Here is a 72,089-nt window from a genome sequence, read left to right on the forward strand (position 1 = left end):
CGGACGTTAGTCAAAAAACTGTTCTACTGACGTCATTAAAGAAGGAAGTAGAGGGATGTAGTCAAAACAGGCCGTTCGATGTGCAGTAGGCTACTTCTGTTAAATAAAATATCTCGCTTGGCATTGAACTTTGAGCTTTATAATTTTACAGATATTATTTATACTCTAACAACAACATTACACACTAACTAAAGTTTGAAACATGGGATCACGAAGAAGGAGACCTTTAAAAATAAACTCTGCCTCTCTCTTCTATTTGTTCTTCGATTATCCTAATACCAATGCACAGTTTTCACCAGTTCATAATTTTAAAAACAATGGTGGGAGAGTCAGACAGGATTCAGGTACCATATTTATTTTAAAGAAATTCACTTAAAAATATTTAAATATGTAAAACCTACAGCGTCATGCATGGGTTCAGTCAGCTGCTGTTGCTGAGTTATGACAGTTTCAAGGTTTTCTTAAGGAGTTTAAAAGCAGTTTCTCTAACTTTGACTTAGGAAGTGTAGCTTGAACTTTTCCTTCTGAAGTACACCTGTGTAACGTCACTGACTCCGCCCACACATACAGATCTCTTCCTGCTCTCAAGAAGGCAACGGGGAATTCAGCATAAGGAAGACTATAGGTATGATACATACTTTCTTATACATATCTCTGCATGTAATAAGACATTTACGTATGAAATGCACTAAAACATGAGCTTATTTTAACCATGAATGTAAGAAACTGTGAGAATGCAGGTACATTAGAGAGTTTCACTTTCATTTCTGTTACAGAACCGTATCAGAAACAAATCTGCGTATTAAAAGACTGTTTAGTGTTGAGATGTATGAATATTTGCTGATGTGTAATTAAGTTCAATCTTTTCTATGTAATTCAGAGTTTGGCATATTCCTATCCTATATGAGAGTGAGTCAGTGTGTGTTTGTTCAGTGGGAATCAAATCAGTGACACATATTGGGCAGGTTTTCAGGAAGCTTTATGGTCTTCTAGTTGAGATTCCCTGTTCAACCTTGTTAAATAGAAAACCGAACCGCAACAACATGCACAAACTACAGAACAGGATAGAGCTTTAAATTGTCTAGACTAATGAAAATTGACTGTTTGTTTGGAAATCTCTAAAATCTCTCACAGGACGAGATCTCAATCTCAGGACTGGGATGAATCTCTTACAGGATGATGATCAGACAGATGTGAGAAACCAGAGAAGATGATTGACTGAAGAATAAAGAAAGATTCAGAGGAGAAAACAGAATATCAACATGTCGACCGCTGGTGAGAATCAGAGAAAGTTTCAAATAATTAATCAAGAATATTTTCACACAATTACTGTGAATGAGTCAAAAATAATGCAAGACTTGTGTTTCATTACAGTGATTGTTGCTCACAATCCTCCTCGCAGGAGAAACAGCAAAACCGAACCTCCTATGAGTAAGTCTTTATCTACATAAATGCATGAAGAGTGTTTAGAAATTATGGGCAATTTACCCCTATCAAAACAAGTGGCACCTTCCGTCCTCAGTGTTTCGTCGACTAGCCCACGACCAGTGTTGGGAGTAACGCATTACAAAAGTAATACATTACAGTAACATATTACTTTTTGCTGTAACGCAGTAGTGTAAAGCATTACTAATCAATTTTCAGTAATATTTTACTCTTTACATGTTCAGTGAGGCTTGTATTACAGTTGTATTACAGTGAGGCTTGACGTTTAGTTTTAATTGTAAAAAAAAAAAAATACAGCAAGATCGTGAGACATTAACGAATGGAAAATGCAAGTAGGCTAAGTTACCTGTTCGTGGTCAGTCAATAGCCACGTGTGGTGTCCAGTTTGTAAATAAAGGCTGATATATCTGTATAGCGATTTATTTTCTACAGGAGTGCGGTGAGGCATGATTTCGGCCTCTGTGCTCGCGCTGGTCAGTGGAAAAGCGCCTAATGGGTGAGGATGGCATGAAGAAGACCACATTCGTGAGATGGACGTATGCACATTAGGCTATTCGTTCTGTGTTTTCTTTTTGAACAGTTAGGCTAGGTGGTACTTGTAATGTTTTCCTCACGCAATCATGTTTTTGATGCGGTGGTGACGTGTTCATGTAGTAATGGCGATAATAAAGCTCCTAAAAGCTGATGAAAAAGCAAAGATTATGAATATGTCAAATATGCCTATAGCAAGGAGACTTGAATTGTTTAGTAATAAAGATGAAGTTGACGATGCTGACTCGCAATCTTCGCAGTAGGCTAGTGAATGCGAAATGCACGTTTCATTTCATAAGCAGAGAGCAGTCTGTTTTCTTTTGTTTTGAATTGTTCTGTTTACAAGTAGACATTTCAGTATAGATATATTTTTCAGGTCTGTGGAGTAGGCTATACTTATACGCTGAGTTTCGGTATAGCCAATTGGCTATTTATGAGACGCGCACCAGCACGCCCCCGCGGCTTATCTAATATTGTCTGCTTTTACTTCTTAAAGGCAACAGACTGTGAAAGTTTTAAAGCAGTCTTTTAGTGCCAGTTCAGAATTACAAAAAATATATATTGCCTCCTATTTTTTTGTCACGCATGAATGTGTGTCTTTTCCCTAATATTAAAAATAATGTCTGGAGTCATTTAAGGAAGTAGCCTATATACGTTTCAAAACATTATGTATTTTCTGAGAATTTTTATTTCAAGTTTTGACTGCAATGTCATGTCCATAATGCTGGACTTCCCCAATTTTAAATAATTTATCCTCAACTAGTTTTGTGGTGTAGGTCTACGTATTTTATAATGTTAACTTCAAATAGTACTAATAGACTAATTTAAAGATAAGGTAGCATTGGATCTGGACGGTAAGGAGAATAACGCTGGGAGTTGGAAGAGGTGTGTCACGATTCTGTAGGTTCGTGGATCTGAGTGCGGCGAATCGCGATTTCATATTGCATATCGTTAGAAGCCCCAAAGTTAAGTTCTACTTCTGTAGTTATTTTGGTGAAAGTAACTCAAAAGTAATACATGAGTAATGTAACGCATTACAATTCTGAGACAGTAATATTGTAAGGTAATGAATTACTTTTAAATAACAGTAGCCATGTTTCCATCGACACGTTTTTATCCGAATAAAGTGATATCGAATGAAAAAAGCCTTATGGAAACAGTAAAATTCGATGAAATTTCATGAAAATCGACTCAAATGAAATACGTTCGGTCTCATCGAATTTTCTCTTGATCGATATACGGCTAATGCGATAAAAGCTGATGGAAACGTTATTTGCCGAATAAATAATGAATTGCGATTAAGTTTTATGCCCTTTTATGGTTGCAACACGTCAGAAGACGAGTTCATTTCCGGCCAGTCTGTTTGCGCACACATGGCGGATGTCAACAAAGACAGATGTAAGTGGACAAAGCAAAAAGATGCTTCAACCATAGGGTTTCCGTGAACCACGATCTCCCAGAACTGATGGAGCCCTCGTTCCCACACCACAGTCACCTCCGCTGTCGTCGGGCATACGTGCATCGTCATCATCATAGCAATGTTTATAGCATCGTTGTTTTCTTAGGTTAGTTTTGCTTGTTTTTACGTGGCTTGGTTGAATTGTAATGTAGAATGTGGTCTGTTATTTCTAGTTAACAGACTGCGGCGCTGCTAGTATAACACACCGTTGCCATGGACGCAGTTCAGAGACGGAACAGACTATTTTCTTTAGCAGAAGCAATACTCGTTTTTAAATCAATAAACTCGTCTTTAAGTCAATGTTTTGTGTCAAATTATTGATTTATTTATTTATTTGGTTGATTTATATGTAATAAGCAGGATAATATATAGCGAGGCGGTTGTTATAGCGAATACAACAACCGTCTCGCATACATTATCCCATTCATATGTCGCTATCAGCTGGCACATAAGCATTATTAGCCTTCAACTTGTGAAATATTGATAATTTTTTGGTAGATGGCGCGATCCGTTTTGTCTAAAAAAACTTTGTTCGCAAAAGTTTGCTTGAATGTTGTTCGATTCAGTGCGAAAATAAATGGAAACACCTTAAAATGTCTCAAATCAATTCGATATACCAATTTGATCGCAAAACAGCATGTGACGTCATTACGTACAGGTTTTTATTCGCTTTAAAGCCGTTGGATGGAAACACACTTTCACCAGCTTTATCCGCATGAGTTTTTTAACCGAATTTCAGATAATTCGATTGACAAGTGGATGGAAACATGGCTAGTAACAAGTAATGCCTAATGTATTACAGTTTGGTAGTAACTTGCACAACACTGCCCACGACACCTCAAGAGGGCTCGACAGTGACCCTGGCGTCCCAGAGTCACCCCCCTCCGTCCCCCACTCAACCCAGCCCAGCTTACTGACCCCTACAGAGACCTAACCACGATCACGCGCAACACAACCATACGCGCCGACCCGTTTGATAATGGTGGTCAAGCCCCACTGGTGCATAATAAAGCAGTTTCAGTGGCAAACGGTTCCATGTGGCATACCACGTACCGCAAACCACAATATCTGGCCAACCACCGTCATTCAAACAATATACACAGGAACATAATGTACAAACAGACTCTTCAAGAATTCTACGAAACCGTAGCATGGCGGCCTGTACATAGCCAGCTAGAATCTTTCCGTCTCAACCACAGCCAGTTGCTGCTCCTTTCTGCTGCTTCAGATAAGTTGTTAACCATGAGACGCAACTCTTGGCCACTGAATCCGACGTTTTTGAGGAACCGGATTGTAGAATGTGCCACAAAACCTCGACAACCCACTTCCACTGGATAAACCTGGACTCTCCATCCTCGCTGCTCTGCCTCAGTGGCCAGATGAGCATACCACAATTTCTTCCTCTCATATGCTTCATCTACTGCATCCTCCCATGGCACTGTAAGCTCTATCAGCTGAACAATGCGTGCTAATCCAAACCACAAAACAATATCTGGTCGTAGGTTAGTGGTAGCAATCTCAGGTGGAAAAATAAGCCATTGATCAAGATCAGCCAGCATCTTCCAGTCCCTAGCAGTTTCCAGTTGTCCTGGGTGAGAATTGGTGTTAACACCTTTTCTTGGTGGTTGCTAGCCTGGGCGGGAATATTGTCTTCTGCGTGTAATGTTTAGCAGGCTGCAACTTATTGGTCATACTACGCTTGCCCTCCAATGCTAAAGCCAAACATCGCAGTACTTGGTCGTGGCACCAAGTAAACCGACCCTGGCTAAGACCCACCTTACATCCTGTCAGAATGTGCCTTAATGTGACAGGTGATGAACACAAAGGACAAGAGGGATCCTCTCCTACCCAGAGGTTTAGGTTCTGTGGTGATGGGAGGACATCATATGTTGACCTCATAAGGAAACTGATCCTACTCTCTTCCATTGACCAAAGGTCTTGCCAGACCAACTTGCATTGTTCCACACTCTCCCATCTCATCCACTCTCCCTGCTTGGCCTGGGAAATGGCCTTTATACACCTCATCCTCTCCTCCTGCTTTTGCACCTCGTTGACTACCAGCTTCCTCCTTTGAGCTGGGCCTGCCTTGTGCCATTTAGGAGGAGCTACACTAAGCCCAAAACCCCCTCTTCCATGCTGTACCTGTCCCACAATATCCCCAATTTGAAGGGAAGCCTTTGCCTGTACTACAGATTTCTCTGCTGACCACTTCCTACCAGTTTTTAACACAGGTGCTGCCTCCCTTACACATTTGTCACGTGACTCTACTAAGGTCATTTCCAGCCTGAACGTGGCACACTTAAACTCCTCGGTTAAAGCAGAGACTGGCAGCTGCAATATTCCTTTACTATAAAGTCCCACTATACTGAGGCAGCATGGAACTCCCAACCATTTCATGATGTATGAACTTTAGGGGTGGGCGATATAGCCTGAAAATTATATCACGATATTTCAAGAATATTTGCGATAATGATATTTATCACGATATAGAAAAAATATATATGAAACAATGTTTTATTGGTGATTGCAGCTGGCTGGCAGCAGCATTAGTGCTAAAAAAAAGTATAACATAACTCCTTATCATTTTATTTTAACAATAACTACAGTAATACATTAACAATAACTTCAGAAGCCTGCACAATATTGTCACCTAATAAAATTTACCTAAACTTTGAAGTACAAAAAATTTAAACAAACAGCGGCAATCCAAACAAACCTTCAAAATGTAACAGTTGCCTTGCATAGTTTTTGGATTAGCATCAAATGAGGTATACAATACCTAATTTATACAATAATTGTATAAAATCGGAACATTTAGGGAAAAAAAACATTTAGTGGGGAATAAATAAGAGACAATTGTAACACTAAATCTGATAAAACTTTACACATTGCTCTTTGTATTGTACATTCATGAAAAAAAAAACAAGGTAACAACTCAAAAGGATTAATTATTATATAGCCTAGTCTACTATAAAATTGAGGCATGTTTAAAATGTATAGCACAGCTGTTTAATGAGGCAGCAACATATGATCGATAGGACAGAACAAAGGCTATTAATAATCTTTCATTGCGCAAAAGTATTATGATATGAAAGGCTCCAATATATCGCACAGCGCTTATGCGCATCCCGAGCGCTGAATGATGCGCTTGAAGCAACACGGAGTCACAGCGCGCACGCGCAGCGCGTCGAATACTCCGCACTGAACAGTTCAAAGCACAAAGGAAATAAATTTTGATGCGTAGCGTCGTGTATAATATACAGCATCAAGCTATGCAATCGTTTATTGAGTCCTTTCTTTTAACAGTTTTACATTTCAGTTACTGTGCGCGTGATGAACAATAGTGCTCTGACTCTAGTGTTTTGCTCTAACAGACACCCGTCCGGTAGAAAGTAACATGATGATTTAGTTAACGTTACAGCAATAAAGTCCAGCAAGATAAAGTTGTGTTATGCGAAACCATATACCTTTTATTTACAAATATAATAATAGTAACATTGAATCATCTTAGAAAGAGTTTAATAGTGTTGACTGTTGTACCCGAACTGCGGAAACTCTGAAGGAAGATTAGGCGAATGCAAAATGTACGCTAGTAGGGAAGTGGTGAAACGAGTTTTCATGCATATTTGACAAAAAAAAAAAAAATTGTGTTGTTGGAGATCTGACCTTTTGTACTCAAACAACTTCCATACTATTGAAGTAGCGCCCATTTTAGGAACTAAATCTTGATCTGATCCGGAGGATGACATGCTGCTGTGTTGTTGTGCACGCGCTAAGTAACGTAAATACGCCATACGTCATCATATCATCAATATCGCGATATGACAATTTTTTATCATGTAAAATTTTATACCGGTATTATCGTGGACGGTATGATATGGCACAGCCCTAATGAACTTATTAACGCTTCCAGCTTGTCCACTATTGTCAAAGAAACCTCATACACAGCTAGTGGCCACTGCAACCTCGGCAGCAGAACAAACTGAAAGCACCAAAGTTTTAGCTTGCCTGGTAGAGCACAGCTGTTTATGCTCTTCAACCCTTCCACTGCTTGCCGTCTAACTTCTCCCCCTCAAACTGTGTCCCTTAGATCCCCATCGTACCATCTCCCAAGACTCTTCACTGGCTTCTCAGAAACTGTTGGTATTGCCTCACCATTAATGAAGAATGTTTTATCTACTACCTTTCCTTTAACTATCAAGATACTCCTTGATTTAGAGGGCTTAAATTACATTCATGCCCATTCGATATTATCTTTTTAACTTCCCCACTAACCGATTAGTGCAGGCTACAGTTGTTGTCATGTCATCCATGTATGCTCTGACTGGTGGTAGTCACATCCCAGAAGCCACCTACTACTCATCTTGATGCCCTAATGATTACTTCCATTGCCATAGTAAAAGCCAGTGGAGAAATGGTGCATTCTGCCATTATTCCGACCTCTATGCGTTGCCATGCAGTGCTGAATTTTGGAGTTGAGAAACTAAATTGCAGATCTCCAAAGTAGGCTTTCACTAAATTTGTTATTGACATTGGTACTCTGAAAAAATCAAATGCTGCCCACAGAAGCTCATGTGGCACTGATCCATATGCGTTAGCCAAATCCAGGAATGTCACATGGAGATCCTTCCTCTCCTTTTTTGCTGACTGAATTTGTTACCAGATAACATTGATATTTTCTAAGCATCCTGAGAACCCTGGAATGCCCGCTTTTTGAATTGAAGTGTCAATGAAGCCATTCTTCAATAGGTAGGTGGACAAGCTCTGGACAATAATGCTGAAGAAAATCTTACCTTCAACATTTAATAGTGAAATAGGACGAAACTGACTGATGCTTGTAGCATCTTTTTCTTTAGGTATAAAGACTCCACCTGCTCTGCGCCATGCTCTGGGCACAATCTGTTTTTCCCATGCCACTTTCATCAATTTCCACAAAATTTGCAGAACTCCTGAAGCATTTTTATACACTCTGTACGGAACTCCATTAGGCCCTGGAGATGATGAAGCCCTTGTCTTTCTCACAGCCTGCTCTACCTCTTTCCACTTAGGTGCACAGACCTCCATTTGGTATTCTGGTCAGTTGATGGGTGGTATGTCTGATGGAATTGACATAGGCTCATGCCTTTTTGCATCTGTATGCGTTTCCTCCAAATATCTCTCTAGCTCAACCCTAGATGTTTCTAACGTGCCATTCTTCTCACTGGTGAATAAATTCTTTACGAATTTGAATGGGTCTTTAATAGAAATTAGCCCTCGCACGTTCCTTCTTTTTGTAGCGTTTCCGTAGGCGCTCAGCTCTGCGTAATGTTGCAAGCTTGTCTTTTATGGCCCTTTGTAAGAGATTGAGTCCCTCCTTCTGGCTTTGTTCTGCTCTTTTCCATTGCTTCCTCAGCTGTCTCCTTTCTCTAACTAACCCTTAAATTTTCTGCTGCCGTCTAGACATTACAGGAGTTGTTTGTACTTTCTCCTTCTTTTTTCCACACCAAACCTCTCACTTCCATAAGTGTAAATGATGTCCCCAAATTTATTCAGCTTCTTTTCAACTGTACCAGTTAATCTTTCAAATCTTGCAAAGCATAGATCTGTTTACCATGTCCCATGCAGCTTTTTCACAAGCTCTTGGCCATCTAACTCCAGGCCTATGCCTGTTGAGGTTCTTTTCTCTCTTATGGTGGTTAGTCTGAACGGGTTCACAAGTATGAATATGTTCACCACTATCTGTGCAAGCCCTCCTGTCCTCTATAGCTGCTTTCCGACCGGAGGGACTTTTGCAGTTCCTAGAACCTAACGTTCCTATAACCTTTTTTTTCTTGTGTTCCGACAGGACTAAATTTGGGATTTTTTAGTTCCTCAGACCTTAGTTCCTATAACACTTTCAGTACCTAGTCTAGAGCGAGGACTTTTTTATTTCCCTTTCCCTAGGTCTACGTTGATTGGTTCAACAACTTATAAGTCATACCCACTGTCAACACGGAACTTGTAGCGCGCTGTCCGCCGTACGCTGTGTTTTTGCAAAACATTACAACGAGGATTAAGACAAACATAATGCATTCAACCAGCTGATTGCTAATAATAGCTAAATTTACCCGTCGTTTTGTTTGCCTCCTGCACTCTGCTATTTTATCTTCTTCCATCATATTACTTAATATCATATTACGCTGGAGCCTTCGTCTTCTGTGTTTCTCTGTAACTTACAGAACTCAAGCATAATCTTTAAACGCCGCCGTTCGTTCTCCGTTAATTAATGTCCCGGCAAGGCAGAACAGGAACATTGCAATAATAGCCTCCTCCATGCTGGTTTGTTGTTGTGGCTGCGCTACGTCTAGTGATAAAGACCGTCGCCGTGCTTGCGTTACTCCTCCTACCAGTTCCTATGGCCACTTGGCCAGTGCGAACGCAAGCAGCAAAACCGAGTTTGGGGGAGAGTAGTTCTTAGAAGTGTTTAGAAGTAGACAGTTCCTATAACTAAGTTCCTGTAACTACTTGGTCGGAAAGCGGCGTATGACAGGGGTGCTGATATCCTGCGAGCTTTGATTTGCTTCCTGTCGCCGGATTTCATTCGACTGACTTGACTGACTTCATAAGAAGTACTGATCAATGCGAGGCCCTTGTCCCTTCTCCCTCAAGCATTTCATTTTCCCTTGATGAACTTTCAAACCCCTGACCGTTGTCACCTTGCTCCAGCCACAGACACAAACTTGGAGTTCAATGACTTTACTAACTGCAAGACTTGAGCTAGTCTTCCTCTCCATACTCATATCCATTTCCATTCCTAAGTCGTTAACCATGTTGTCCAACACTGAGTCATCTTCCGCCCCCGCTCTCGCAGACTCTAGGGGTATTTTCCTCTTTAATTTCTCAGAAGCCTTGGGCGGGTGTCTCCAGCATCCTGTAAACATGGAACTAGATACTGCCGACAAGGCTAGCTAACCCTTACCAGCCCCATTGGGGACTTCAAGTAATTAACCCCTTATTAGACCACACCCACCATTTAGGCAAGTGGGGCATCAATGACATACTCAAAATAAAATGGTTGCTGCTCATAAATCATTCTGAAAAGACACAAAATACACATGTATTTAGAAACAAAATAAATAAATAAATAAAATATACTCTTGGGACCTTGAATTATTTAAACAAATTATATTATGGAATAGAATAACTGCAAAGTAAAATCCATGGTGTTAAAATAATATACTTTAAATGGGAACCACCAGCAGGGTGTTAAAAGTAACACTGAAGCAGTAAATTAAGCCATTAATTGAGTGATGATTGAGCATTGAAGACGCCTAGTGATAAAAAGCAGAATCACTGAAGAAAAGAGAATACAAGAACTACATCTGACTTCCGGAGATGAAATCATCTGAACATAAAAGACGACATTAAATCTGTGAAGATCTCAGTAGAGGAGGATTAATCAACTCCACAAACAGCATTACCAGCATCACATATTACGGACCAGTTATTGATAATTAATAGAGGTGTAGATGTTGATGTTTATTGGAAATAATAGGTTTTGTAAAATCACCATTATGGTGATCAGTGTTTCCTGTAGTTGGGCAGCTTGACCAAAGTCAGACCAGTGTTTACCAAAACACAAATGTTGTTACAAAAGAAGCCAGAAACTAGGATGATCAAGTGATATAGTTTTAAGTGATATGATTCACTAATCCATCACTGACTAAAATGTTTGTGTTAACAGATTATTTTCACAAACAATAATTTCTTGCCACAAATCAATTTTGTAAATTGTGATTTTTAAAATACATATGAATCTCAACAATAGTGACATGCTTCAAGCAGCAAGGCATGCTGGGAGTCACCATATTATAAAACTAATGGCTCCAAGCATGCACTTCTACATTAAGTGTGTCACCATTGTTGAGATTTATATGTTAATTCTTGATGTTAGTGTGTGTCAGTTTTTTTTCTCACAAGGTATTTAGAAATTAAAATTTAGAATGTTTGATCTGTGGCAAAATAATATATATATATATATATATGGTTAAAAATAAGATTAATAACAAGTGACCTCTTTTGGTCAGTGATGACTTTTATCATACACTTTATGTTGATGAAATATATATCGCCTGATCAGCTTTGTTAAGGTTTTCTTTTGCAACGAATTGTGTTTTGGTAAACACTGTTTCAAAGACAACCACTGACAAAAAATATATATAAAGAGTCAAACTGCCCAACTAAAGGAAACACTGATCACCAAAATGGTACATTTTCCATGAAACAGCAACATCTAAAACTCTCAATAATAATTCTCAATAATAAATAAGTTAATTCTCAATAATAACTTCTGTATATGAATGACAGAAATGAGGTCAAACTGGTGTTGAACCTATATCTGAACATATATCTGAACCTATATGCTCCGCTTCACCGGTCTTTATGTTTAGGGTGAAAGCTCATGTGATTGCCGCCGGCTCGGGATAAATTTGTGTAGGACAGTTGTGCCGTGTGCCAGCTGCTTTGACGCTATTATCAGGTTAACTGACTTGTAATGTGTGAAATATCTCACAACCTCCCGAGTGTCCGAACTCGCACCCTGTACGCCCGCCATTAGCTTCAAAGATCACAGCCACAGATTATTGTTGTTCCAACATTCACGGGCTAGCAACTTCTTTGAACCTGGTCCATCCATCCATCCATCCATCCATCTTCTTCGGCTCATCCGGGGCCGGGTCGCGGGGGCCCTCTCCCTAGACACTTCCACCATCTCTTCTGGGGGGACACCAAGGCGTTCCCAGGCCAGCTGGGAGACATAGTCTCTCCAGCGTGTCCTAGGTCTTCCCCGGGGCCTCCGCCCAGTGGGACGTGTCCAGAACACCTCCCCAGGGAGGCGTCCAGGAGGCATCCGGAACAGATGCCCGAGCCACCTCAGCTGACCTCTCTCGATGTGGAGGAGCAGCGGCTCTATTCTGAGCTCCTCCCGAGTGACCGAGCTTCTCCCCCTATCTCTAAGGGATCACCCAGCCACCCTGCGGAGAAAGCTCATTTCGGCCGCCTGTATCCAGGATCTTGTCCTTTTGGTCGTGACCCAAAGCTCATGACCATAGGTGAGAGTAGGAACGTAGATTGACCGGTAAATCGAGAGCTTTGCCTTACGGCTCAGCTCCTTCTTTACCACAACAGACCGGTACATCGAACGCATTGCTGCAGAAGCTGCACCGATCCGTCTGTCAATCTCCCATTCCATCGTTCCCTCACTTGTAACCAAAACCCCAAGATACTTAAACTCCTCCACTTGAGGAAGGATCTCTCCACCAACCTGAAGTGAGCAAGCCACCCTTTTCCGGCTGAGGACCATGGCCTCGGATTTGGAGGTGCTGATTTTCATCCCAGCCGCTTCACACTCGGCTGCAAACCATCTCAGTGCATGCTGAAGGTCCTCGTGTGAAGGGGCCAACACGACAATATCATCCGCACAGAGCAGAGACGAAATCGTGTGGTCCCCAAACCTGACACCAGCCGGCCCCTGGCTGCGCCTAGAAATTCTGTCCATAAAAATTATGAACAGAATCAGCGACAAAGGGCAGCCCTGCCGGAGACCAACATGCACCGGGAAGAAGTCTGACTTACTACCGGCAATGCGAACCAAGCTCCTGCTTCGGTCATACAGGGACCGGACAGCCCTTAACAAAAGACCCCGGACCCCATATTCCCGGAGCACCCTCCACAGGCCGCCTTGGGGGACACGGTCAAATGCCTTCTCCAAATCCACAAAACACATGTGGACTGGTTGGGCAAACTCCCATGAGCCCTCCAGCACCCTGTAGAGAGTATAGAGCTGGTCCACTGTTCCACAGCCTGGAAGAAAACCACACTGTTCCTCCTGAATCCAAGGTTCCACTATCGACCGTATTCTCCTCTCCAGTACCCTGGCATAAACTTTCCCAGGGAGGCTGAGAAGTGTGATCCCCCTGTAGTTGGAACACACCCTCCGGTCCCCCTTCTTAAAAAGAGGAACCACCACCCATCCCAGAGCCACTGTCCCCGACCGCCACACGAAGCTGCAGAGGCGTGTCAACCAAGACAGCCCCACAACATCCAGAGACTTGAGGTATTCAGGGCGAATCTCATCCACCCTCGGTGCCTTGCCCCCGAGGAGTTTTTTGACGAGTCCACCTCTGAGCCCCCAGCCTCTGCTTCCTCAATAGAAGACGTGATGGCGGGATTGAGGACATTCTCGAAGTATTCCTTCCGCCGCCCGACGACATCCCGAGTTGAGGTCAACAGCCGCCCACCCCTACTGTGAACAGCATTGGTAGGGGACTGTTTCCCTCTCCTGAGGCGCCAGACAGTTTGCCAGAATCTCTTCGAGGTCAGCCGATAGTCCTTCTCCATGTCCTCACCATTCCTCCCAATCACGCCCCTCCAGGTGTCACTGTCGTTGCCCACGTGAGCGTTGAAGTCCCCCAGTAGAACGACGGAGTCCCCAGTCGGAGCACTTTCCAGCACTCCTCCCAGAGACCCCAAGAAGGCCGGGTACTCTGCACTGCCGTTTGGCCCGTAGGCAGACACGACAGTGAGAGATCTATCCCCGACCCGTAGGCGCAGGGAAACGACCCTCTCGTTCACCGGGGTAAACTCCAAAACGTTAACCAACGGCTGAGCTGGGAGGCTATAAGCAAACCCACACCAGCCCGTCGCCTCTCACCAGGGGCAACTCCAGAGTGGTGAGGAGTCCATCCTCTCTCAAGGAGTGTGGTTTCAGAGCCAAGCCATGCGTAGAGGTGATCCCGACTATCTCTAGTCGGAACCTCTCAACCTCACGCACAATCTCAGGCTCCTTCCCTGCCAGCGAGGTGAAATTCCACGTCCCTAAGGCTAGTTTCCGTGTCCAGGGATCGGGTCGCCGAGGCCCCTGCCTTCGACTGCTGCCCAATCCACTCTGCACCGGCCCCTTACGGCTCCTCCTGCAGGTGGTGAGCCCACGGGAAGGCGGTCCCACGTCGCTCCTTCGGGCTGAGCCCGGCCGGACCCCGTGGGGAGAGGCCAGGCCACCAGGCGCTCGCATATAAGCCCCAACCCCGGGCCTGGCTCCAGGGTGGGGCCCCGGCTGCACCATACCGGGCGACGTCACGGTCCTTGAATTTATTTATTTCATAAGGGGTTTTTGAACCGCTCTTGGTCTGACCCGTCACCTAGGACCTGTTTGCCTTGGGAGACCCTACCAGGGGCATATAGCCCCAGACAACATAGCTCCTAGGGTCACTCGGGTACTCAAACCCCTCCACCACGTTAAGGTGGCAGTTCATGGAGGGGAGTCACTTGTTATTAATCTTTGAACCTGGTCAACTTCAAAAACACCTCCTACTGATAGATTCTGGTTATTTTGGTCTGTGATATTGATCTTGCCATCATAAACTGTTAATATTGCTAGTGCTCCGTGTTATGTTATGATATGATGAATATTAAATGTCTGATTTTACTCTTTGCAGTGAGGATTGTTCTGCTGGGGAAGAGTGTGTCAGAAAACAGTCGAGTGGGAAACTTCATATTAGGGCGAGCAGCGTTTGACAGTGAAGCTCCTCCAGATGTTGTAGAGAGAGTCGGAGGAAGACTGAAGGACAGACAAGTGATCCTCATCAACAGTCCTCAGCTGCTCGAAACACACCTGTCACTTCGTCAGATTACGAAGACCGTGAGAGAGTGTGTGTCTCTGTCAGATCCAGGACCTCATGTGATCGTTCTGCTTCTCAAACATGACCAGTGTTCAGCAGAAGATCAAGAGTGTGTGGAGAAGGTGCTGGACTCTTTTTCTGAGCGGGTTTATCAACACACCATGGTGCTCACGACACAAGAGCCGACTGAAACCGATGACATCCTACAGAAAATCATTCAGAAATGCTGCAACAGACGCTTCAGTCTTCAGGGAAACAGCTCTCCTGATGATCTCCTGCAGACGTTTGAGGACATTGAGAAAATGAATGATGGACGGCACCTGGATTGTGCTGAAGCTTCACAGGGTTTCACAACGAAGCAACAGGACACAGAAAGACGTGAGTGTGAAGATAAATGATGTTTCTAATGACAAATGATCAGTTTTTAAATGTTCTTCTATCAGTTTCAGAGGGGGAGAAGCTGAATCTGGTTGTGTGTGGGAGCGACGGCACATTAAAATCCTCCATATCAGAGCGGATCCTGCAGCACACAGACAGAAGATCAGACGTAGATCTTCATGGTCGTGTGATCCGTCTAGTGGAGCTTCCAGCTCTGTTCAACACTCGGCTCTCAGTGGAGGAAGTGATGCGTCAGACTGTCTGCTGTGTGTCTCTCTGTGATCCTGGAGTTCATGTATTCCTCCTCATTATTCCTGATGCTCCACTGACTGATGAAGAAAAATCTGAAATGGAGGAGATCCAGAGGATCTTTGGCTCCAGAATCAACAAACACATCATGATCCTCATAATGCAGAATTCAGAGCATCAGACAGCAGAACTCAATGAGGAAACACAGTCTGCCATTGAGAGGTTTGGAGGACGACATCATTTCTTTGGTCCCACCACACAAGTGTCCACATTGATGGAGAATGTTCAGAAGATGCTGGAAGAAAACAGAGGAGAGTTTTTCTCCATAGAGACATTTCTGGAGGCACAGATGAAAACAAAATATGAAGAGATGAAAAAGAAAAGTCATTCATTAGAGACACATTTATTCTCACAAGGTAATGGCCACCAGGAAATCAGTCTAATACACTATATTAAGTGTTACCAAACGGCAGAGATGGGTTCATGGGTGGAATAAAAATATGGCAGGACTTTTACTTTCTGACCCCTGGACTTTCCACCTCTGCTTGATGGTAGGGACTTGAGACTTGAACATGTGTGACTTACTCCCATCTCTGCCAAAGTGTCTGAATAAGTTTTGGTAATGTCCTTTTTCTTCTTCAATATACTTTTTGAAGTCATTTATTAAGAACCAATTATCACTAACAATAACATTGCTCCAACCAATAGCATATACTCTATATAATACAATATAACAAACAAACCTCTTAATACCAGACAATATACAGGCTAAACAAGCAGTCCTTATAAAAATACGGGTTTATATAGATATAAAAAACTACATCTTACATAATCAAACTTACAAAAAAAAAACCCTGTAGACTAAAACTGATGTATTTCCTCTTTTGCATGTTTTACAGACAGTGAAGATGAACTGAGGATTGTGCTGCTGGGAAAAACTGGAGTTGGGAAAAGCGCAACAGGAAACACCATATTGGGAAGAAATGCTTTTAAAGCGGAACAATCTTTTGAATCAGTGACCAGTGAGAGTCAGAGAGAAACATCTGACATCAACGGTCGACGCGTTACTGTGATCGACACTCCAGGACTGTTTGATACTGAACTGACTAATGAAGAGATCCAGAGAGAAATCAGACACTGCATCTCCATGATCCTGCCTGGACCACATGCGTTTCTCTTACTGATTCCACTGGGACGATTCACTAAAGAAGAACAAGAATCAGTGAAGATCATCCAAGAGATGTTTGGTGAGAAGTCTTTAATGTTCACCATCGTGCTCTTCACCAGAGGAGATGATCTAAAGGACAAAACCATTGACCAGTGTTTGGGAAAACCTGGATCTGTGATCAGAAACCTGATTGAAGTGTGTGGAAACAGATATCATGTGTTCAATAATAATCAGACTGGAGACCGAACACAGGTGTCTGATCTACTGGAGAAGATAGACAACATGGTGAATGCAAACGGAGGGAGTTTCTACTCGTGTAAGATGTTCAGACAGATGGAGAGAGAACAACAAGAACAACAGATGAAGATCCTGATGGACAGAGTGGAGCAACTGAACAGAGAAAGAGAAGAACTGATGAAGAAACAAGAGGAAGAGAAAGAGAGGATGAAGCTCACAATGGAGGAAGAACAAAAGAATCACGAGAAAGAGAGAAAGAGAAGAGAAGAGGAGCTCAAAAGAGAAAGAAGAGAACAAGAGAAACTTCAGAGAGAGATACGAGACGAGATGAGACGAGAACGAGAGACATTTAAACATGAAATAGAGGAAATGAAGGAAGAAAAAGAGAAACTTCAGATCAAATACAACACAGAAATAGACAGAATAGAGAATCAGATGAAGAAAAGACTAGATGAATATACAGAAAGAGAAGAACAATATAAAACACAAATAAAAGAGAAAGAGAGAGAGATCAGAGAGGAGATGAAGAGAGAGCGAGAGGAATGGGAGAAACAGGAAAAGACAAGAAGAGACGAAGAGGATGAGAAAAGAAGAGAGAAAGAACTGAGAGTTTTGGATGAATTTAATGAGAGACTGAAACAAGAGAGAGAGAGAATGGAAAGAGAGAAAGAAGATCTTCAATCTAAACATGAAGAAGAAGAAAACAAGATGAAGATCCTGATGGAGAAAATGACCAGCGAAAGAGAAGAACTGATGAAGAAACATGAAGAAGAGAAAGAGAGAATGAAGATGAAGATAGAGGAAGAACGACAGAATTATGTTGAAGAGAAGAAGAGAAGAGAAGAGGAGGATAAAAAGATGAGGGAGAGAGAAAAAAAGATTTCTGGTGAAGAGATTCAGAGACTCAAGAGTGAAATGGAGAGAATAGAAAGAGAGAAAGAGAGAATACATATTATGATGGAGGAAGAAAGACAGAATCACGAGAAAGAGAGAAAGAAAAGAGAAGAAGAACTCAGAGCGAGAGAAGAACAATTTAAAAGAGAAATTAAAAAAACTGAGGAACAGATGAGAGACATGATGAGTAGAGAACGAGAGGAAAGGGAGAAACAGAAACTAGAGGAAATGACGAGAAAAGAAAAGGAAGAGAAAGAAAAACAGATTTCTGATGAAGAGATTCAGAGACTCAAGAGTGAAATGGAGGGAATAATCAGAGAGAAAGAGAGAATGGAAAGAGAGAGACAAGAACAGCTAGAGGACTTAGAGAAGAGACTGAAAGAAGAAATAAACTTGAGAGAAGATCAACAAAAGACTTTTGAAGAGAAACTGAAACTCCTTGAAGAACAGCGTGAAGATGAACTGAAGAGAAGACGAGAGGAGTGGAGAGAGGAAAAGGAGGAGATGAAGATCTGCACTGAAACTGATGATTCACTACAGGTGAGAGATCAGAGAAACCTGGAGAAAACAATACATGTTCATCCATTAAAACACTATTAAAATATTTACTATTCATCCATTATTATATTTTAACACTGTAAGTTATCTGAATAAATGTTTACAACATTAAACAGCTAGAAAACCCTGAATAAAACAAATATATTATTGTTATTTTTTTGTTTACTTTACTGTATCATTGTGTTTTAAACAGGGAGAAAACAATGGAGGAGTCCCAGCACATCTATTTCGCAGACTTCATCTTCACAGGAACAATAAACTGAGAGCTGCAGATGTTCTTCAGATAACTGAACATTCATTACAGTCCCATGAGTCCTGTGCTGAAGAGGAGCTGAGTCAGACTTTCATACGAAAACTACTGATGATGGACTACAGAGTAAGATACATTCATGTTAATAAGGCCAGTGATGATCAAACACAACAAAGAGACACTGACACATCTGAAGACTTTGGTGATTTATTCCGAGAAGTGACATTTTCTATTAAAGGAACAAGTCAATCTGATCGCATTCACCCGATGGATGTTCAGATGGCCGTGTTTCATTGTGCTGATGGTTTCCTGAAGCAGTTGATGGTCACTAAACTGTCCCAGTGTCAGTACGCTCTCCCTCTGCTTGTTCCTGATCCAGACACACAACAGATTGAGTTTCCTCTCTGGACATTCAGACAAATCAACAAGAGCTGGAAGATGAGAAACAACAACAATGAGATCACCAGTCAAACCCATCCGGTCTACAAGGCAGAAACTCCAATGGTGTGTTTCTTCAGGTTTGGCTCTGTGTCTTCATCCAAGTCTCAGCTGATGAACAGTCTGATCAATGAGAAACACAACACGTTCTTCCACAGGAACTGTCCAGGCAGCAGCAGAACCAGAGTCCTGATGGATGGAGTGGTGGAGATCGCCTGGTTCTGCCCCTCTGGGAAAAACACGGATAAATTCACGGACTGTGTTGCGTTCTGTAATCTACACGGTGATGCAGGAGATCATGAGAAACAGCTGCAGATCCTCACTGAAATGGCCTCAGTCAATGTTGTTCTTCTACCAGTAATGGACAGGAATTCCAAACATGCAGCAAAGTTCCAAAACCTGTACAAGGACAAAAAACCACTCATTTGTCTTTTTACAGAGGATAAATCTACTGTATTGAAGATGAAGAAAGGGAAATATAAGATTGGTCTGAAAGACAGAGATCGGTCAGATGTATCTGAAGAACTCAGAAGAGCCATAAATGAGTGTCTCTCAGAATCATCTTCCACTTTCAGACTTGAAGATGTGTCCAAACACTCAGACATCAGAGTAGATGAGGAAGATGATGAAGACTGCAAGAGAGGAAGAGAAGCAGCACAGCAGATGATGAGTTTACTAGAGGATAAAGATCTGACAGAAATCAAAGACTCATTTCTTCCTCATCAGGGGAAACTGTGGCGTCAGTGGAGTCAGAAGAACAGAGAACTACATCGACCTCAAGGAGATAAGATAGAAATTGACATCAGTAGAAAAAACAGTGAGATCCGTGAACAACAGCATGAATCTGACATCAGTGAGTTAATAATTTTCTTCATTAGTGAAATGAACTCATATGATGAACTTAAGAAGATATTTTTCCTAAAATGGCTGAGAATCCTCCTGGATGATTATACATCAGCTGACCTTTCTGCTCTACACCACAAGTATGATGAAAAGTGGTCAAATGTCTTAAAACTGAAAAAGAACGATTATAAACCTGAGCAACTCAAAGCTGAACAAGCAGAACTTGAGAGAATATCTGAGGATCTTCAAGCTGCAGCCTTTGGTTTGGAGCACATCATGAGGGAGATCGGTCAGATCTATGAATCATGTTCATCTGTGAAGAAGGACAAGAAAGATCTGCAGTTTCACTTCTCTTCTCTCCCGAGTCTTGCAGCAGAGATGATGATCTCTGGATTTCCACTGGAGCTGATGGATGGAGATGCTGCTCATGTTCCTCTGGTCTGGATCTCTGCTGTTATAGATGAACTCATCCAGAAACTGGGAGACCAGAGAGTCTTTGTGCTGTCAGTTTTAGGGATTCAGAGCTCTGGGAAATCCACCATGCTGAACGCCATGTTTGGACTCCAGTTTGCCGTCAGTGCTGGCAGGTGCACCAGAGGAGCTTTCATGCAGCTGATCAGAGTCTCAGACGAGATGAAAACACAGATGAACTTTGACTATATTCTGGTTGTTGATACTGAGGGTCTTCGTGCTCTAGAACTGGCTGGAACATCAACAAGACATCATGACAATGAACTGGCCACATTTGTTGTTGGTCTTAGTAATCTGACCTTGATCAACATCTTTGGAGAAAACCCAGTTGAGATGCAGGACATTCTTCAGATTGTTGTTCAGGCCTTCATGAGGATGAAAATGGTCAGACTGAATCCCAGCTGTGTGTTTGTGCATCAGAACGTCTCAGACGTCACAGCTGGAGAGAAAAACATGGAGGGAAGGAGACGACTGCTGGAGACACTGGATGAGATGACAGAGCTTGTTGCTGCAGATGAAGTCTGTGATACAGAATTTTTCAGTGATGTCATTAGATTTGATGTACAGAAAGATGTGAAGTATTTTGCTCATCTCTGGGAAGGAAGCCCACCGATGGCACCACCAAACCCAAACTACTGCGAGAATATTCAAGAAATAAAGAAAACTATTATGGCTCATGCTTCACAATCACATGGAATTAGACTGATAGACCTAAAAGATCGTATTAAAGATCTCTGGATGGTTTTACTAGATGAAGCATTCGTCTTTAGCTTTGGAAATTGTCTGCTGACTGCAGCAAAGAAGAAACTGGAGACTGAATACAGCAAGTGGTCCCTCAAGCTCTGCAGTGCCATGAATAAAATAGAGAACAAACTACAAATCCAAATTGAAAATGAAGCGATATGTGAGGTTGAGGAAACTTATCTTCAAAGAGAACTGAAGAATACAAGTGAAGAAGTGGAGAAATCAATGTCTAAATTCTTTGAGAAAGACACTTATGCAAATTTACTGATTCAGGAAAAAAAATCAACTGAAACCAAAATCAAAGAGTTTCAGGACAAGATTGTGAGAGAAACAAAGAGGAAATTAAATGAGGTTCTTCAGCAGCGAGACCTGAAGAAAAAGATTGATGCTCAGAGGAAACATCTTGAAAACACTCTCTATGAAAAGAGCAAAGAACTTGCTTTAAAACTGAAAGATAAAGCAAACAACGAAGAAACACTAAAGAAAGAGTTTAATTTGATTTGGGAACAGATTATTAAGATCACCGCAGATATTGACATATTGAAAGATGTGGTAGAGATGTTTAGTAGCTTAAAACAGAACAAGAAGTACAACGATATTCTTACTGTGCAAAGTTACTCTGAATATGTCATTTTCAGAAAGTCCTCAAAATTCTACAATACACAATATAGAAATGCGAAAACTCTCATTTCAGATGATGAAGCCAAAATAAGAACAGTAGTCGAAAGTGTTGTTCAACAGACAGACAAACTGATTCAGTCATTCAAGATTTCAAAGCTGGGCTACAACATCAGCTTCCTTCAAGAACTGGCACGTTACATCAAGAACAGTTTAACTGAACATCAAAGAAAATGCAAAATATATCATTTTAAGGATGATTTCTTTATGGATTTGGTTTATTCCATCTGTAAGAGATCAAACATGATGATCACTGACCAACACAGAGTCTTTAGGGAAGCCAAGAATCCTGAACTCTTTCATGAGAAGAGAAGAGTAGAATATTACAGAATTTTCCAGAAATACTGTCATGGATCAACATCAGCTGCAATTTTTGGTGAGATCATTTGTCAGAAGCTGAAAGAGCCCATTGAGCAGAGTGTCTACAAGAAGACTGCCAGAGATCTGGCTGATGAAATGAGATCAAACCGTGAATCACTGAATGGAAACAGATCAAATCTGGAGAAACACATCCTGAAGACACTGGCAGAAGAGGAGGATTTTGGCAAATACATGAACTACATTCATAATCCCAGAGATCACTTCAAGAGTTTCATCAGAGATGAAGTCAGTCGGTACATCACTGATAAGTTCAGTGTCAGTGTTTTACCCAAGATGGAGGAGAACATTAAACTCCTGCAGCAGAAGATCATGGAAGCTGCACATGAATCAACTGAACATGTTCAAGAGAATAAAGGAGATGTTGGTTTGTGGTTGAAGAGTTTCACACAGCAGCTCTCAGATGAGCTGATCTTCTCTGAAAAAGACCTCAGTGGAGTCAAACATGATGATGTTGATGATTTCAACCTCCTAGAGGATGTGATAAGAAAAGAACTTTCTGCTATAATGTCTGACATCAGCAGAGAGTTCAACAACGTAAAAACGGACCTCAAGTGCAGACCAGATGAGCTTCTGATTGATCACTTATGTCAGTGCTGTTGGGTTCAGTGTCCGTTCTGTAAAGCCGTCTGCACCAACACCATAGAAAACCATGAAGGAGATCACAGTGTTCCTTTCCACAGAGTGAATGGAATTTCTGGCTTATTTTTCGTTTCTACACAGAATCTTAGTACTGATATCTGCACAGATTTATTGGAATGCAATTTGTATCTTAATGCAAGAACTGGGAAACCTGTATTATTTAGAGACTACAGACAATTAGGAGGAGTTCATGCTGACTGGAGCATCACCCCTGACCACACCAATCTGCCCTACTGGAAGTGGTTTGTGTGTCGGTTCCAGAAAGATCTGGAAAAACATTACAACAAAAAATTTGGGTGGAAGGGAGCAATGCTAGATGAATGGAGAAGATTCACAAAACAGGAAGCTATTGAGAGCTTACATACATATTTCGAGGGGAGTGGACGAAGATCGAGATTCTAAAATGCCATCATATCGAAGTCAGAAATTAGTCAGTGAAATTCTGAAATCATCTACACATCAGATGAGAGGATTAAATTCCTCCAGTCATACCTGTGAAATGATTTTAACAATATATGTCTGAACATATGCCAAGTTCAAAATATCTAATGTATAAAATGTAATATTTATTATGAAACAAAAAAGGACTTATAGATTGTGACACTGCTAACGCTTAGTGATTGTAATCGGATGGTTGGAGAAAAATGTGATTTAGTTTTTTTGTTTCGTTTTTTTGCATATTTTTTTTTAATAGTGAATGCATTAAAACGCAATACTACATTTTCAGAGAGTTGAAGAAGTAAATCCTGACACAGCGTCCATACAACCTATGAATGGGTTTAGAAAAATGCAATAATTTTAAATTTGTAATACAAAAGATCCCAGAGTTTGTCTCTCTCACAACAGCGTTTGACAGTCTGTGAGTCAGAGAAATGTGAGGAGGAAGACAAAGCATCTTGGGATCATGGGATTGAAAATTTCAGGAAGTTTTTCAATCATTTGAATGAGATAACTCCAAAAGTTTACATATGACTGAAGGTGTGCTTAGAACAAGAAAACAACTGGACGCATGTGTCAACAATTTAAGGGACAGAATCGAACTGTCAGACCTAAACCTGTTCTTCAGACGTCATTCCTTTCAGATTATTCAAAAAAGTTTTTGATGAAATTGGCCCTTGTGTAACTAAAATGGTTAACCTCTCGCTGTCTACTGGCGTTTTTCCAGATGCTTTTAAGCATGCTATAGTGGAACCATTACTAAAAAAGGCAGGTCTGGACCCGTCGGATTTGAATAGTTTTCGGCCTATTTCTAAGCTCCCGTTTTTATCCAAGCTCATTGAGAAGGTAGTCTGCGAACAGTTAACATTTTACCTGGAGAATAGTAACATCTATGAGCCATTCCAGTCAGGTTTTCGTAAACAACACTCTACCGAAACGGCCTTACTGAAAGTGTCAAATGACATTATGATGTCTGCTGATTCTGGAAAACACACTGTTCTAGTTCTCTTGGATCTGTCTTCAGCCTTTGACACCGTCGACCACCAGGTTTTGCTGAAAAGATTAAAGGATCAAGTAGGGTTGTCAGGGTCAGTTCTGCAGTGGTTTACCTCATATTTATCTGGGCGTAGTTTCAGTGTTACAGCTAACCAAATAAGGTCTGGGTCTGCAGACTTGCTCTGTGGAGTCCCTCAAGGCTCCGTTCTGGGCCCTGTTTTATTTTTGTTGTATTTGATCCCTTTGGGAAAGATCATACAAAGGTTCAATGATGTTTCTTTTCACCTATTTGCCGATGATATCCAACTTTACTGCTGCTTCAAGCCATCAGAGATCTGTAAGTTAAACTCCTTGCTTCTTTGTCTTGTGGAAATTAAAAAATGGCTAAGTGAAAACTCCCTGCAGCTAAATGCAGACAAGACAGAAACATTGATCATTGCCCCTGAGGATGTAATCCCTGGGATTAAACAATACTTGGGTGATCTAGGCCAGTCTGCTAAGCCAAGTCTTAGAAATTTGGGAGTTATCCTCGACAAAGACATGTCGTTAGTGCAGCACTGCAAGCAGCTGACGAGAAACTGCTTCTTTCAATTAAGGAAAATCTCGAAACTTAGAAATATGGTTTCAAGAAATGATTTGGAGCTTATCATTCATGCCTTTGTGTCTTCGCGTTTAGATTATTGTAATAGTCTATTTTTATGCCTAAACCAGAAGGAGCTCTCTCGACTGCAATTAGTCCAAAACTTTGCAGCCAGAATTTTAACACGTACAAATAGGAGGTCTCACATATCCCCAATCCTAAAAGAACTTCATTGGTTACCAGTGTCTTATAGGATAAATTTAAAAATTTTGGTTTTAGTTTTCAGAGCTTTACATGGCCAGGCTCCCCCTTATATTAGTGACCTAATTCAGCGTTATGCCCCTGTACGTGCTCTGAGGTCTGTGGATCAGAACCTGCTGACGGTTCCACGCACTTGCTACCGTACTAGAGGTGACCGATCTTTTCAGGCAGTTGCCCCCAGGTTATGGAATGACCTTCCACCGTCTATGCGCTCCTCTGATTCTGTTGATGTGTTTAAATGCAGACTTAAGACACATTTATTTGTTCAGGCTTTCAATTAGCTACCTGTGGGTTGATATGATCATGTACTGTTTATGTTTTTATTGTGTGTATTTTATGATATAAATTGTTTTTGTTGTAAAGCACTTTGTGGCCCTATACCTGTGAAAGGTGCTATATAAATAAACTTTTACGTACTTTACTTACCTGAAGAAACAAGAGCTTGAACAAACAAAAACAGCTTTGGATGAATTTGAAAATTACAGGACAGGATAACGTTCAGTGTGAAGTTGATAAACCCTGCAAAGAACTGGACCTAATAAATTCATCAATAGCTGCGTTTCCATTGTCGGCCGGGTCACTGGCCTCGGGCCTCAAGCACCGGGCTTGCGTTTCCACTGCCGAGCCAGTAGCCCCGCAGCGCTGCCATAAACCCCGCCCTTAACACGCCTTCCTGGATCAAACGTCAAACAACCCCACCCATTTCAGCGGGAATTATGAAGTTTATTCAGGCAGGACACTCTAGCTTGCTAAAATCACACGACGATCGAGAAGAAGAGGACTGAAGCGTTTGTTTGATCTTTTTGGTAATTTCTTGGTGGAAGATGAGGCAGGAATAGCTAAGATATGAATAGGTTCAGAAAGAGAGCGAGAGCGTCCAACGACGTTCGATTCGGTTACAGCGAATGCAGAGTCGCCAGCAATGAATGAAAACAGTATATATTTTATTTTAAAGTATAGTTAATTCGTATCTTGTAGTCAAGTCACCTTTATTTATATAGCGCTTTTTACAATACAGATTGTATCAAAGCAGCTTCACAGTGATAACATGAAAATAATACAATACAGATCAATTATATTGTTGAACATAAAATGTCCTCAACTAAGCAAGCCAAGCCAAGCAAAAGTCAAGGCATCAGTGGCAAGGGACCAAAACTCCATCAGGTGACTGAATGTAGAAAAAACCTTGGGAGAACCCAGGCTCAGTCGGGGGCCAGTTCTCCTTTGGCCAACAAAGGAACAGTATGATTCGGGTAGCATTACAAAATTGGATGTCGGTCCAATTTTGGAAGTCTGTTTCATCTTTTTGGAATTCGAAGTAATCATGCTGGAATGGAGATGAGTTGTTGAGGATCAATGCCGATGGCTGTCGTGTCAATGAGGCCGGCACTTAAGGATGAGTTGAGATGGGTCCAGGTGCAGGTCCACCATAGAGGGTCCCTCAGGATAAATAGAGAAACTAATTTTAGCGTAGACGCCTCCTTCTTATGATGTACCAAGTACATCAGGATTTACAGGACGTATTCCCGGTTCCTGCTGATATAAACTATGCAGCCTAATTTCGAATTTAGGAAGTCTATAGTGTGTTATGTGTATGCTAGGCCAATGAGATGTGTTTTTAGTCTAGATTTGAACTGAAAGAGTGTGTCTGCTTCCCGGACAATGTTAGGAAGATTGTTCCAGAGTTTTGGTGCTAAATAGGAAAAGGATCTACCACCAGCAGTCGATTTTGATATTCTAGGTATTATCAACTGGCCGGAATTCCAAAATTGCAATAGACGTGAAGGACTATAATGCGTTAAGAGCTCGCTCAAGTACCTCACAGCTAAACCATTTAGTGCTTTGCAAGTAATCAGCAATATTTTAAAATGTATACGATGTTTAATAGGCAGCCAATGTAGTGTTGACAGAACCGGGCTAATATGGTCATACTTCCTGGTTCTGGTAAGAACTCGAGCTGCTGTGTTTTGGACTAGCTGAAGTTTGTTAATTAAGCATGCAGAGCAACCACCCAGTAGAGCATTACAATAATCCAGCCTTGATGTCATGAACTCCTGAACTAACTGTTCCGCATTTGTCAATGAGCGCATATGGCGTAATTTAGATATATTTTTAAGAAAAATGTGGTTTAACAGATACTAGACACATGACTTTCAAATGAGAGATTGGTATCAAAGACCACACCCAGTTTTCTAACCGATGACGAAGACTTAACAGAGCAGCCATCAAGTGTTAAAGAGTATTCTAGGCTGTTACGTGTGGAAGTTTTTTGTCCAATAATTAGAATCTCTGTTTTTTCAGAGTTTTTTAGTAGTAGGAATACTAGTCATCCAATTTTTATATCAGCTATGCATTCTGTTAATTTTGTGAATTGGTAAGTTTTGTTAGGTTTTGAAGAAATATACAGCCGAGTATCATCAACATAACAGTAAAAGCTAATTCCATGTTTCCTAATGATATCTCCTAATGGTCGCATGTAAAGAGTGAATAGCAGCGGTCCTAGTTCTGAGCCTTGTGGTACGCCATACTGAACTTGTGATCGATAAGACATCTCTTCATTTACTGCTACTAACTGATAACGGTCAGATAAGTATGATTTAAACCATGCTAATGCAATTCCACTAATACCAACATAGTTTTCTAGTCTATTTAAAAGAATGTTGTGGTCAATTATTATATTATTATTATTATTATAAATTATTATGTCAAATGCAGCACTAAGATCGAGTAACACTAATAGAGATACAACCACGATCGGATGATAAGACCAGACCATTTGTGACTCTAATGAGAGCTGACTCAGTACTATGGTGCGGTCTAAATCCTGACTGAAAATCCTCGCAGATATCATTTCTTTCAAGAAAGGAACACAGTTGTGAGGATACTGCTTTTTCCAGTATCTTTGACAGAAAAGGCAGATTCGAGATTGGCCTGTAATTGACTAATTCTGTAGGATCAAGTTGCGTTTTTTTGAACAAGCGGTTTTATCATAGCTAGCTTAAAGGTTTTTGGTACGTATCCTAGCGACAAAGGTGAATTAATGATATTAAGAAGAGGATCTATGACCTCTGAAAGCATCTCTTTCAGTAGTTTAGTCGGTATATGGTCTATCATACAAGTTGTTGATTTAGATGAATTAACGAGTTTGCAGAATTCTTCCTCTCCTATAGCAGCAAATGAACCAAATCTTTCCACAGGGAGACAACAATGCACCCCCTGATGCGATACTGTAGTAGACAGTTGCATAGTTATAATTTTGTCCCTGATATTATCAATCTTATATGTGAAGAAATTCATAAAGTCATTACTGCTGTGTTGCTTGGACAGTTCTGAGCTTGAAGCTTTCTTTTTCGTTAGTTTAGCCACTGTTTCAAATAGATACCTAGGATTCTGTTTATTTTCTTCTAATAGGTTTGAAAAATAAGCAGACTTAGCAGTAAGTGAAATCATATGTTGTTAAAAGTATTAAGACCTTTTTAGGAAGCAGTTTAGCTGCTATGACTCTCACCCTAATTTTCCCTCACTGTGTGTGCTGTCCCATTGCTGTGTGTAGCAGGAACAGAGGAAGGCAACAAGTGGCCATAAACACCAGGTAGGGTATCAGGAACGCACCTGACAACACACCAGTACAATACAACATTACTAAAATACCACAAACAGAATGCTAAGACAGTGTGCTGTTAATTACATTCAAAATAATTTGATAAAATACACTATTGCTGCGTCATACCTCCTCTGTACTTGTAGCAGAGGTAAGGCAACCTCCACACATTCCCTAGTCCGACCACATGTCCAGCCACAGCTAAAATAAACTCTGCTTTACTCCCCCAGTGGCCTCTCTCTTCTTTGTCCTTCGATTGTCCTAATACCACTGCACAGTTTTCACCAGTTCATAATAAATAAATAAATAAACAATGGTGGGGGAGTTGGGACAGGATTCAGGTACAATATGTATTTTAATATTTAATGTTTTCTTGAGTTTAAAAGCAGTTGAAAAATAAATAACAAAATTAGTTTTTCAAGGATTAAGGGAATCACAATGTGTATTTATTCCTCTAACTTTGACCTAGGAAGTGTAGCTTGAACTTTTTCCAAATGAAGTACACCTGTGTAACGTCACTGACTCCGCCCACACATACAGATCTCTTCCTGCTCTCAAGAAGGCAACAGGGAATTCAGCATAAGAAAGACTATAGGTATGATACATACTTTCTTATACATATCTCTGCATGTAATAAGACATTTACGTATGAAATGCTCTAAAACAAAAGCTTATTTTAACCATCAATGTAAGTAACTCTGAGCATGCAGGTGCATCAACGAGTTTCACTTTCATTTCTGTCACAGAACCGTATCAGAAACAAATCTGCGTATAAAAGACTGTGTTTAGTGTTGAGCTGAATGAATATTTGCTGATGTGTAATTAAGTTCAATCTTTTCTATGTAATTCAGAGTTTGGTCTATTTCTATACTATATGAGAATGAGAGTGAGTAAGTGTGTGTTTGTTCAGTGGGAATCAAATCTGTGACACATATCAGGTTTTCAGGAAGCTTTATGTTCTTCTAGTTGAGATTCCCAGTTCAACCTTGTTAAATAGAAAACTGAACAGCAACAACTGATGGAGCTTTACATTGTCCAGACTAATGAAAATAGACTGTGTGTTATTGTTTGAATGAAAATCCATAAAATCTCTCACAGGACGACGAAGAGACAGACATCAGATGTCAGGAGTCAGAGAAGATGATCAGCTGTACAAAATCACACTTACGTGTAAGACAGCTAGTACCTATTATTTCTGCTCGCATCCATCCACAGATGTGCAGATGTTCATTGGACATTTTCTCAGGACTGTGATGAATCTCTTACAGGATGATGATCAGACAGACGTGAGAAACCAGAAAAGACGATCGACTGAAGAATAAAGAAAGATTCAGAGGAGAAAACAGAATATCAACATGTCGACCACTGGTGAGAAACAGAGAACGTTTCAAATAATTAATCAAGAATATTTTCATATAATTACTGTGAATGAGTCAAATATAACGCAAGACTTGTGTTTCAATACAGTGATTGTTGCTCACAATCCTCCTCGCAGGAGAAACAGCAAACATGAACCTCCTTTTAGTAAGTCTTTATCTATATAAATGTCTCATATGTTGTTACAAAAGAAGCCAGAAACAAAGATGATCAGGTGATATAGTTTTAACCATCATGAAGTAGAATGATTCACTAATCTCATCACAGACCAAAAGGTTTGTGTTATTAATAGATTATTTTCACGGACAATAATTTCTTGCTACAAATCAGATTTTGTAAATTGTGATTTTTAAAATACATATGAATCTCAACAATGGTGACATGCTTCAAGAAGCAATGCATGCTGGGAGTCATCATATTATAAAACTAATGGCTCCAAGCATGCATTTCTCCATCAAGTTTGTCACCATTGTTGAGATTTATATGCTAATTATTTATGTTAGTGTGTGTCAGTTTTTTTCTCACAATGTATTTAGAAATTAAAATGTAGAATGTTTTATCTGTGGCAAAATAAAATTTTGAAATAAATAAAATAAAATAAATGCTCTTTTGCAACAAATTGTGTTTTGGTAAACACTGTTTCAAAGACAACCACTAACAATAAAGAGTCAAATAGGTCAAACTGCTGTTGTGAACTATTTTCTTTTTAAAGTTTAGAAAAGTAAGAAGCGCAGACCAGGAGACATTGATACTGTAGTTTTAATATCTGAACCTATAGTTACCTGCAACATTGAAAGCTCCGTTTCACCGGTCTCTATGTTTAGGGCGAAAGCTCACGTGATTGCCGCCAGCTCGGGATACATTCGTGTAAAACAGTTGTGCCGTGTGCCAGCTGCTTTGACGCTATTATCAGGTTAACTGACTTGTAACGTGTGAAATATATCACAGCCTCCCTAGTGTCCAAACTCGCACCATGTACGCCCGCCATTAGGTTCAAAGTTCACAGATGGCCACAGATTACTGTTGTTCCAACATTCATGGGCTACAACTTCTTTGAAGTCAACTTCTTTCAACTTCAAAAACACCTCCTACTGGTAGATTCTGTTTTTACTTGTGTTATTGATCTTGCCATCATAAACTGTTAATATTGCATGTGCTTGGTGTTATTTCATGATATGAGGATTGTGAACATTAAATGTATGATTTTACTCTTCGCAGTGAGGATTGTTCTGCTGGGGAAGAGTGTGTCAGAAAACAGTCGAGTGGGAAACATCATATTAGGGCGAGCAGCGTTTGACAGTGAAGCTCCTCCAGATGTTGTAGAGAGAGTCGGAGGAAGACTGAAGGACAGACACGTGATCCTCATCAACAGTCCTCAGCTGCTCGAAACACACCTGTCACTTCGTCAGATCACGAAGACCGTGAGAGAGTGTGTGTATCTGTCAGATCCAGGACCTCATGTGATCGTTCTGCTCCTTAAACATGATCAGTGTTCAGCAGAAGATCAAGAGTGTGTGGAGAAGGTGCTGGACTCTTTCTCTGAGCAGGTTTATCAACACACCATGGTGCTCACGACACAAGACCCGACTGAAACCAACGACATCCTACAGAAAATCATTCAGAAATGCTGCAACAGACACTTCAGTCTTCAGGGAAACAGCTCTCCTGATGATCTCCTGCAGACGTTTGAGGATATTGAAAAAATGAATGATGGACGGCACCTGGATTGTGCTGAAGCTTCACAGTGTTTCACAACGAAGCAACAGGACACAGAAAGACGTGAGTGTGAAGATAAATGATGTTTCTAATGATAAATGAACAGTTTTTAAATGTTCTTCTATCAGTTTCAGAGGGGGAGAAGCTGAATCTGGTTGTGTGTGGGAGCGACGGCACATTAAAATCCTCCATATCAGAGCAGATCATACAGCAGACAAACAGAAGATCAGACGTAGATCTTCATGGTCGTGTGATCCGTCTAGTGGAGCTTCCAGCTCTGTTCAACACTCGACTCTCAGAGCAGGAAGTGATGCGTCAGACTCTCCGCTGCGTGTCTCTCTGTGATCCTGGAGTTCATGTTTTCCTCCTCATTATTCCTGATTCTCCACTCAATAATGAAGACAAAGCAGAAATGGAGGAGATCCAGAGGATCTTCAGCTCCAGAATCAACAAACACATGATGATCCTCATAATGCAGAATTCAGAGCATCAGACAGCAGAACTCAATGAGGAAACACAGTCTGCCATTGAGAGTTTTGGAGGACGACATCATTTCTTTGGTCCCACCACACAATTGATGGAGAACATTGAGAAGATGCTGGAAGAAAACAGAGGAGAGTTTTTCTCCATAGAGACATTTCTGGAGGCACAGATAAAAACAAAATATGAAGAGATGAAAAAGAAAAGTCATTCATTAGGGACACATTTATTCTCACAAGGTAATGGCCACCAGGAAATCAGTCTAATACACTATATTAAGTGTTACCAAACTGCAGAGATGGGAGTAAGTCACACATGTTCAAGTCTCAAGTCCCTACCATCAAGCAGAGGTGGAAAGTCCAGGGGTCAGAAAGTAAAAGTACTGCCATATCACCATTATGGTATTTGCTTTGGTTCTTCATCCTTAAACTATTAACGTTAGATTTAGTTTGGCTTTTATAATTGAGTTATAACTGCCAGATATACAACAGGAAAAGCTGATCAGGTGGTGTTGGTTATGTTTAAGACATATTCATCATTTGACCTGAATCACTAAACCCATTTAGAGAGCCAGGTTTACCTTGATAATTACAGCAGCCTGTGATTCTACAGTATAGCATTTTCAGTATTTTTTAATTTAATCCAAAATATTTCTTAAAAGTTGTTCTGAACAAAAGACTTTGAAAAAATATTTTATTTGGACACACAGACATCAAGAATCAGCCTGTGATTCTCAACAATGGTGACAATAATGAATCATGTTGCAGTGCATTCTGGGTGCCACCAATCAAAACCCATTCATGGCTCCCATCATGCATTGCAGTATGAATAAATTATGATCTTAATTGTCTTAGTAATTTCCTTTTCCTAATTGAATATTCTTTTGTCACCATTGTTGAGATTCATACACTGAATCTTGATGTCTGTACCTTAAACAAAGATTTTTTTTATTAGAACAACTTTTAAGAAGATTATATTGAATAATATAGATATTATGCTGTAGAATCTCTTTGATTCTGTAATGCTGTAATGAACAGTATACAATTAGGTCAGAGATTCGGCTCTAAATGAGTTCAGTGATTCAGATCGAATGATAATTATGTTAAAACATAACCAAGACTACCTAATGAACGTGTCCCTTTGTTCATCTGGCAATTATAACTCAATTATAGCAGCCAAAATGAATTTAACGTTAATAGTTTAAGGATCAAGAGCCCAACTAAAGTACCATTCACCATAATGGTGACTAAAATGTGATTTTTCTCCTTTGTTGATTCTGCTTGTTAACATCAGGTGTCTTCAATAATGGTTAATCATAACTCAATCAATCACTTAATTAGCTCATTAACTTAAACATTATTGAGTGTTAATTTAACACTCATTGTAACACTTTAACACTCTTGAGTCTGGAGCCAAATGAACTCCTAGGAAAGTTCATTTAACATTGGAGTTTTTGCTGTGTGAGTTCATGGGTGGAATAAAAATATGGCAGGACTTTTACTTTATGACCCCTGGACTTGAACATCTGTGACTCACTCCCATCTCTGTTAATACCAGACAGCATGAACGTGTATACAGGCTAAACAAGCAGTCCTTATAAAAATACAGGTTTATATAGATATAAAAACATCACTACATCTTACATAATCAAACTATAAACACTGTAGACTTTAAAACTGATTTATTTCCTCTTTTGCATGTTAGAGAGTGAAGATGATCTGAGGATTGTGCTGCTAGGAAAAACTGGAGTTGGGAAAAGCGCAACTGGAAACACCATCTTAGGAAGAAACGCTTTTAAAGCAGAGGAATCTTTTGAATCATTGACCAGTGAGAGTCAATCAGAAACATCCGACATCAACGGTCGACGCGTTACTGTGATCGACACTCCAGGACTGTTTGATACTGAACTGACTAATGAAGAGATCCAGAGAGAAATCAGACACTGCATCTCCATGATCCTGCCTGGACCGCATGTGTTTCTCTTACTGATTCCACTGGGACGATTCACTAAAGAAGAACAAGAATCAGTGAAGATCATCCAAGAGACGTTTGGTGAGAAGTCTTTAATGTTCACCATCGTGCTCTTCACCAGAGGAGACTTTCTGAAGAACAAAACCATTGACCAGTGTTTGGGAAAACCTGGATCTGTGATCAGAAACCTGATTGAAGTGTGTGGAAACAGATATCATGTGTTCGATAATAATCAGACTGGAGACCGAACACAGGTGTCTGATCTATTGGAGAAGATAGACAACATGGTGAATGCAAACGGAGGGAGTTTCTACTCGTGTAAGATGTTCAGACAGATGGAGAGAGAACAACAAGAACAACAGATGAAGATCCTGATGGACAGAGTGGAGAAACTGAACAGAGAAAGAGAAGAACTGATGAAGAAACAAGAGGAAGAGAAAGAGAGGATGAAGATCACAATGGAGGAAGAACAAAAGAATCACGAGAAAGAGAGAAAGAGAAGAGAAGAGGAGCTCAAAAGAGAAAGAAGAGAACAAGAGAAACTTCAGAGAGAGATACGAGACGAGATGAGACGAGAACGAGAGACATTTAAACATGAAATAGATGAAATGAAGGAAGAAAAAGAGAAACTTCAGATCAAATACAACACAGAAATAGACAGAATAGAGAATCAGACGAAGAAAAGACTAGATGAATATACAGAAAGAGAAGAACAATATAAAACACAAATAAAAGAGAAAGAGAGAGAGATCAGAGAGGAGATGAAGAGAGAGCGAGAGGAATGGGCGAGACAGGAAAAGACAAGAAGAGACGAAGAGGATGAGAAAAGAAGAGAGAAAGAACTGAGAGTTTGGGATGAATTTAATGAGAGACTGAAAGAAGAGAGAGAGAGAATGGAAAGAGAGAAAGAAGATCTTCAATCTAAACATGAAGAAGAAGAAAACAAGATGAAGATCCTGATGGAGAAAATGACCAGCGAAAGAGAAGAACTGATGAAGAAACATGAAGAAGAGAAAGAGAGAATGAAGATCATGATGGAGGAAGAACGACAGAATTATGACAAAGAGAAGAAGAGAAGAGAAGATGAGGATAAAAAGATGTGGGAGAGAGAAAAACAGATTTCAGATGAAGAGATTCAGAGACTCAAGAGTGAAATGGAGGAAATAATTAGAGAGAAAGAGAGAATAAAGATTATGATGGAGGAAGAAAGACAGAATCATGAGAAAGAGAGAACAAGAAGAGAGGAAGAACTTAAAAGAGAAATAAAAAAAACTGAGGAACAGATGAGAGACATGATGAGTAGAGAACGAGAGGAAAGGGAGAAACAGAAACTAGAGGAAACGACGAGAAAAGAAAAGGAAGAGAAAGAAAAACAGATTTCTAATGAAGAGATTCAGAGACTCAAGAGTGAAATGGAGGGAATAATCAGAGAGAAAGAAAGAATAGAAAGAGAGAGACAAGAACAGCTAAAGGACTTAGAGAAGAGACTGAAAGAAGAAAGAAACGTGAGAGAAGATCAACAAAAGACTTTTGAAGAGAAACTGAAACTCCTTGAAGAACAGCGTGAAGATGAACTGAAGAGAAGACGAGAGGAGCGGAGAGAGGAAGAGGAGGAGATGAAGATCTGCACTGAAACTGATGATTCACTACAGGTGAGAGATCAGAGAAACCTGGAGAGAACCAGTTAATGTTCTTTCATTATAACACTATTATAATATTTACTATTCATCCATTATTATATTTTAACACTTTAAACATTAAAAGCTCTAGTTCACATTCTGCCCTTCTATTCATAGTTATCTGAATAAATGTTTATATATATATATATATATATATGAAGAGTCATTAGAAATTTTCTTCTAAAATGATCATTTTTATCAAGCTTATATATTTAAGTTCAGTAATTTCACTTAAATGACAATGAAGATTACCTATGAATTGCCATTTAAAACCACAATATGTAATTTCTCTGCTTTAAAAATAGCAAAAATAACTGTATCTATGTTATATATTTATATTAGATGTGTACTTACATTATCCCGACAGTTTCCACCAATTTATAGTTTAATTAAGACACGGGACGTTTCTTTATTTCCGTTTCGTCGCTTGTCTCCGTCTATGGCGTCATATAACCTTTGACTCCTCTATTTTCTCTAACTTCCTTGCGGAAGCCAAACACAAAGGGGAACACTAGGCTACCGCCAATAAAGCAAAGAAAATAACGAAGAAAAAAAAGTTGTACGTATTTTTATGTGTGTAAATCTCGTGCCCGCTCACGAGCGCTCACTCTTAACAGACACTGTCCCCGGTGCTGCTCGCGCATAAAGCGCTCCCCGTTCACAGTAACCGGGTCGTTTCATTCAAAACTGCCAACTGTTGCTGTTAGCGAGCCGCGCACATTGAATACTCTTATGAGTCAGGCTGCGAATGTGTGCCCGCTTCAGCTCTCTCATGCTTACTAAATAAACGCCTCACCTCCGGCGCCGCGCACTCACTACATTCCCTTTAGCCTTTAGCACATAGTGGATGCATAACGCAAACCCAGTCAAACGTTTGACTGCAGTATCTTATGTGCTTTATAATCCGGTGCGCTCTATATATGAAAAATATTCTAAAATAGGTCATTAATTGAAGGGGCATAATATAAATATTTATATTCGTCTGTATTGTTGTTATGGACCACGATTACGCTTTGCCTGCACGTTCTGCTGCTACAGCCAGCTCAGTAAAGCTCAAACATACGGGTGAAAAATATAACCCGAGATGGGTTTGGGACAGGAGAAGCATGACACAGGTAAACATTGGGGTTGCATTTAAAGCTTCTCGACAAGCTAAATCTACAGAGAGATGCCGTATATCCGTATATTTTGTGAAATGATGATGTCATGTCATGAGCTGAGCTGGTTGTCATTGACAGCGACAACAACTCCTGTGAGCCCACGCTCTTTCCCGACGTCATCAAAGCACGTCTTTTGTTATTATTTTAAATGAGTGACCCCTGGTGGCCAAAAATTGCATACTGTACGTTTAAGTGAAATTACTGAACTTAAATATACAAGCTTGATAAAAATTATCATTCTAGAAGAAAATTTCAAATGGCATTTAGAGGCTTTTGCATCTGAACTCTTCATATATTAAACAGCTAGAAAATCCTGAATAAAACAAATATATTATTGTTTTTATTAATGATAATATATTTTTTTTATAGTTTACTGTATTATTGTGTTTTAAACAGGGAGTCACAGCACACCTATTTCGCAGACTTCATCTTCACAGGAACAATAACCTGAGAGCTGCAGATGTTCTTCAGATAACTGAACATTCATTACAGTCCCAAGAATCCTGTGCTGAAGAGGAGCTGAGTCAGACTTTCATACGAAAACTACTGATGATGGACTACATAGCAAGATGCATTAATGTTAAAGAGAACAATGAACAGGATCGCACACAACAAAGAGACACAGTGTCAGTGTCTAACAAGGGAACAAGTCAGTCTGATCGCATTCACCCGATGGATGTTCAGATGGCTGTGTTTCATTGTGCTGATGGTTTCCTGAAGCAGTTGATGGTCAGTAAACTGTCCCAGTGTCAGTACGCTCTCCCTCTGCTTGTTCCTGATCCAGACACACAACAGATTGAGTTTCCTCTCTGGACATTCAGACAAATCAACAAGAGCTGGAAGACGAGAAACACCAACAATGAGATCACCAGTCAAACCCATCCGGTCTACAAGGCAGAAACTCCAATGGTGTGTTTCTTCAGGTTTGGCTCTGTGTCTTCATCCAAGTCTCATCTGATGAACAGTCTGATCAATGAGAAACACGACACGTTCTTCCACAGGAACTGTCCAGGCAGCAGCAGAACCAGAGTCCTGATGGATGGAGTGGTGGAGATCGCCTGGTTCTGCCCCTCTGGGAAAAACACGGATAAATTCACGGACTGTGTTGCGTTCTGTAATCTACACAGTGATGCAGGAGATCATGAGAAAGAGCTGCAGATCCTCACTGAAATGGCCTCAGTCAATGTTGTTCTTCTACCACAACTTCAGAAAAATGACAGAAGTGCAGAAAAGATCCAGAATCTGTTCAGAATCACAACACCACTTATTTGTCTTTTTACGGAGGATGATTTTACTTTAATGAAGATGAAAAAAGGGAAATTCAAGATTGGTCTGAAAGACAGAGATCGGTCAGATGTGTCTGAAGAACTCAGAAGAGCCATAAATGAGTGTCTCTCAGAATCATCTTCCACTTTCAGACTTGAAGATGTGTCCAAACACTCAGACATCAGAGTAGATGAGGAAGATGATGAAGACTGCAGGAGAGGAAGAGAAGCAGCACAGCAGATGATGAGTTTACTGGAGAAGAAAAATCTGACAGAAATCAAACACTCATTTCTGCCTCATCAGGGGAAACTGTGGCATCAGTGGAGTCAGAAGAACAAAGAACTACATCGACCTCAAGGAGAAAAGACCGAAATGGAAATAAGAATACAAACAGAAATTATGAAAATACGAGAAGAGCAGCTTAAATCCGACATCAGTGTGTTTATGAAGTTCTTCATTAAACAAATGAACTCACATTCTGAACATGAGAATATGTATTTCATCAAATGGCTGAGAATCCTCCTGGATGATTATACATCAGCAGACCTTTCTGCTCTTCATCAGAAGTATGATGAAAAGTGGTCAGCAGTTTTAAAACTGAAAGAGAACAATGTAAAACCTGAGCAACTCAAAGCTGAAGAAACTGACCTTGAGAGAATATCTGAGGATCTTCAAGCTGCATCCTTTGGTCTGGAGCACATCATGAGGGAGATCGGTCAGATCTATGAATCATGTTCATCTGTGAAGAAGAACAAGAAAGATCTGCAGTTTCACTTCTCTGCTCTCCCGAGTCTTGCAGCAGAGATGATGATCTCTGGATTTCCACTGGAGCTGATGGATGGAGATGCTGCTCATGTTCCTCTGGTCTGGATCTCTGCTGTTATAGATGAACTCATCCAGAAACTGGGAGACCAGAGAGTCTTTGTGCTGTCAGTTTTAGGGATTCAGAGCTCTGGGAAATCCACCATGCTGAACGCCATGTTTGGACTCCAGTTTGCCGTCAGTGCTGGCAGGTGCACCAGAGGAGCTTTCATGCAGCTGATCAGAGTCTCAGACGAGATGAAAACACAGATGAACTTTGACTATATTCTGGTTGTTGATACTGAGGGTTTTCGTGCTCTAGAACTGGCTGGAAGATCAACAAGACATCATGACAATGAACTGGCCACATTTGTTGTTGGTCTTAGTAATCTGACCTTGATCAACATCTTTGGAGAAAACCCAGTTGAGATGCAGGACATTCTTCAGATTGTTGTTCAGGTCTTCATGAGGATGAAGATGGTCAAACTAAATCTCAGCTGTGTGTTTGTGCATCAGAACGTCTCAGACGTCACAGCTGGAGAGAAAAATGAGGAGGGAAGGAGACGACTGCTGGAGAAACTGGATGAGATGACAGAGCTTGCTGCAGAAGAGGAAGACTGTGATGCAGAACGTTTCAGTGATGTCATTAGATTTGATGTACAGAATGATGTGAAGTATTTCGCTCAGCTCTGGGAAGGAAGCCCACCGATGGCACCACCAAACCCAAACTACTGCGAGAACATTCAAGAACTAAAGAAAACTATAATGTCTCATGCCTCAAATTCACATGGATTTATGCTGAAAGGCTTAAAAGATCGTATTAAAGATCTCTGGGAGGCTTTACTGAATGAACGATTCGTCTTCAGCTTCAGAAATTCTCTGGAGATTTCAGCCTACAGGAAACTGGAGACCGAATACAGCAAGTGGACCTGGAGTCTTCATAGTGCCATGATGAAAACTGAGAACAAACTACACAACCAAATAGAAAATGAAGCGATACGTGAGGTTGAAGAAACTGGTCTGCAAGAAGAACTGAAGAAGACAAAAGAAGAAGTGAAAAAATCAATGTCTGAATTCTTTGAGAAAGACAAAGATAAAGATATACTGATTCAGTGGAAAACATCATTTGAAATCAAAATCAAAGATATAGAGGAAAACATTGTGAGAGAAACAAAGAGGAAATTAAAGCAGATTCTTCAGCAGCGAGACCTTAAGAAAGAGATTGATTCTCAGAGGACACATCAAGAAAACAGTCTCTATGAAAAGAGCAAAGAACTTGCCTTAAAACTCAAAGCAAATGATGAAGAAACACTGAAGAAAGAGTTTGATCTGTTTTGGAAACAGTGTGTGAATAATATCAAGTCAGATACTCCTGCAATCAAAGACATTGATATAATGAGAGATGTGATAAAGATCCTCAGTGACACCTATAAAAGTGTTTCTGTAGACCACAGGATGGAGAGCAGAGATATCTTCTATGTGTCCAGTTTTTCAGATTATGTAAAGGTAAAACAATCAAGTGGATTGTTAAAATATGTCCTCAGAACTTTTGGTTACTGTTCTTTAACTAAAGAGGATGAAGTTCAAATAAGAGCATTAATCACAGACATTGCTCAGCGTACAAACACACAGATTCAATCATTTAACATTTCAAAGATGGGCTACAACAAGAGATGCATTCAACAACTCACATATTACATCAAGGAAAGGTTAGTACAACATGAGGAAGGATCAGTGAAATATGAGTTCAAGAATGAATTCTTCAGGGATTTGGTTATTTCCATCTGTAAGAGAGCAAACAAGATGATCACTGACCAACACAGACTATTCAGGGAAGCCAATGATCCTGTAATATATCTTGAGAAGAAGAGAGAAGAGTACTATAGTATTTTCCAGAAATACTGTCATGGATCAACATCGGCTGCTATTTTTGGTGAGATCATCTGTCAGAAACTGAAAGAGCCCATTGAGCAGAGTGTCTACAAGAAGACTGCCAGATATCTGGCTGGTGAAATGACATCAAACTGTGAATCACTGAATGGAAACAGATCAAATCTGGAGAAACACATCCTGAAGACACTGGCAGAAGAGGAGGATTTTGACAAATACATGAACTACATTAAAGATCCCAGAGATCACCTCAAGAGTTTCATCAGAGATGAAGTCAGTCGGTACATCACTGATAAGTTCAGTGTCAGTGTTTTACCCAAGATGAAGAAGAACATTAAACTCCTGCAGCAGAAGATAATGGAAGCTGCACATGAATCTACTGAACATGTTCAAAAGAAAAGAGGAGATGTTGGATTGTGGTTGAAGAGTTTCACACTGTGGCTCTCAGATGAGCTGATCTTCTCTGTAAAAGACCTCAGTGGAGTCAAACATGATGATGTTGATGTGAAACTCCTGAAAGATGTGATAAAACAAGAACTTCCTGCTATAATATCGGACATCAGCAGGGGATTCACAAAGACTTTTCCAGTAAATCTGGACTATAAAGAAAGACCAGATGAGCTTCTGATTGAACACTTCTTTCAGTGCTGTTGGGTTCAGTGTCCGTTCTGTGGAGCCGTCTGCACCAACACCATAGAAAACCATCCTGGAGATCACAGCGTTAATTTCCATCGAGTGAATGGAGTTAAAGGATGGCATTACCATCAAACAGAGAACCTCAGAGCTGATTTTTGCACAACTTTAGTAACAAGTAATGAAAGATTTTGTGTATCTGATGTGTCTTTTCCATATAAAGAATACAGAAGCGCAGGAGGAGTTTATGCGAAGTGGAGCATCACCCCTGATCTCTCTGAACTGTCCTACTGGAAATGGTTTGTGTGCCGATTCCAGAAAGATCTGGAAAAATATTATAATGCAACATTCCAGGGTCGTGGTGAGATTCCACCTGAATGGAGAAATCACACACAAGAAGAGGCTATTCAGAGTTTAGATGGATATTTTGTTTGATCCAAACTGTTTGATTTGATCAAACTCAACACAAATTCCAGTATTTCAGCAGTATTCTCTACTTAAAGTTCAAAATCAATTCCAGTTTTCCACTCAATCACACTCTCTCTCCACCCACTGAACGTTGAAACAGCTGTTACTATTTATCAGTTGACTCTCTCCTTACAGCTTGTCCTGGAGTTGCGTTCTCCCCATTGTTGACTTTGCTTGACCATGCCCCCCTCCACAATACATTTACACATACTCAATCATATAATCTCTCATGTGTCACTTGTTGAAACATTTCTTATTTTCTTTATGGTGGATGAGACATAGTGCGCTATAGAAAGGACAGTGAACAATTCACACAGTAAATATACCATTGGGTCGAATTAAATTTGGTTTTACGTCAGGGTCATGTGAAGCACCACAGTGTACGAAAATGCATACTTCCCAACTATATATTAGGGAAAACAGTGGGATAAGTCTCTACTCGAGAGAGCATGAGATTGTTTTCCAGTCCAAAGACATATGAGCGAGTCAGCGCAGATGTCTGCTAGTTAACTTATCAAGCTGTGATGTAAACAAAATTCTGCTGGCTATTTTAAAAAAGAGAAAAGTTCTTTGATACTTCCTGTTTTAATCAGAATACTGTAAATGTCAAATAAATTGAGTAAAAATGCTTATCTAACCATTTCACAGGGATTTTAAGTAATGGTCAAAGTCTGTAGTCTCTGAAATATTAAATTCTGCTTGGTCAATTGTGCAATCTATCTATGTCTTATATGAAATACAGCAGTATCTGGGTATTTTTATTAATTATGTCTGCTTGTATCACAGCAGTTTCTACAAGTAAGCTAATAAAACAAGTGTTAACTCAAATGTTTCATGTTCATTTATTTTTATAAATAAAATATACATTTGTTTTGCAAGCAGCCGTATATTTTAGTGTGATAATAAACAATGACATCACACTTTCTTAACCACTTAACCACCTTTTTTGTCAATCTAAACTTGTTCGGTAATTCAAGAATACTTTTGACCTAACTCCGCAGATTATTGCTGACGTGAAAGCATTTCAAGAAGTGAAAGTATGAAAAAAATGATGGAAGTTTAAATTGTCTGTAAATCAAATGCACTGTATGGGTTGATTTAAGTTGATATATTTTAAACCCTACTATAATGTGACCCACAGTTTTATCCTTAACGCTGTAATTTTTTGTTAAGAAAACCCCAAATCGTAATCTCTTGAATATGGTGTTAATTTCTTTATTCTATATCCAAAAATGTTTACCCACGAGCAAAACTGGTTTAAATCTCCTTTGTTTTCCTTGTTAAATGTACCTCTCCTTTCATCCCTTATAAATAACAAAAAGAAAAATGTATTTAAACTATTTAAAGATATTTAGAATTGTCATTGTTCTTTTATCCTGTGTATATAAATCTCATATTATGAGGTACACAAGGTAAAAACGATATAAAAACTGTTGGTTTTCTCACACAAACCGCTCGTTTCGTGTCTTAGGCCATCAATGTGTACTTACATTTACGAGTCATTAAATCATGTTTAATTTGGACTTCTCTGTGCATGCTTTTTGAGGTGGACCCCCTTTGCCTCCATTATATGACTGACAGACAACAACGGTTTGACTGAAAAATGTCAAAATTGAAAATACTGTGGAAACAAAGACACCTACATCTTGGATGCCCTTGAGGTAAGATAAAACATATCAAAAAATAATTTCAAAGTGAACTATCCCTTTAATATGGACAATCCATCCCGTGTGTCTTAATATGGTCACAGCAGTGCCGTCTAGTGTAGAGGACAGAAAACACAGTACTCGTATAAACCACAACTCTGAGAACAAGCGCCACCTTGCGGCGAGGAAAACGCAGTACAGCAAAACAGTCCAGGAAGACACACAATGTTTGGTGTCACTGTTACTCGGACATTTGTGCATAGTTTTTTCTGCACTTAAAGACATCTCTAACATCTCGACCAACAGGTTTCTGAAAACTCACAGCTTCTGCTATATCTTGATCATTTGTATGAATATATATTTCAGATTTAAGTTTGTTTTTAGTACATTATTTCCTCTGAGCTCACCTATTTAAAATAAATAAATAAAAAAACTGCATTCAAAATGTATTTTTTCTACTGATAGGACTATACATTTATTGCAATACTGTAGGCCTATGAGATTCGGCTCATTCTAGAACATTCTCAGTTTTGTATTGCCAAGAAAATGGAACATTGTATTTAAAAATAAACTCCATGTGTTCTGGTTTTGCTTGAAAGAAAACATTAGCCTATATAAACTCATTGGGGACCAGTGGTGGAGGAAGTAAGTACTGAATCTCAGTACTTAAGTAAAAGTACAAATACCCAGATAAATATTTACTTTAGTAAAAGTAGAAGTAACACAATGACAACCATACTTAAGTAAAAAGTAAAAAGTACTTTATTTTAAATGTACTTTAAGTATTAAAAGTAAAAGTACTTGCATAACAATTTATTATCTTAATGTCTATTTTCTAATGATTAATAAAACATTTAATTCTAACTCATTCAACCGAATAGCCTACTCCTATAATGATGTTCAATAATGATGGAAAAAAATGTCACCATTTCTGAAACAAGCTTGCAGTTAGACAATATCATGCTTATCCTAACTATTGGCAGTAAACGCGATTCATTTATGGTGTAATTCTGAACCTTGGCTTGCCATAATCCTAACCAAACCAAACATATAATATAGCTGCGAGCAGCGATTGCGGGCCCAAGCCGGTGGCACCGCAACCCCGGTGCCTTCAGTTATCTAATGGCGCTTTTCCACTGCATAGTACGGTACGGTTCGGCTCAGTACGCTTCGACTCGGCGCGGAACAGTTCGGTTCGCTTTGCGTTTCCACCGCAGTAGTACCCCTTCCAAGTGTGTGGGACTGATCGTTATTTGCGCGCGCCTCTACTGCCATGACATCATCTTAAAAGCGCCACATTTTCAAACCCACAACACAGGAACAATGAAGACTATCGAGGGGATGGTGTTCCTGATTCTCGGTATGTGGTTGTTTTTAACTGCTAGACGGAAAAATGTGTTTAAAATGAGGCTGATGGCAGCAAAACAAAAATACTGCTAAAAAAGTGTCTCGTGTCGCAAATCCAATGACGCTAGTAGTGACGCTGGTAGTGACGATTCTGTCTGACCAATCAGTGATCTGCAGTGTTTCACGTCACATTTTAGTACCGGTACGGTACGCTTGGAACCTCAACAGACCAGGTACCATTTAAAGCGACCTGAAGCGAACCGTACTGTACCGTACCATGCAGTGGAAAAGCACCGCAAGTGAGCCGTACCGAACCGTACCGTACTATGCAGTGGAAAAGCGCCTTAAAGGCACCAGGGTGGCGGTACCGCCGGCTTTGGCCCTTCATCGCTATATTTAAGTATATATATATATATATAAGGCATCGCCACCGGCTGGTGCCTTTAGGGTTATTCTGCACAACGTGCTAAAACTTAACCCTCGCTTTGACTGTTGAAGAGAAGTGTGCTGAAGAGCTTGCATCAGTGAGGGCTCTGCAATATGTATATATATATATATATATAAAGACAGAGAATATTACTTGCTTTACCTGATTAGAATGCTACCTTGAAAAACAAAATTAATCTGTTTGTACTAATCACTAATCTGTATATTTTTAAGTTACACATTCTACATTGACTAAAAACACGTTTGATGTTTCTTTTTTAATCAGAGTATTATTTTATACAGAAAAAAATATTTGTAATTCAGATGAGAACGAGGTTAGTGTTTTACAATATTAAGAAAAGCAAATATATTGAAATATAGCACATGAATTTTAAATTCATTCAGCTTCAATTACCAATTTGTAGTTTACCAATTTATTTTACTTTTATTTAAAGCAAACTATACATTTAAAAGATTAGGGTTTTATGCATATTTTGTTATTTAAAAAAACTACAAAATTGTTATGCAAAAAGTTAAGGACTTGCAGGAAAAATCTACAGTCAGCCACACACACACACACACACACACACACACACATAAACACAGACACCAGCAACCCCCCCCTCCCTCCTCCCTCCTCCCTCCTCCCCACACAGACACTGATAGAGACAAGATACACATCCAAACTGAAATATCTGACTTTCTTTTGGTCTGAGCTTCTTACTGTTAATTAGAAAGTTGATCGGCTTGACAAGAACAATATACGTGGCACGTTTTGTAACTGTAGGTAAAACGAGCAAAGTTATAACACATTTTATGTGTCCCTTTTTAGTCATAAAATTAATTTCCACCCACAGCCAAACCGTTCGAGATATCAAAAATCCGTCTGAAATTGAGCATCCTCAATGTCTTGACTTCATGCACACCGAGTTGAGATTGGTGGAGATTGGTAAACACATGCATTGTAATTTAATGTATTTCTCCTAGGAGATTTATTCAAACAACACATAATTCCTGACTTCCATTTGAACTGTCGTAAAACTTAGAGCACGAAAGTTGTTTGGCCTGATGTGATCTATAAGTGTACCGAGTTTCATATTATTACATGCAAGTGTGTTTGATTTATGGACCAAATTTTCAGATCAAGTTTATGGACCAAGTTAATTTAATTAATAAACTAATTATATAAAACTATTGTCAATGCACTACAATTAAACTGGTTATATTATGCCTTTACTTATGAAAAAAAAATAAATAAAAACTTATTTAAAACATACCAGGCTTAAGAAATGTATTTTCTTTTTCTGCAGGCCAGACACACAGCAGTGAAATGGTTAAGCCCCCTCCCCCTGCACACACACACAGACATGCACACACACACACACACACACAAACAGACAGCCAAAGACACAGAGACACAGTGACACATAGGCTCAGAAGAAGCAAGACCACATTCAAACAAACATATCTGACTTTCTGTGGGTCCTAGCTAATAAGTGTAAATTAGAAAGTTTTCCGGCTTGAGGAGTACAATATACATACCAATTTTTGTAACTCTAGATAAAACTAACAACCCCACTTTTGTCAAAAGGTGGCGCTACTGAGCCCTCACCACGCCCGTTTCTGAAACTTTGCACATGTCTACTGGCTAATAAATGTGATGTGTCTGTCGAGTTTCATGCAATTTGAAGCATGCTAAGGGTCTCAAAAGCATCCTAAAAGAATGGTAAAGTTTGAAAGTTATCAAGAATCCATTCACAGGTCTACATTTGCCGTATGTTTACATTATACAGATGAAGTTTGAAGCAAATCGGGTAAAAATAAAAGGGTGATTTCAAAGCATTTTGAAAGTGACACACTTCCTGCTACCTGTTGGTGTCGCTATAACTTTGACTCACAATAGTCACATCCATGTGATCGTCCTCTTACAGTGAACACACTGCTGAAGTTTCATAAAGATCAGTTAATGTATGCTGAAGTTATGACACACTTCCTGTTTCACGTTTCTCGCCATGATTTCGTTTCCTCGCCACGGCCAAACCATTCGAGATATCAAAAATCCCTTCGCAAACTTTCATCCTCAATGTCTTGACTTCACGCTGACCGAGTTTCATCGAATTTGGATCAAAGCTCTAGGAGGAGTATTTCAAATACCATTGCGAGCGTTTTACAAACAAACCTCAATAGCCGACTTCCTGTTGGGCTGGGGTAAAAAGTAAGAGCGCGAGGTATAGATGAAACGATGAGATCAACATGTGTACCGAGTTTCATATTATTACATGCAAGCGTGTTTGAGTTATGGACCGAGTGTTCGGACCCCGTTCCAGGGGGCGCTGACGAGCCCCCCTGCCACGCCCAGGTACCAGCTTCAGCCCGGCTCTGATGGCCGCGGGTTCTGACCCGTGTGCAAAGTTTCAAGAGTTTTCGAGCACGTTAAGGGCCCCAAAAGTGCCCAAAAGGTAGCAAAATAATAATAATACTTAAGAAAAATAATCCCAAGGAAAACAATAGGGCCTTCGCCCTTTCAGGGCTTGGGCCCTAATTACACGTCACACGGTGTGTTTCCTATGCACGTAAAAACAAATTTTCGCGTATGAGTTGCATGATAAACACACTGCGTGTGAGACGCATTTAGTGTGACCGGGTTGATATACTGTATCTATGGCAACCAAACGTCACTGGTGAGACAAACGTGCAACGAACGGACGGTCAGATTACGTTTTGGCAGGGGAAAAACTGATCAGGAAATGTAACGAAAATGTAACAGAAGTTGTAGAAATGTAGTGGAGTAGAAAGTATAATAATTGCTGCAAAATGTAACGAAGTAAAAGTAAAAAGTATGCACTATTTATTCTACTTAAGTAAAGATACGTGAAAAATGTACTTAAGTAAAGTAACGAAGTATTTGTACTTCGTTACATTCCACCACTGTTGGGGACACTGTGTCCCATAAAAAGCAGCGTTACATGAGAACATTGAGTGTAGTTTTTTTGCCGCCAAAAAAAAAAACGACGAAAAATACGCTGTAGTTTACTCAAATCCACGGCGCTTTTTGACGGCGTAAAAAGCGGAGCCCTGGCCGCCCAAACACCGTTTTTTTACGGCGCTTCTTTTAACAAAGTGCGGTAGAAAAGTGGCGTATTGTGAGCCATTTAGCGTTCCATACGGGACGCTGTTTAAACACGTGCGCGTGTGTGTGTGAGTGTGTGCATGCGCAAGAGAGAGTTCACATATCTCTCCCTATGACAGAAAACCGGCATGACATTAAAATATTAGAGACGAAAGGCGTGACTGTGACAGAAGAAGAACACACAGATCAGAAGAACACACACACCCCGTCACCAAAAAGTGCAGCCTGAGATTATGACAGTGATTTCGAAAGAAGATTACTGTGGTGGCCATAAAAAACGTAAATATACTGTGGTAACATATTCAAAAAATCACAATACTCTGTAAAGTTATTGCTCATTAGGCAGGCTACTGCACGTAGCTACTTATAGCTACCTAAAAACAATAAAACAATTTTAAAAAAATTAAATATGAAATAAATGTTAATAGAAATAAAATGAAAACTTAACTTAATAAACTTATTTATTTTTATTTCGTTTATTTGAAACAAACGTTTATTTTATTTTTTACAAACAAACAAACAAAACTAGGCCTACTAAACATACATTAGCACACCACATAATTATTTAAACCAACAACAACAAAACGTGATTTTTAATAATTGATCTATAAGCTAATCAAAGCATCCTACTGATAAAACTAGCCTATAACAGTACAGCAATGATAGCCTACTAAAATAACACACACTGATTTTTTGTGATTTATGATTTAGTATTGTGATTTTTTGAATATGTAAATAGACCCTTCCAGAGCCGAGATATTGAGATCCCACGTAGCATTTATGCCATTATAAATATCTCAATATCTCAGCTCTGGAAGGGTCTAGTGCCTCCATTTTTGCACTCAGGTCTAAGTCTCATTAGCCTGGCTGCGCCCTCCTATGCACTTCCGCTCAATTTCATTTTACTTCAGTACGTCTGGGATCGCTCCATATCCTTAGGTTTCCAGAAATCAATTTTTTGTAGGACCAATCAGTGAATAGAGGGAGTGGCTGAGGACGATGGCGTTGATGTAAGCGCGTCAGTTTCAATTCAGTAATGGCAGTGGAGAAAGACGTGAGAAAAGCTATTCGGTCCGTTGTTGGAAAAGAAACTGCCGAATATACAGAATTTAAAGCCGGATTGTTATCGTCTCACCTCTTGTTGCACAACGGAGGACCAAGTGAAGGAGGCAGAAAGGTTGGAGGTTTGTGCTGGGCAGCTCGTGCACGATGACCGTGACATTTTGGACGGACGGTTTAGCCTGGTGTTCGCGGTGTTCGGAAGCCCCGAGTCCTGGCTGCTAAACTATGGTTGAAGATCCGCTCAGGAGTCATGTCAGTCGCTCATATTCCCAACTGTATATTTACTGATTCTTGTGATGAATAGAACATTTTGAGCCCGTTTGTCTTCTCGTGCAGGAGGTTGGTGTGTCAGTTTTACATGTTGTAAATCATACAAATTGGTTGTGATTTTTTAAAAATAATTGAAATGTGATAAACCATACTTTGAAGATATTTGATATTCAGTTTTAGATGGCAATGGTTGATTTGTTTTACTAAAAAAAACTAAATGCCACATAAAAATGTACAAACCCATACTTTGAAGACCATAATTAAGGTAATTAAGAAACAATAAGACGTAATATGAAAAATTGTTGTTTATTACACATCTGCAGATAGAGACAAGACTGATCGTTCACTGTAGCTGCTACAGCATTTGCGGCAGATCAGAAAACGACCACAGCGGCGTATTTGTAATGATTAGACACAGCTTCCACCGTTGAATGAATATATCACTGTCCTTCGTGTCAAATATACATTTCAAATTAATAATTGTTCCTAGATTAACAAAACCTGCGGCGCTCATTGAAATCCTATTGTAAACATAATCCTCTGATCATTCGGACTTGTTGTTTCCAGCCATTTCGGCGCGTGACATACGTCACTCACGACCACACGTTAGCGATTGGCTATGGCAGATCGTGAGTGACTTTGGGCAGATCCAATAGATATGAACTTTAATAGTGAACCTGCCTACAAGGAGGGAAACGTTTCTCAATGGAGCGGTTCCAGACTCTATGTGGAAATGAAATGAACTAGAGTCTGGTTGAACCAGGCTAAAGTCTCATGGCCCTCTATCAGAATCCAGAGTTTTGAGAAGATTGGAGAAACTTATTTTCTCGCCCCGAAAAAAAAAAACGAAACTCTGGATTCTGATAGAGGGCCATGAGACTTAGACTTGAGTGCAAAAATGGAGTCTCTAGACCTTTCCAGAGCTGACATATTGAGATCCCACGTAGCATTTATGCCATTATAAATATTTCAATATCTCAGCTCTGGAAAGGTCCAGAGCCTCCAGTTTTGCACTCGGGTCTAAGTCTTTATATTTCCTGCTTTATATTTTGGGGTGAAGTGTGACCAGGATCTGGTTTTGTTGAGATTCAAACACTGACTGTGGTGTGTGTGTGTGTGTGTGTTTGTGCGTGTGCACCTGCTGTCTGGTCTAGTACACAGTAGTGCAGTGCCAGATCAGTGCTGTGTGTAAGAAGCCCAGCAGTGTTTATGTGGATGAGTGCGTGTTGGCGCTGATTGTGTCCTCTTCACATCCGTTCCTCCACTCCTCCAGCACCTGACTGCCAACACTCACTTCAGTCCCTAATATGAAGACATTTGTGATGGATCCGTGTCAATATCGGGATTCGGATAACACCTGGTTTGGCCTATACATCCTTTAACATATCTCAGCTCTGGAAGGGACTAGAGCCTCCATTTTTGCTCTCAGGTCTAAGTCTTATGGCCCTCTATCAGAATCCAGAGTTTAAAGAAGATCAGAGAAACTCAAAATTTCGACCAAAAAAAAAAACGACAGTGGTACCCCGTTCGTTTTTTTTTTCAGGCCGAGAAAATAAGTTTCTCCAATCTTCTCAAAACTCTGGATTCTAATGCAGGGCCATGAGACTTAGACTTGAGTGCAAAAATGGAGGCTCTAGACCCTTCCAGAGCTTTTTTTGGTCGAAATTTTGAGTTTCTCTGATCTTCTTGAAACTCTGGATTCTGATAGAGGGCCATGGGACTTAGATCTGAGTGCAAAAATGGAGGCTCTAGACCCTTCCAGAGCTGAGATATCGAAACTCAAAAATTCGACCCGAAAAAAAAAACGACAGTGGTACCCCTTTCGTTTTTTTTTGGACGAAAAATTAAGTTTCTCTAATCTTCTCAAAACTCTGGATTCTGATAGAGGACCATGAGACTTAAACCTGAGTGCAAAAATGGAGGCTCTAGACGCTTCTTGAGCTGAGATATCGAAACTCAAAAATTCGACCCGAAAAAAAAACGACAGTGGTACCCCTTTCGTTTTTTTTTTTCGGGCGAAAAATTAAGTTTCTACAATCTTCTCAAAACTCTGGATTCTGATAGAGGGCCATGAGACTTAAACCTGAGTGCAAAAATGGAGGCTCTAGACCCTTCCAGAGCTGAGATATCGAAACTCAAAAATTCGACCCAAAAAAAAAAACGACAGTGTTACCCCTTTCGTTTTTTTTAGTTTTTGGGCGAAAAATTAAGTTTCTCCAATCTTCTCAAAACTCTGGATTATGATAGAGGGCCGTGAGACTTTGACCTGAGTGCAAAAATGGAGGCTCTAGACCCTTCCAGAGCTGAGATATGGAAATTCAAAATTTCGACCCGAAAAAAAAAACGACAGTAATACCCCTTTCGTTTTTTTCGTTTTTGGGTGAAAAATTAAGTTTCTCCAATCTTCTCAAAACTCTGGATTATGATAGAGGGCCGTGAGACTTTGACCTGAGTGCAAAAATGGAGGCTCTATAGACCCTTCCAGAGCTGAGATATGGAAATTCAAAATTTCGACCCGAAAAAAAAACTACAGTGTTACCCCTTTCGTTTTTTTCGTTTTTGGGCGAAAAATTAAGTTTCTCCAATCTTCTCAAAACTCTGGATTATGATAGAGGGCTGTGAGACTTTGACCTGAGTGCAAAAATGGAGGCTCTAGACCCTTCCAGAGCTGAGATATGGAAATTCACAATTTCGACCCGAAAAAAAACGACAGTGTTACTTACCCCTTTCGTTTTTTTTAGTTTTCGGGCGAAAAATTAAGTTTCTCCAATCTTCTCAAAACTCGGGATTCTGATAGAGGGCCACGAGACTCTGACCTTACTGCAAAAATGGAGGCTCTAGACCCTTCCAGAGCTGAGATATCGAAATTCAAAATTTTGACCCGAAAAAAAAACGACAGTGTTACCCCTTTCGTTTTTTTTTTTCGTTTTCGGGCGAAAAATTAGGTTTCTCCAATCTTCTCAAAACTCTGGATTATGATAGAGGGCCGTGAGACTTTGACCTGAGTGCAAAAATGGAGGCTCTAGACCCTTCCAGAGCTGAGATATGGAAATTCAAAATTTCGACCCGAAAAAAAAACGACAGTGTTACCCCTTTCGTTTTTTTTTTCGTTTTTGGGTGAAATATTAAGTTTCTCCAATCTTCTCAAAACTCTGGATTATGATAGAGGGTTGTGAGACTTTGACCTGAGTGCAAAAATGGAGGCTCTAGACCCTTCCAGAGCTGAGATATGGAAATTCAAAATTTCGACCCGAAAAAAAAAACGACAGTGTTACCCCTTTCGTTTTTTTAGTTTTTGGGCGAAAAATTAAGTTTCTCCAATCTTCTCAAAACTCTGGATTATGATAGAGGGCCGTGAGACTTTGACCTGAGTGCAAAAATGGAGGCTCTAGACGCTTCTAGAGCTGAGATATCGAAACTCAAAAATTCGACCCGAAAAAAAAAACGACAGTGGTACCCCTTTCGTTTTTTTTTTTTCGGGCGAAAAATTAAGTTTCTCCAATCTTCTCAAAACTCTGAATTCTGATAGAGGGCCATGAGACTTAAACCTGAGTGCAAAAATGGAGGCTCTAGACCCTTCCAGAGCTGAGATATCGAAACTCAAAAATTCGACCCAAAAAAAAAACGACAGTGTTACCCCTTTCGTTTTTTTTAGTTTTTGGGCGAAAAATTAAGTTTCTCCAATCTTCTCAAAACTCTGGATTATGATAGAGGGCCGTGAGACTTTGACCTGAGTGCAAAAATGGAGGCTCTAGACCCTTCCAGAGCTGAGATATGGAAATTCAAAATTTCGACCCGAAAAAAAAAAACGACAGGGTTACCCCTTTCGTTTTTTTCGTTTTTGGGCGAAAAATTAAGTTTCTCCAATCTTCTCAAAACTCTGGATTATGATAGAGGGCTATGAGACTTTGACCTGAGTGCAAAAATGGAGGCTCTAGACCCTTCCAGAGCTGAGATATGGAAATTCAAAATTTCGACCCGAAAAAAACCGACAGTGTTACCCTTTTCGTTTTTTTTAGTTTTCGGGCGAAAAATTAAGTGTCTCCAATCTTCTCAAAATTCGGGATTCTGATAGAGGGCCACGAGACTCTGACCTTAGTGCAAAAATGGAGGCTCTAGACCCTTCCAGAGCTGAGATATCGAAATTCAAAATTTCGACCCGAAAAAAAAACGACAGTGTTACCCCTTTCGTTTTTTTAGTTTTTGGGCGAAAAATTAAGTTTCTCCAATCTTCTCAAAACTCTGGATTATGATAGAGGGCTGTGAGTCTTTGACCTGAGTGCAAAAATGGAGGCTCTAGACCCTTCCAGAGCTGAGATATGGAAATTCAAAATTTCGTCCCGAAAAAAAAAGACAGTGTTACCCCTTTCGTTTTTTTTAGTTTTCGGACGAAAAAATTAAGTTTCTCCAATCTTCTCAAAACTCAGGATTCTGATAGAGGGCCACGAGACTCTGACCTGAGTGCATAAATGGAGGCTCTAGACCCTTCCAGAGCTGAGATATGGAAATTCAAAATTTCGACCCGAAAAAAAAACGACAGTGTTACCCCTTTCGTTTTTTTCGTTTTTGGGTGAAAAATTAAGTTTCTCCAATCTTCTCAAAACTCTGGATTATGATAGAGGGCTGTGAGACTTTGACCTGAGTGCAAAAATGGAGGCTCTAGACCCTTCCAGAGCTGAGATATGGAAATTCAAAATTTCGACCCGAAAAAAAAAAACGACAGGGTTACCCCTTTCGTTTTTTTCGTTTTTGGGTGAAAAATTAAGTTTCTCCAATCTTCTCAAAACTCTGGATTATGATAGAGGGCTATGAGACTTTGACCTGAGTGCAAAAATGGAGGCCCTAGACCCTTCCAGAGCTGAGATATGGAAATTCAAAAGTTCGACCCGAAAAAAACCGACAGTGTTACCCTTTTCGTTTTTTTTAGTTTTCGGGCGAAAAATTAAGTTTCTCCAATCTTCTCAAAATTCGGGATTCTGATAGAGGGCCACGAGACTCTGACGTTAGTGCAAAAATGGAGGCTCTAGACCCTTCCAGAGCTGAGATATCAAAATTCAAAATTTCGACCCGAAAAAAAAAACGACAGTGTTACCCCTTTCGTTTTTTTTTCGTTTTCGGGCGAAAAATTAAGTTTCTCCAATCTTCTCAAAACTCTGTATTATGATAGAGGGCTGTGAGACTTTGACCTGAGTGCAAAAATGGAGGCTCTAGACCCTTCCAGAGCTGAGATATGGAAATTCAAAATTTCGACCCGAAAAAAAAAACGACAGTGTTACCCCTTTCGTTTTTTTCGTTTTCGGGTGAAAAATTAAGTTTCTCCAATCTTCTCAAAACTCTGGATTATGATAGAGGGCTGTGAGACTTTGACCTGAGTGCAAAAATGGAGGCTCTAGACCCTTCCAGAGCTGAGATATGGAAATTCAAAATTTCGACCCGAAAAAAAAACGACAGTGTTACCCCTTTCGTTTTTTTAGTTTTTGGGCGAAAAATTAAGTTTCTCCAATCTTCTCAAAACTCTGGATTATGATAGAGGGCCGTGAGACTTTGACCTGAGTGCAAAAAATGGAGGCTCTAGACCCTTCCAGAGCTGAGATATGGAAATTCAAAATTTCGACCTGAAAAAAAAAACGGCAGTGTTACCCTTTTCGTTTTTTTTTCGTTTTTGGGTGAAAAATTAAGTTTCTCCAATCTTCTCAAAACTCTGGATTATGATAGAGGGCCGTGAGACTTTGACCTGAGTGCAAAAATGGAGGCTCTAGACCCTTCCAGAGCTGAGATATGGAAATTCAAAATTTCGACCCGAAAAAAAACGACAGTGTTACCCCTTTCGTTTTTTTCGTTTTTGGGCGAAAAATTAAGTTTCTCCAATCTTCTCAAAACTCTGGATTATGATAGAGGGCTGTGAGACTTTGACCTGAGTGCAAAAATGGAGGCTCTAGACCCTTCCAGAGCTGAGATATGGAAATTCAAAATTTCGACCTGAAAAAAAAAAAACGACAGTGTTACCCCTTTCGTTTTTTTCGTTTTTGGGTGAAAAATTAAGTTTCTCCAATCTTCTTAAAACTCTGGATTATGATAGAGGGCTGTGAGACTTTGACCTGAGTGCAAAAATGGAGGCTCTAGACCCTTCCAGAGCTGAGATTTGGAAATTCAAAATTTCGACCCGAAAAAAAAAACGACAGGGTTACCCCTTTCGTTTTTTTCGTTTTTGGGTGAAAAATTAAGTTTCTCCAATCTTCTCAAAACTCTGGATTATGATAGGGGGCTATGAGACTTTGACCTGAGTGCAAAAATGGAGGCTCTAGACCCTTCCAGAGCTGAGATATCGAAATTCAAAATTTCGACCCGAAAAAAAAAAACGACAGGGTTACCACTTTCGTTTTTTTCGTTTTTGGGTGAAAAATTAAGTTTCTCCAATCTTCTCAAAACTCTGGATTATGATAGGGGGCTATGAGACTTTGACCTGAGTGCAAAAATGGAGGCTCTAGACCCTTCCAGAGCTGAGATATGGAAATTCAAAATTTCGACCCGAAAAAAACCGACAGTGTTACCCTTTTCGTTTTTTTTAGTTTTCGGGCGAAAAATTAAGTTTCTCCAATCTTCTCAAAATTCGGGATTCTGATAGAGGGCCACGAGACTCTGACCTTAGTGCAAAAATGGAGGCTCTAGACCCTTCCAGAGCTGAGATATCGAAATTCAAAATTTCGACCTGAAAAAAAAAAACGACAGTGTTACCCCTTTCGTTTTTTTTTTCGTTTTCGGGCGAAAAATTAAGTTTCTCCAATCTTCTCAAAACTCTGGATTATGATAGAGGGCTGTGAGACTTTGACCTGAGTGCAAAAATGGAGGCTCTAGACCCTTCCAGAGCTGAGATATGGAAACTCAAAATTTCGACCCGAAAAAAAAACGACAGTGTTACCCCTTTCGTTTTTTTAGTTTTTGGGCGAAAAATTAAGTTTCTCCAATCTTCTCAAAACTCTGGATTATGATAGAGGGCTGTGAGTCTTTGACCTGAGTGCAAAAATGGAGGCTCTAGACCCTTCCAGAGCTGAGATATGGAAATTCAAAATTTCGTCCCGAAAAAAAAAGACAGTGTTACCCCTTTCGTTTTTTTCCGTTTTTGGGTGAAAAATTAAGTTTCTCCAATCTTCTCAAAACTCTGGATTATGATAGAGGGCTGTGAGACTTTGACCTGAGTGCAAAAATGGAGGCTCTAGACCCTTCCAGAGCTGAGATATGGAAATTCAAAATTTCGACCCGAAAAAAAAAACGACAGTGTTACCCCTTTCGTTTTTTTCCGTTTTTGGGTGAAAAATTAAGTTTCTCCAATCTTCTCAAAACTCAGGATTCTGATAGAGGGCCACGAGACTCTGACCTGAGTGCATAAATGGAGGCTCTAGACCCTTCCAGAGCTGAGATATGGAAATTCAAAATTTCGACCCGAAAAAAAAAACGACAGTGTTACCCCTTTCGTTTTTTTCCGTTTTTGGGTGAAAAATTAAGTTTCTCCAATCTTCTCAAAACTCTGGATTATGATAGAGGGCTGTGAGACTTTGACCTGAGTGCAAAAATGGAGGCTCTAGACCCTTCCAGAGCTGAGATATGGAAATTCAAAATTTCGACCCGAAAAAAAAAACGACAGTGTTACCCCTTTCGTTTTTTTCGTTTTTGGGCGAAAAATTAAGTTTCTTCAATCTTCTCAAAACTCTGGATTATGATAGAGGGCTGTGAGACTTTGACCTGAGTGCAAAAATGGAGGCTCTAGACCCTTCCAGAGCTGAGATTTGGAAATTCAAAATTTCGACCCGAAAAAAAAACGACAGTGTTACCCCTTTCGTTTTTTTCGTTTTTGGGCGAAAAATTAAGTTTCTTCAATCTTCTCAAAACTCTGGATTATGATAGAGGGCTATGAGACTTTGACCTGAGTGCAAAAATGGAGGCTCTAGACCCTTCCAGAGCTGAGATATGGAAATTCAAAATTTCGACCCGAAAAAAACCGACAGTGTTACCCTTTTCGTTTTTTTTAGTTTTCGGGCGAAAAATTAAGTTTCTCCAATCTTCTCAAAATTCGGGATTCTGATAGAGGGCCACGAGACTCTGACCTTAGTGCAAAAATGGAGGCTCTAGACCCTTCCAGAGCTGAGATATCGAAATTCAAAATTTCGACCCGAAAAAAAAAACGACAGTGTTACCCCTTTCGTTTTTTTTTTCGTTTTCGGGCGAAAAATTAAGTTTCTCCAATCTTCTCAAAACTCTGGATTATGATAGAGGGCTGTGAGACTTTGACCTGAGTGCAAAAATGGAGGCTCTAGACCCTTCCAGAGCTGAGATATGGAAATTCAAAATTTCGACCCGAAAAAAAAACGACAGTGTTACCCCTTTCGTTTTTTTAGTTTTTGGGCGAAAAATTAAGTTTCTCCAATCTTCTCAAAACTCTGGATTATGATAGAGGGCCGTGAGACTTTGACCTGAGTGCAAAAATGGAGGCTCTAGACCCTTCCAGAGCTGAGATATGGAAATTCAAAATTTCGACCCGAAAAAAAAAACGACAGTGTTACCCTTTTCGTTTTTTTCGTTTTTGGGTGAAAAATTAAGTTTCTCCAATCTTCTCAAAACTCTGGATTATGATAGAGGGCCGCGAGACTTTGACCTGAGCGCAAAAATGGAGGCTCCCTTCCAGAGCTGAGATATCGAAACTCAAAATTTCGACCCGAAAAAAAAAACGACAGTGTTACCCCTTACGTTTTTTTTTCGTTTTCGGGCGAAAAATCAAGTTTCTCCAATCTTCTCAAAACTCTGGATTATGATAGAGGGCCGCGGGACTTTGACCTGAGCGCAAAAATGGAGGCTCTAGACCCTTCCAGAGCTGAGATATCGAAACTCAAAATTTCGACCCGAAAAAAAAAAACCGACAGTGTTACCCCTTACGTTTTTTTTTCGTTCTCGGGCGAAAAATCAAGTTTCTCCAATCTTCTCAAAACTCTGGATTATGATGGAGGGCCGCGAGACTTTGACCTGAGCGCAAAAATGGAGGCTTTAGACCCTTCCAGAGCTGAGATATCGAAACTCAAAATTTCGACCCGAAAAAAAAACGACAGTGTTACCCCTTGCGTTTTTTTTTCGTTTTCGGGCGAAAAATCAAGTTTCTCCAATCTTCTCAAAACTCTGGATTATGATAGAGGGCCGCGAGACTTTGACCTGAGCGCAAAAATGGAGGCTCTAGACCCTTCCAGAGCTGAGATATCGAAACTCAAAATTTCGACCCGAAAAAAAAATGACAGTGTTACCCCTTACGTTTTTTTTCGTTTTCGGGCGAAAAATCAAGTTTCTCCAATCTTCTCAAAACTCTGAATTCTGATAGAGGGCCACGAAACTTTGACCTGATTGCAAAAATGGAGGATCTAGACCCTTCCAGAGCTGAGATATCGAAATTCAAAATTTCGACCCGAAAAAAAAAACGACAGTGTTACCCCTTTCGTTTTTTGTCGTTTTCGGGCGAAAAATTAAGTTTCTCCAATCTTCTCAAAACTCTGGATTATGATAGAGGGCCGCGAGACTTTGACCTGAGCGCAAAAATGGAGGCTCTAGACCCTTCCAGAGCTGAGATATCGAAACTCAAAATTTCGACCCAAAAAAAAAACGACAGTGTTACCCCTTACGTTTTTTTTCGTTTTCGGGCGAAAAATCTAAATTCTCCAATCTTCTCAAAACTCTGGATTATGTTAGAGGGCCGCGAGACTTTGACCTGAGCGCAAAAATGGAGGCTCTAGACCCTTCCAGAGCTGAGATATCTAAACTCAAAATTTCGACCAAAAAAAAAAACGACAGTGTTACCCCTTACGTTTTTTTTCGTTTTCGGGCGAAAAATCAAGTTTCTCCAATCTTCTCAAAACTCTGGATTATGATAGAGGGCCGCGAGACTTTGACCTGAGCGCAAAAATGGAGGCTCTAGACCCTTCCAGAGCTGAGATATCGAAATTCAAAATTTCGTCCCATAAAAAACCCGACAGTGTTACCCCTTTCGTTATTTTTCGTTTTCGGGCGAAAAATTAAGTTTCTCCAATCTTCTCAAAACTCTGGATTCTGATAGAGGGCCACAAGACTTTGACCTGAGTGCAAAAATGGAGGCTCTAGACCCTTCCAGAGCTGAGATATCGAAATTCAAAATTTCGACCCCCAAAAAAACGACAGTGTTACCCCTTTTGTTTTTTTTCGTTTTTGGGCGAAAAATTAAGCTTCTCCAATCTTCTCAAAACTCTGGATTCTGATAGAGGGCCACGAGACTTTGACCTGAGTGCAAAAATGGTGGCTCTAGACCCTTCCAGAGCTGAGATATCGAAATTCAAAATTTCGACCCGAAAAAAAAAACGACAGTGTTACCCCCTTCGTTTTTTTTTCGTTTTCGGGCGAAAAATTAAGTTTCTCCAATCTTCTCAAAACTCTGGATTATGATAGAGGGCCGCGAGACTTTGACCTGAGCGCAAAAATGGAGGCTCTAGACCCTTCCAGAGCTGAGATATCGAAACTCAAAATTTCGACCCGAAAAAAAAACGACAGTGTTACCCCTTTCGTTTTTTTAGTTTTTGGGCGAAAAATTAAGTTTCTCCAATCTTCTCAAAACTCTGGATTATGATAGAGGGCTGTGAGTCTTTGACCTGAGTGCAAAAATGGAGGCTCTAGACCCTTCCAGAGCTGAGATATGGAAATTCAAAATTTCGTCCCGAAAAAAAAAGACAGTGTTACCCCTTTCGTTTTTTTTAGTTTTCGGGCGAAAAATTAAGTTTCTCCAATCTTCTCAAAACTCAGGATTCTGATAGAGGGCCACGAGACTCTGACCTGAGTGCATAAATGGAGGCTCTAGACCCTTCCAGAGCTGAGATATGGAAATTCAAAATTTCGACCCGAAAAAAAAAACGACAGTGTTACCCCTTTCGTTTTTTTCCGTTTTTGGGTGAAAAATTAAGTTTCTCCAATCTTCTCAAAACTCTGGATTATGATAGAGGGCTGTGAGACTTTGACCTGAGTGCAAAAATGGAGGCTCTAGACCCTTCCAGAGCTGAGATATGGAAATTCAAAATTTCGACCCGAAAAAAAAAACGACAGTGTTACCCCTTTCGTTTTTTTCGTTTTTGGGCGAAAAATTAAGTTTCTTCAATCTTCTCAAAACTCTGGATTATGATAGAGGGCTGTGAGACTTTGACCTGAGTGCAAAAATGGAGGCTCTAGACCCTTCCAGAGCTGAGATTTGGAAATTCAAAATTTCGACCCGAAAAAAAAACGACAGTGTTACCCCTTTCGTTTTTTTCGTTTTTGGGCGAAAAATTAAGTTTCTCCAATCTTCTCAAAACTCTGGATTCTGATAGAGGGCCACAAGACTTTGACCTGAGTGCAAAAATGGAGGCTCTAGACCCTTCCAGAGCTGAGATATCGAAATTCAAAATTTCGACCCCCAAAAAAACGACAGTGTTACCCCTTTTGTTTTTTTTCGTTTTTGGGCGAAAAATTAAGCTTCTCCAATCTTCTCAAAACTCTGGATTCTGATAGAGGGCCACGAGACTTTGACCTGAGTGCAAAAATGGTGGCTCTAGACCCTTCCAGAGCTGAGATATCGAAATTCAAAATTTCGACCCGAAAAAAAAAACGACAGTGTTACCCCCTTCGTTTTTTTTTCGTTTTCGGGCGAAAAATTAAGTTTCTCCAATCTTCTCAAAACTCTGGATTATGATAGAGGGCCGCGAGACTTTGACCTGAGCGCAAAAATGGAGGCTCTAGACCCTTCCAGAGCTGAGATATCGAAACTCAAAATTTCGACCCGAAAAAAAAACGACAGTGTTACCCCTTACGTTTTTTTTCGTTTTCGGGGCGAAAAATCAAGTTTCTCCAATCTTCTCAAAACTCTGGATTATGATAGAGGGCCACGAAACTTTGACTTGAGTGCAAAAATGGAGGCTCTAGACCCTTCCAGAGCCGAGATATCGAAACTCAAAATTTCGACCCGAAAAAAAAACGACAGTGTTACCCCTTACGTTTTTTTTCGTTATCGGGCGAAAAATCAAGTTTCTCCAATCTTCTCAAAACTCTGGATTATGATAGAGGGCCGCGAGACTTTGACCTTAGCGCAAAAATGGAGGCTCTAGACCCTTCCAGAGCTGAGATTTCGAAACTCAAAATTTCGACCCGAAAAAAAAACGACAGTGTTACCCCTTACGTTTTTTTTTTCGTTTTCGGGCGAAAAATCAAAATTCTCCAATCTTCTCAAAACTCTGGATTATGATAGAGGGCCGCGAGACTTTGACCTTAGCGCAAAAATGGAGGCTCTAGACCCTTCCAGAGCTGAGATATCGAAACTCAAAATTTCGACCCGAAAAAAAAACGACAGTGTTACCCCTTACGTTTTTTTTCGTTTTCGGGCGAAAAATCAAGTTTCTCCAATCTTCTCAAAACTCTGGATTATGATAGAGGGCCGCGAGACTTTGATCTGAGCGCAAAAATGGAGGCTCTAGACCCTTCCAGAGCTGAGATATCGAAACTCAAAATTTCGACCCGAAAAAAAAACCCGACAGTGTTACCCCTTACGTTTTTTTTCGTTCTCGGGCGAAAAATCAAGTTTCTCCAATCTTCTCAAAACTCTGGATTATGATAAAGGGCCGCGAGACTTTGACCTGAGCGCAAAAATGGAGGCTCTAGACCCTTCCAGAGCTGAGATATCGAAACTCAAAATTTCGACCCGAAAAAAAAACGACAGTGTTACCCCTTCCGTTTTTTTAGTTTTTGGGCGAAAAATTAAGTTTCTCCAATCTTCTCAAAACTCTGGATTATGATAGAGGGCTGTGAGTCTTTGACCTGAGTGCAAAAATGGAGGCTCTAGACCCTTCCAGAGCTGAGATATGGAAATTCAAAATTTCGTCCCGAAAAAAAAAGACAGTGTTACCCCTTTCGTTTTTTTTAGTTTTCGGGCGAAAAATTAAGTTTCTCCAATCTTCTCAAAACTCAGGATTCTGATAGAGGGCCACGAGACTCTGACCTGAGTGCATAAATGGAGGCTCTAGACCCTTCCAGAGCTGAGATATGGAAATTCAAAATTTCGACCCGAAAAAAAAAACGACAGTGTTACCCCTTTCGTTTTTTTCCGTTTTTGGGTGAAAAATTAAGTTTCTCCAATCTTCTCAAAACTCTGGATTATGATAGAGGGCTGTGAGACTTTGACCTGAGTGCAAAAATGGAGGCTCTAGACCCTTCCAGAGCTGAGATATGGAAATTCAAAATTTCGACCCGAAAAAAAAACGACAGTGTTACCCCTTTCGTTTTTTTCGTTTTTGGGCGAAAAATTAAGTTTCTTCAATCTTCTCAAAACTCTGGATTATGATAGAGGGCTGTGAGACTTTGACCTGAGTGCAAAAATGGAGGCTCTAGACCCTTCCAGAGCTGAGATTTGGAAATTCAAAATTTCGACCCGAAAAAAAAACGACAGTGTTACCCCTTTCGTTTTTTTCGTTTTTGGGCGAAAAATTAAGTTTCTTCAATCTTCTCAAAACTCTGGATTATGATAGAGGGCTATGAGACTTTGACCTGAGTGCAAAAATGGAGGCTCTAGACCCTTCCAGAGCTGAGATATGGAAATTCAAAATTTCGACCCGAAAAAAACCGACAGTGTTACCCTTTTCGTTTTTTTTAGTTTTCGGGCGAAAAATTAAGTTTCTCCAATCTTCTCAAAATTCGGGATTCTGATAGAGGGCCACGAGACTCTGACCTTAGTGCAAAAATGGAGGCTCTAGACCCTTCCAGAGCTGAGATATCGAAATTCAAAATTTCGACCCGAAAAAAAAAACGACAGTGTTACCCCTTTCGTTTTTTTTTCGTTTTCGGGCGAAAAATTAAGTTTCTCCAATCTTCTCAAAACTCTGGATTATGATAGAGGGCTGTGAGACTTTGACCTGAGTGCAAAAATGGAGGCTCTAGACCCTTCCAGAGCTGAGATATGGAAATTCAAAATTTCGACCCGAAAAAAAAACGACAGTGTTACCCCTTTCGTTTTTTTAGTTTTTGGGCGAAAAATTAAGTTTCTCCAATCTTCTCAAAACTCTGGATTATGATAGAGGGCCGTGAGACTTTGACCTGAGTGCAAAAATGGAGGCTCTAGACCCTTCCAGAGCTGAGATATGGAAATTCAAAATTTCGACCCGAAAAAAAAAACGACAGTGTTACCCTTTTCGTTTTTTTCGTTTTTGGGTGAAAAATTAAGTTTCTCCAATCTTCTCAAAACTCTGGATTATGATAGAGGGCCGCGAGACTTTGACCTGAGCGCAAAAATGGAGGCTCCCTTCCAGAGCTGAGATATCGAAACTCAAAATTTCGACCCGAAAAAAAAAACGACAGTGTTACCCCTTACGTTTTTTTTTCGTTTTCGGGCGAAAAATCAAGTTTCTCCAATCTTCTCAAAACTCTGGATTATGATAGAGGGCCGCGAGACTTTGACCTGAGCGCAAAAATGGAGGCTCTAGACCCTTCCAGAGCTGAGATATCGAAACTCAAAATTTCGACCCGAAAAAAAAAACCGACAGTGTTACCCCTTACGTTTTTTTTTTTCGTTCTCGGGCGAAAAATCAAGTTTCTCCAATCTTCTCAAAACTCTGGATTATGATGGAGGGCCGCGAGACTTTGACCTGAGCGCAAAAATGGAGGCTTTAGACCCTTCCAGAGCTGAGATATCGAAACTCAAAATTTCGACCCGAAAAAAAAACGACAGTGTTACCCCTTGCGTTTTTTTTTCGTTTTCGGGCGAAAAATCAAGTTTCTCCAATCTTCTCAAAACTCTGGATTATGATAGAGGGCCGCGAGACTTTGACCTGAGCGCAAAAATGGAGGCTCTAGACCCTTCCAGAGCTGAGATATCGAAACTCAAAATTTCGACCCGAAAAAAAAATGACAGTGTTACCCCTTACGTTTTTTTTCGTTTTCGGGCGAAAAATCAAGTTTCTCCAATCTTCTCAAAACTCTGAATTCTGATAGAGGGCCACGAAACTTTGACCTGATTGCAAAAATGGAGGATCTAGACCCTTCCAGAGCTGAGATATCAAAATTCAAAATTTCGACCCGAAAAAAAAAAACGACAGTGTTACCCCTTTCGTTTTTTTCGTTTTCGGGCGAAAAATTAAGTTTCTCCAATCTTCTCAAAACTCTGAATTCTGATAGAGGGCCACGAGACTTTGACCTGAGTCCAAAAATGGAGGCTCTAGACCCTTCCAGAGCTGAGATATCGAAATTCAAAATTTCGACCCAAAAAAAAAAAACGACAGTGTTACCCCTTTCGTTTTTTGTCGTTTTCGGGCGAAAAATTAAGTTTCTCCAATCTTCTCAAAACTCTGGATTATGATAGAGGGCCGCGAGACTTTGACCTGAGCGCAAAAATGGAGGCTCTAGACCCTTCCAGAGCTGAGATATCGAAACTCAAAATTCCGACCCAAAAAAAAAACGACAGTGTTACCCCTTACGTTTTTTTTCGTTTTCGGGCGAAAAATCTAAATTCTCCAATCTTCTCAAAACTCTGGATTATGTTAGAGGGCCGCGAGACTTTGACCTGAGCGCAAAAATGGAGGCTCTAGACCCTTCCAGAGCTGAGATATCTAAACTCAAAATTTCGACCAAAAAAAAAAACGACAGTGTTACCCCTTACGTTTTTTTTCGTTTTCGGGCGAAAAATCAAGTTTCTCCAATCTTCTCAAAACTCTGGATTATGATAGAGGGCCGCGAGACTTTGACCTGAGCGCAAAAATGGAGGCTCTAGACCCTTCCAGAGCTGAGATATCGAAATTCAAAATTTCGTCCCATAAAAAACCCGACAGTGTTACCCCTTTCGTTATTTTTCGTTTTCGGGCGAAAAATTAAGTTTCTCCAATCTTCTCAAAACTCTGGATTCTGATAGAGGGCCACGAGACTTTGACCTGAGTGCAAAAATGGAGGCTCTAGACCCTTCCAGAGCTGAGATATCGAAATTCAAAATTTCGACCCCCAAAAAAACGACAGTGTTACCCCTTTTGTTTTTTTTCGTTTTTGGGCGAAAAATTAAGCTTCTCCAATCTTCTCAAAACTCTGGATTCTGATAGAGGGCCACGAGACTTTGACCTGAGTGCAAAAATGGTGGCTCTAGACCCTTCCAGAGCTGAGATATCGAAATTCAAAATTTCGACCCGAAAAAAAAAACGACAGTGTTACCCCCTTCGTTTTTTTTTTCGTTTTCGGGCGAAAAATTAAGTTTCTCCAATCTTCTCAAAACTCTGGATTATGATAGAGGGCCGCGAGACTTTGACCTGAGCGCAAAAATGGAGGCTCTAGACCCTTCCAGAGCTGAGATATCGAAACTCAAAATTTCGACCCGAAAAAAAAACGACAGTGTTACCCCTTACGTTTTTTTTCGTTTTCGGGGCGAAAAATCAAGTTTCTCCAATCTTCTCAAAACTCTGGATTATGATAGAGGGCCACGAAACTTTGACTTGAGTGCAAAAATGGAGGCTCTAGACCCTTCCAGAGCCGAGATATCGAAACTCAAAATTTCGACCCGAAAAAAAAACGACAGTGTTACCCCTTACGTTTTTTTTCGTTATCGGGCGAAAAATCAAGTTTCTCCAATCTTCTCAAAACTCTGGATTATGATAGAGGGCCGCGAGACTTTGACCTTAGCGCAAAAATGGAGGCTCTAGACCCTTCCAGAGCTGAGATTTCGAAACTCAAAATTTCGACCCGAAAAAAAAACGACAGTGTTACCCCTTACGTTTTTTTTTTCGTTTTCGGGCGAAAAATCAAAATTCTCCAATCTTCTCAAAACTCTGGATTATGATAGAGGGCCGCGAGACTTTGACCTTAGCGCAAAAATGGAGGCTCTAGACCCTTCCAGAGCTGAGATATCGAAACTCAAAATTTCGACCCGAAAAAAAAACGACAGTGTTACCCCTTACGTTTTTTTTTTCGTTTTCGGGCGAAAAATCAAAATTCTCCAATCTTCTCAAAACTCTGGATTATGATAGAGGGCCGCGAGACTTTGACCTGAGCGCAAAAATGGAGGCTCTAGACCCTTCCAGAGCTGAGATATCGAAACTCAAAATTTCGACCCGAAAAAAAAACCCGACAGTGTTACCCCTTACGTTTTTTTTTCGTTCTCGGGCGAAAAATCAAGTTTCTCCAATCTTCTCAAAACTCTGGATTATGATAAAGGGCCGCGAGACTTTGACCTGAGCGCAAAAATGGAGGCTCTAGACCCTTCAAGAGCTGAGATATCGAAACTCAAAATTTCGACCCGAAAAAAAAACGACAGTGTTACCCCTTCCGTTTTCTGTCGTTTTCCGGCGAAAAATTAAGTTTCTCCAATCTTCTCAAAACTCTGGATTCTGATAGAGGGCCACGAGACTTTGACCTGAGGGCAAAAATGGAGGCTCTAGGCCCTTCCAGAGCTGAGATATCGAAATTCAAAATTTCGACCCGAAAAAAAAACGACAGTGTTACCCCTTTCGTTTTTTTCGTTTTCGGGCGAAAAATTAAGTTTCTCCAATCTTCTCAAAACTCTGAATTCTGATAGAGGGCCACGAAACTTTGACTTGAGTGCAAAAATGGAGGCTCTAGACCCTTCCAGAGCCGAGATATCGAAACTCAAAATTTCGACCCGAAAAAAAAACGACAGTGTTACCCCTTACGTTTTTTTTTGTTATCGGGCGAAAAATCAAGTTTCTTCAATCTTCTCAAAACTCTGGATTATGATAGAGGGCCGCGAGACTTTGACCTTAGCGCAAAAATGGAGGCTCTAGACCCTTCCAGAGCTGAGATTTCGAAACTCAAAATTTCGACCCGAAAAAAAAACGACAGTGTTACCCCTTACGTTTTTTTTTCGTTTTCGGGCGAAAAATCAAAATTCTCCAATCTTCTCAAAACTCTGGATTATGATAGAGGGCCGCGAGACTTTGACCTGAGCGCAAAAATGGAGGCTCTAGACCCTTCCAGAGCTGAGATATCGAAACTCAAAATTTCGACCCGAAAAAAAAACGACAGTGTTACCCCTTACGTTTTTTTTCAATTTCGGGCGAAAAATCACGTTTCTCCAATCTTCTCAAAACTCTGGATTATGTTAGAGGGCCGCGAGACTTTGACCTGAGCGCAAAAATGGAGGCTCTAGACCCTTCCAGAGCTGAGATATCGAAACTCAAAATTTCGACCAAAAAAAAAACCGACAGTGTTACCCCTTACGTTTTTTTTCGTTTTCGGGCGAAAAATCAAGTTTCTCCAATCTTCTCAAAACTCTGGATTCTGACAGAGGGCCGCGAAACTTTGACCTGAGTGCAAAAATGGAGGATCTAGACCCTTCCAGAGATGAGATATCAAAATTCAAAATTTCGACCCGAAAAAAAAAACGACAGTGTTACCCCTTTCGTTTTTTTTCATTTTCGGGCGAAAAATTAAGTTTCTCCAATCTTCTCAAAACTCTTGATTCTGATAGAGGGCCACGAGACTTTGACCTGAGTCCAAAAATGGAGGCTCTAGACCCTTCCAGAGCTGAGATATCGAAATTCAAAATTTCGACCCAAAAAAAAAACGACAGTGTTACCCCTTTCGTTTTTTGTCGTTTTCGGGCGAAAAATTAAGTTTCTCCAATCTTCTCAAAACTCTGGATTCTGATAGAGGGCCACGAGACTTTGACCTGAGGGCAAAAATGGAGGCTCTAGGCCCTTCCAGAGCTGAGATATCAAAATTCAAAATTTCGACCCGAAAAAAAAAACGACAGTGTTACCCCTTTCGTTTTTTTCGTTTTCGGGCGAAAAATTAAGTTTCTCCAATCTTCTCAAAACTCTGAATTCTGATAGAGGGCCACGAAACTTTGACCTGAGCGCAAAAATGGAGGCTCTAGACCCTTCCAGAGCTGAGATATCGAAACTCAAAATTTCGACCCGAAAAAAAAAACGACAGTGTTACCCCTTACGTTTTTTTTTCGTTTTCGGGCGAAAAATCAAGTTTCTCCAATCTTCTCAAAACTCTGGATTATGATAGAGGGCCGCGAGACTTTGACCTGAGCGCAAAAATGGAGGCTCTAGACCCTTCCAGAGCTGAGATATCGAAACTCAAAATTTCGACCCGAAAAAAAAAACGACAGTGTTACCCCTTACGTTTTTTTTCGTTTTCGGGCGAAAAATCAAGTTTCTCCAATCTTCTCAAAACTCTGAATTCTGATAGAGGGCCACGAAACTTTGACCTGAGTGCAAAAATGGAGGATCTAGACCCTTCCAGAGCTGAGATATCAAAATTCAAAATTTCGACCCGAAAAAAAAAACGACAGTGTTACCCCTTTCGTTTTTTTCGTTTTCGGGCGAAAAATTAAGTTTCTCCAATCTTCTCAAAACTCTGAATTCTGATAGAGGGCCACGAGACTTTGACCTGAGTCCAAAAATGGAGGCTCTAGACCCTTCCAGAGCTGAGATATCGAAATTCAAAATTTCGACCCGAAAAAAAAACGACAGTGTTACTTACCCCTTTCGTTTTTTTCCGTTTTCGGGCGAAAAATTAAGTTTCTCCAATCTTCTCAAAACTCTGAATTCTGATAGAGGGCCACGAGACTTTGACCGGAGTCCAAAAATGGAGGCTCTAGACCCTTCCAGAGCTGAGATATCGAAATTCAAAATTTCAACCCGAAAAAAAAACGACAGTGTTACTTACCCCTTACGTTTTTTTTCGTTCTCGGGCGAAAAATCAAGTTTCTCCAATCTTCTCAAAACTCTGGATTATGATAGAGGGCCGCGAGACTTTGACCTGAGCGCAAAAATGGAGGCTCCCTTCCAGAGCTGAGATATCGAAACTCAAAATTTCGACCCGAAAAAAAAACCCGACAGTGTTACCCCTTACGTTTTTTTTCGTTTTCGGGCGAAAAATCAAGTTTCTCCAATCTTCTCAAAACTCTGGATTATGATAGAGGGCCGCGAGACTTTGACCTGAGCGCAAAAATGGAGGCTCTAGACCCTTCCAGAGCTGAGATATCGAAACTCAAAATTTCGACCCGAAAAAAAAAACCGACAGTGTTACCCCTTACGTTTTTTTTCGTTCTCTGGCGAAAAATCAAGTTTCTCCAATCTTCTCAAAACTCTGGATTATGATAGAGGGCCGCGAGACTTTGACCTGAGCGCAAAAATGGAGGCTTTAGACCCTTCCAGAGCTGAGATATCGAAACTCAAAATTTCGACCCGAAAAAAAAACGACAGTGTTACCCCTTACGTTTTTTTTTCGTTTTCGGGCGAAAAATCAAGTTTCTCCAATCTTCTCAAAACTCTGGATTATGATAGAGGGCCGCGAGACTTTGACCTGAGCGCAAAAATGGAGGCTCTAGACCCTTCCAGAGCTGAGATATCGAAATTCAAAATTTCGACCCAAAAAAAAAACGACAGTGTTACCCCTTTCGTTTTTTGTCGTTTTTGGGTGAAAAATTAAGTTTCTCCAATCTTCTCAAAACTCTGGATTATGATAGAGGGCCGCGAGACTTTGACCTGAGCGCAAAAATGGAGGCTCCCTTCCAGAGCTGAGATATCGAAACTCAAAATTTCGACCCGAAAAAAAAAACGACAGTGTTACCCCTTACGTTTTTTTTTCGTTTTCGGGCGAAAAATCAAGTTTCTCCAATCTTCTCAAAACTCTGGATTATGATAGAGGGCCGCGAGACTTTGACCTGAGCGCAAAAATGGAGGCTCTAGACCCTTCCAGAGCTGAGATATCGAAACTCAAAATTTCGACCCGAAAAAAAAAACCGACAGTGTTACCCCTTACGTTTTTTTTTTTCGTTCTCGGGCGAAAAATCAAGTTTCTCCAATCTTCTCAAAACTCTGGATTATGATGGAGGGCCGCGAGACTTTGACCTGAGCGCAAAAATGGAGGCTTTAGACCCTTCCAGAGCTGAGATATCGAAACTCAAAATTTCGACCCGAAAAAAAAACGACAGTGTTACCCCTTGCGTTTTTTTTTCGTTTTCGGGCGAAAAATCAAGTTTCTCCAATCTTCTCAAAACTCTGGATTATGATAGAGGGCCGCGAGACTTTGACCTGAGCGCAAAAATGGAGGCTCTAGACCCTTCCAGAGCTGAGATATCGAAACTCAAAATTTCGACCCGAAAAAAAAATGACAGTGTTACCCCTTACGTTTTTTTTCGTTTTCGGGCGAAAAATCAAGTTTCTCCAATCTTCTCAAAACTCTGAATTCTGATAGAGGGCCACGAAACTTTGACCTGATTGCAAAAATGGAGGATCTAGACCCTTCCAGAGCTGAGATATCAAAATTCAAAATTTCGACCCGAAAAAAAAAAACGACAGTGTTACCCCTTTCGTTTTTTTCGTTTTCGGGCGAAAAATTAAGTTTCTCCAATCTTCTCAAAACTCTGAATTCTGATAGAGGGCCACGAGACTTTGACCTGAGTCCAAAAATGGAGGCTCTAGACCCTTCCAGAGCTGAGATATCGAAATTCAAAATTTCGACCCAAAAAAAAAAAACGACAGTGTTACCCCTTTCGTTTTTTGTCGTTTTCGGGCGAAAAATTAAGTTTCTCCAATCTTCTCAAAACTCTGGATTATGATAGAGGGCCGCGAGACTTTGACCTGAGCGCAAAAATGGAGGCTCTAGACCCTTCCAGAGCTGAGATATCGAAACTCAAAATTCCGACCCAAAAAAAAAACGACAGTGTTACCCCTTACGTTTTTTTTCGTTTTCGGGCGAAAAATCTAAATTCTCCAATCTTCTCAAAACTCTGGATTATGTTAGAGGGCCGCGAGACTTTGACCTGAGCGCAAAAATGGAGGCTCTAGACCCTTCCAGAGCTGAGATATCTAAACTCAAAATTTCGACCAAAAAAAAAACGACAGTGTTACCCCTTACGTT

At 40.3% G+C, this 72,089-nt stretch overlaps 1 protein-coding gene across 6 annotated transcripts; it reads left to right on the top strand.

The window, feature by feature from the left end:
• Positions 1-1,176: 1,176 nt before the first annotated feature.
• LOC120476242 (interferon-induced very large GTPase 1) lies at positions 1,177-42,894 on the top strand. Of its 6 annotated transcripts, XM_089129279.1 has the most exons (10): positions 1,177-1,275; positions 1,375-1,431; positions 14,890-15,450; positions 15,516-16,115; positions 16,599-17,334; positions 17,527-17,799; positions 18,037-18,226; positions 20,061-20,097; positions 34,154-36,072; positions 37,656-42,894. In XM_089129279.1, exons 1-10 carry the CDS (start codon positions 1,263-1,265, stop codon positions 42,282-42,284), a joined length of 9,015 nt encoding a protein of 3,004 aa, XP_088985405.1. In that variant the 5' UTR covers positions 1,177-1,262; the 3' UTR covers positions 42,285-42,894. The 6 variants fall into 6 exon arrangements, with proteins under 6 accessions (XP_088985405.1, XP_088985402.1, XP_039523169.1 ...); XM_089129275.1 differs by lacking the exons at positions 1,177-1,275; positions 1,375-1,431; positions 14,890-15,450; ... (3 more) ...; positions 18,037-18,226; positions 20,061-20,097 and adding exons at positions 29,389-29,471; positions 29,975-30,046; positions 30,145-30,244; ... (1 more) ...; positions 31,472-32,032; positions 32,098-32,688; XM_089129276.1 differs by lacking the exons at positions 1,375-1,431; positions 14,890-15,450; positions 15,516-16,115; ... (2 more) ...; positions 18,037-18,226; positions 20,061-20,097 and adding exons at positions 30,344-30,400; positions 31,472-32,032; positions 32,098-32,688.
• Positions 42,895-72,089: the final 29,195 nt, after the last annotated feature.

The sequence above is a fragment of the Pimephales promelas genome, chromosome 3 (assembly GCF_988280905.1).
Source record: "Pimephales promelas chromosome 3, fPimPro1.hap1.1, whole genome shotgun sequence".
Lineage (NCBI taxonomy): Eukaryota > Metazoa > Chordata > Actinopteri > Cypriniformes > Leuciscidae > Pimephales > Pimephales promelas.

Coding starts and splice junctions, on each gene's coding strand:
- LOC120476242 (XM_089129279.1), top strand. Junction 17,335..17,526: donor AAGCTCACAATGGAGGAAGA/ACAAAAGAATCA, acceptor AGAAATAGACAG/AATAGAGAATCAGATGAAGA. Junction 17,800..18,036: donor CTTCAATCTAAACATGAAGA/AGAAGAAAACAA, acceptor GAGAATAGAAAG/AGAGAAAGAGAGAATACATA.